This window comes from Nyctereutes procyonoides, unplaced genomic scaffold (assembly GCF_905146905.1).
Source record: "Nyctereutes procyonoides isolate TBG_1078 unplaced genomic scaffold, NYPRO_anot_genome, whole genome shotgun sequence".
NCBI classification, from domain to species: domain Eukaryota; kingdom Metazoa; phylum Chordata; class Mammalia; order Carnivora; family Canidae; genus Nyctereutes; species Nyctereutes procyonoides.
The window spans coordinates 7637910-7709229 of NW_026575139.1; the positions used below are offsets into that span (position 1 = coordinate 7637910).

The window sequence follows — 71320 nt, forward strand, 5'->3', positions numbered from 1 at the left end:
GGGCGCCTGTCAGTCACTGGTTAAGGGGCTGCCCTGGGGTCGGGCAGGGGGAAGCAGGCTCAGGCCTTTCCAGCAGCTTCCTCCAAGTGGGCCAAGCCCCTTAGCTGGAGGGCAGTTGTCTGGTGTTACAGGTGGGGGCAAAAGCATCCTGAAACGGGGACAAACCCAAGCATGCATGTGCTGGGAGGGATTCTGGGCAGAGCAGCACAAGGGCAAGACAAGTTCAGATTAGAAAATGTATGTCAGGGCGCCTGGGTGGCTTAGTCGGTTAGGGAGGGGCCTGCCTTTGGCTCGGGTCATGATCCCGGCCGGGGTCCTGGGATCGAGCCCTTCATCGGGCTCACTGCTTGGTGGGGAGTCTGCTTCTCCCTCTCCCTCTGTCCGCCTCTCCCCCATGTTTGTGCACCCTCTCTCTCTCTCTCTCTCTCTCTCTCTCTCTTTCTGCCAAATAAATAAATAAAATCTTAAGAAAAAAAGAAAAAAAATGTATGTCAAAGAACGTTGAAGCTCTAGAGGGCTGGGCACGTGTGGCGTTGTTAGGCTCCCCAGAGCAACAATAATGACCTGGGATTGTTTGGGGCTGCCCCTACCCTCCACAACATTCTACTGATGAGAAAAAAATAGGGAGTGCACTGTCTGATGGGTCTTCGGGGGCCTGATCCAAAGGGATGCGAGGCACATAGGCTGATCCCAGGGTCAGGTCCTGGGTCCTCGGGCTCATTGATGGAAAGTGTGTGCAGTGATCAGAGACCGAAGGGCAAGACCAAGGCCGGGGGTAAGGTATCAAGCCATAAAAGCTGAGCCTGCAGTCGTCTCAGAGTGCAAACCACTGGGGCCACGGGGAGGTGGGTGGAGCAGAGAGAGACTGAAGTTGCAGCCAGGCAAGGGAGCCCAGGATGGTTGATGTTGAATAGGAGGGGGTTGCTAGCGCTTGACCCCTAAAGGGTGGGCCAGCTATCCTGGGGGTTAAAGGGCAGAGTGCATCGAGAGAGTGTCAGTGAAGCCTATTACAAGGGGTAGAAACCCAACTCAAACTGGTTCAGACACACGGGGGATTTGTTAGCTCATGTAGCAGAGAATCCGACAGGTGGGCCTTCAGGTGTGGCTTGATCCAGGAGTGTAGTCAGACCCATCAGGAACCAACGTTTCTTTCCACCTCCGGGTTCTGTGTCCTCTGCAGCTCCGGGTTCTGTGTCCTCTGCAGCTTTCTTAGATGGTTCTTCTTGTGGGGGCAGGATGGCAGCTGGCCAATACAGTCACGTCCTCGTCCTCATGATTCTCCATGCAGCAGAGAATCTTCCTGGTGTTCCCTTACAAGCCAAGGGATCATTCAGCCCCCTGTGTGTGGCCACATGACCATCGCTGACCCGGTCACTGGAACCAGGCGGGTAAAATGTCACAGCGGGCTGGGCCAGAGCCACATGCCCACCTTGTGCAGATCACTGTGGTCGTGCACCCTGGGGTGAACCGAATACCTGGATGGAGAGGGCGGCTCCCCAAAAGAAGATGGGATATGCTATACTAAAAGGAGGGACGGTGGATGCTGGGTGGTCTATCAGCACACAGCAGTGGAGCCTGACGGCTGGAGGTGCTTGATCCCAGGGGCACCTGCCAGAGTCACGCGGGGCTGCCCCCTCCACATAGGAGCAAGGCCAAGAAGGTAAGAGGTACCACCGGGCACACACCAAAGACAGCACGCCCCCCTGCTGGTAACAAGGTGCTTTCAGAGGCTTGGTCTCGGGGGAGAGCTGGGGCACATCTCTGAGTGGGACTTTAAGACTGGATGGGGAGTGCCTTGGAGGGTGTGGGGGGGAAGCCAGGCGGTAGGTCCCTGTGTCTGGTTCCACCTGGAGGCTCAGCCAATGATTGTGAAGTGGATGGATGGATGGATGGATGGATGGATGGATGGATGGGTAGAGGGTGTTATTTCCCAATGCATTTCTGGGACAAGACCACACTTGACCACAAGAACTGCGTGTGGAACTCTCTTCTCCACCCAGCTCCTCAGGGTGGGGGCGGGGGGGGGTGCTGGGCACAACAGTCGGGTGGAGGGTTCGAACTGTCATCTTGGGCTGAGCCACCACCACACCCCTGGGAGCAGGAGTTCTGAGAACAGCAGCTCTCCTGGCATTTGATGACTCCTTCCGAACCCCCACCCGGAGAGACTTCGCATGGCAGGTGGCAGCCAAAGGCCTGTCCCCGGGGTTCCCCAGCCCGGCTGGAAAAGCTCAGGGCTGTCCAAAGAATTCACTGTCTTTCTAGCCAACACCTGACATAAGCCTCTGACCTTCTTTTCTTAAGAGCATTTACTAAAGAAAAAGGGTGTGTGTTTGGGGGGGGGCTGCTTACACAGTGAACCCTCTGTCTCTGGACCACCCACAACCCAGGAGGGCTTTTCTCAACCATCTCAGAGCCATTCCCCCCCCCCCCCCCGCTCAAAATGTCATTGTGGGGGGAAAATGGGGCCTGTCTCCTGGGCTTTGCGGGAGACAACGAGCTGCCAGCAAGTGGGCCCAGCTGGCCCCTCCTTCGTATTTGTTCACTCCTGACCCTGCCTGAGCCCCCCAGGCCCACGCCTGCCCCTTCTCGCTCCCTCTGTCACCTCTGCAGAAAGCTGGGTGTCCCTGCTGACAGTGGTCACCCAGGGCACCCTTGTCATACCTGAACTTCTCCTGCTGGGCCTTGGTCACAATTGCCAGGTTCCTGACAACCCTCCCCAATGGTGCGTCCCTTCCCTCCAGCCCGGCCTGCTTTATTTTTCTCCAAACATTTATCAATAACATTGAAGCATCCACTCGATGTTATTAAAGGAAAACTGTTCCTCTGTGAACGATTCTTCCGACACAGAACGTGTGGGGTGCTCTCCACACTGATGGTTTCTCCGACTCTCGGACACCCCTGGGGGAGCCTGTACTTTCCTTCCCTCCTGACACTACCTGGGGGCTTATGGGCTCAGACCCACCGGACTGCCCCCACATCAGATGGCCCCCAGGGTCCCCACACTTGTGTCCAACTGGAGGTCAGTTGGGGGCCTTCCCACACCACCTTCCTTGGGTTCCATGATTTGCTAGAACAGCTCACAGAACTCAGGGAAACACTGGACCATGTTTGCCAGTTTGTGATAAAGGATGTCGTGTCACACAGAACATGGCTGAGCAACCAGAGCAAGGCTGAGAGGGTCCTGGTGCAGGTGCATCCGACCCCGCGGAGTTTGGGGTGCACCACCCCCTGGCATGTGGCTGGGTTCCTCCACCTGGACATTCTCCCAAATCCCCGGTTTAGGGATTTTATGGGGGTTGCTTTGAGCAGGCAGGATGGATGACTTACCTCCAGCCCCTCACCTCCCCGCAGAGAGTGAGGGTGGGGCCAAAAGTTCCAAGCCTCAGCCATGGGGAGCCCACCCGGGGTCACCTGGTTAGGATTAAAGACGCTCCCGTTGCCCAGGAAATTGCAAGAGAGAGGGGCCTTCCCTGTTCCCCAGGCATCTCCGAGCCCCGCCCGGAGTGATAGAGGCAGGTTGCTGTGGGTTGGGAGGGGCCCACACAGGAGCACCCCCTCCCCTGCGGCTGGAGGATCAAAGCTGGGTTGGAAAGAGCTTGCAAGCCAGTGCGGTTGCCATGGTGGTTAATGTTATTTGTGTCCTCTGCAGGAAAGGCCCCCGCCGCCCAGCTTGCATAAATATTCATTGTCCAGCCATTTCTGCTGCCCTGGCCAGGCCAGCACCCTGCAGGGACCTAAACGAATGGAGGCCTGCCCGAGCCAAATGGAAAATCACCAGGGAGGGCAGGCTTCGGAGCTGTGGGAGCAGGGGCCCCAGAAAACCTGGGGGGCCCCCCCACCCTCCCTCCCCTCCTCCTCTTCTTCCTCCTCCAACATCAGCTCAGACAGCTTCAGGGGTGACACTGGGATGGCCATGCCGCTGGGTGTCCGAGGGCGGTGGCGTTTGTCATCCCACCTGCTCTGGTTTATTTATCCACCCACTCGTGGGGAGGCATGACACCGGGCCACGCCTGGGCTGGGCACTGTGCGGGGGGATACAAGGGTGAGCCAAAGGGGACAGGCAGGCTTGTTCAGGAGAAGGGAGCCCACCTGCCCCACCAACCCAGCAACCGGCTGGCTCCCCGGACTGGAGAGCTGTGGTTGTTCGAACGTTCACCTCTTTACGGGCCCAATATTGCGTGTTGACATCCTGAGCCAGCAAACCCATTTCAAACCGTTAAAATATCAAGACAATATATTCCTCCTCCAGACATTGTGTCCCCTCCTCCCCGAGGCCCAGCCCTGCTTGGGTGCAGCTGATGGCAGCGCACTGCCCACCATGACCCTCCCACTCTGACATCCGGGGCTCCTTCGAGCTGGCTTTATCTGCTAATCACCCATATCCCCAGGACTGCCTTGCCCTCCAGGCTCCAGCCTGACGTCCCAACCACCCGCGCAGCACCCCTGCACCCCTCTTCTGTGCACCTGTTTCTCCAGATTCCATGCAAGGTTGAGTCTTGCCTCCTCCAGGCAGCCCTCAGTGATCTGTTTGGCTTTACTTGCTGCCTAGGGAACCCTGTGCAGCATTTGATATTGTGGAACATCTTCTTTTCCTTGGATCTCTCCCCTCCATTGGACACCCCTGGGGGGGATGTCGGCTGGCACAGTGGCCCGGGCTCTCTAGCACGCCAGCCTTGGCTCCGTAGGATTCCAAAGTCATCAAGACAGGAAACTGAAAGTCGTCTTTTTTTCGTTTTTTATGTAGGCTCCATGCCCAACCCGCGTGGAGCCCAACGCGGGACCTGAACTCACGACCCTGGGATCAAGACCTGAGCTGACTGAGATCAAGAGTCGGACACGCACCCAGGGGCCCCAGCGAACTGCAAGGCTTCCTGAGGCTTAGGCCCAGGAATGGCTCAATGTGAGTCCTGCCAAAACCTCCTGGTCGACACAGGTCACAGGCCAGCCCAGAGACGGAGATGTCCGGAGACAGGCTCCAGCTCTGGATGGGGGAGCAGTAAAGTCACACGGCAGAAGGAGCCGGCATGCAGGAATGGGGAGAGCGTTTTCTGGTCCTTTCTGCCTCCTCCACAGCAGCCGACATTACTTCTAGGAGAAGCATCATCCTAGGAGAGAAGACGGTGTGGGGTGGCGCGTGTTAATCTGTTCCTTTCTTCCCCTGGCCGCGTAGCTCAGAGCAGAGGTGGCCAGGGCTGATTCATGGGCGTGTGACCTGTGCAGTCGCAGGGGTCCCTGCACTCAGAAGGGCCCTATGCTTGGTTTGTTGCCCTGGGGTCACTGTCTTGAAATTCTTCCGAACGATGAACAAGAGCTCCGCGTTTTCATTTGACACTGGGTCCCACGGATTAGGGAGCTGGACCTGACAGTGGCAGGCCCTCCCCTTCTCTGGGAACCCTGAAGGAGCAGCCTTCCTCCCTGACAGAAGGGACCAGAAGCACTGGAACTGGTCTGAGACTGTAATCAGGGTGGGAGGTGTATGTGTGTGTGTGTGTGTGTGTGTGTGTGTGTGTGTGTGTGTTGAGGGGGGTTTTCTGCAGCCCAAGACCTCTTGGTCATTAAAGCCTTTGACACCTGATCCATGGATTTTTTGACTGGCCTGCCCCATCCCACTCCCACTCCAGAGGTAGACCCCTCCTACCTTTAGGATGACCAGACTTCAAGTTGGGGCCCAGGGCTTTGGGTCTAAGCTCCCATTAGCTGTCAGCTGTTGCCTAAGCCACGAAGCCCATCAGTTTCTTGCACTGTTCCTGCCTCAGTGGGACCAGAGAGGACCGCCTTTGGGGCCTGATATGGACCCATTAGTAGGGACCCTGGTGCAGGACTCAACACCTGGTCCCTTTTCATTTGGGCATGTAACATTGACAGCGACATTCTCTGTGGCTCTCTCTACCTCCAGCATGTGCTCGGGGACAGGGGCCGCTCACCTGCCCCAGCATCCCTGCTGCAACACAGTTGGAGCTCAACAAATGTCAAGGAGGCATTTTACAGCCATTAGAATACGGAGTCTGAGCCCTGCCTGGATTCCAGTCCTGGTCCTGCCACTGAGAGACACCAGCTACATGGCCCTGGGCCAGGAAACGCGCCCTGCCTCAGTTTCCTCTTTCGTAAAAACAGAAACAGGGTAACAGTAGTGCCTACTTTATATAGTTGCTGTGGCAACAAAGTGAGCTAATATGTGGGAAGAGCTCAGAGCTGCACGGAACACCTAGTCAGTGCCATATGTTTGCTGCTATCAGTGAATGAATGAAACTATAAATTCAGGCTCACTGGGCCAGTCTTTCAGATATCATTCATTCATTCCCTGAATGTCTGTTGGGTGTTGACGGTGAGTCAGGCGCGGTGTTAGGTGCGGGGGATTAAAAGGTTGAGTAAGATGCACTTTGCTCTCAGAGGACTCACAGGGTGAGGGCTCCCGATGGGGAAGTGGATGCGGCTCCTGTGATCTGTTCCAGGTGTGAGGCCGGGGGGCCTGGGGAGGGCCCCGGGGAGGGGGGGTCGTCATCTTTCCTTGAGTGGGGCAGACGGGGCACCAGGACGGACGTACCTGGAGCTGAGCCTAGCCGCGACAAATAGATGGCTTCCTTAGCTAAAGCACACGTTGGATTCAGACACTTAGGAGGTAATGTTTTTGGCTTTTGTGTTTAATGATCATAATAGAAAAAGACAAAAGCAATAGTGCTGACAACGGACACGACTCCACAGCCACATTTTTACATCCATCAAGGTTAGATATTTTTCACCAAAGAGCGCCTTGAAGCCCTCCATTAAGAAATCGTCTTTTCACTGTAGTAAAAGTTAGTGATCTCATCGCAAAACTGGGGGTGGGGGGTGTTGAGTAGCAAAGGGTTACAAGAATAGTTAAAATACCTTTTTTTTTTTAATTAAGTAAACTACTTACAAGTTGATTATGAAAACATTAGTAAGACACAGAAACGTTTCTGATTCTCTCTGCGTGAAGAACTGGTGTCTGGAGAGCGGCTCGTTACAATACGGTTTCCGCAAAACTTTAAATAGTAGAAAGTGTGACTATGCCTTCAGTCAGGGGTGGGGGGGGCGTGGGATGGGGCACATGGAGAGTCAAAAACAAGGTTAAGATGCAGGTTTGCCCACAGGCTGTTAGGCAGCCCCTCCCATCCTCATCCCTTCCAAGCTCCCCGCTGCCCCCCACCCCAGCAGCGCTTCTCAGGTGCAGCAGAGGTCAGGTCCCTCCAGGTCCCAGGGACCACAGCTACTGGGACAAGTTCAGCCTCGCCTTCCCATCCACTTTGTAGGGCTTCCTCCATCCGGGCCGAGTCTCCCCTTGAGAGCCCAAGGTGGTGGGGATGGGGAGTCCAGGGATACCCAAGACTTGCTAGGTTGCAGGCCACTGCCCTCCGCTGGGATTATCTGACCTCAGGGCCGCAGCCAGGATCCCTGCTGTTGCCCAGAAGACCTCTGATGTATTCCGTGACTCACAAAAAGGGGAAAAGCGGAGCTTTGGAGCTAGCATTGCCCACCGTCGGCTTTCCCCATTTCACCACAATTGGTGTTTTAGGGCCAGATCATTCATTCTGTGTTGTTGGGGGTGCTCAGCAGCATCGCGGGCTCCTGTCCGCTAGATGCCAGTAGAAGGTCACCCCCCACCAGGTTGTGAAAACCAAAATTGTCTTCGGACATTGCCAAAGTTCCCCCGAAAGAACAGAATTTTCCAAGGTTGAGAACCACTGGCATAATGGTTGAGAAACGCTGCTACATGGATGCCCTGGGCTCCTGCCGACCAGCCCGAGCTCTCACAAACCTCTCAGAGACTCCGTCCCCCCGAAGTGTGAACGTTTGGAAGCTCCCTTCCTACCAGCATTGGTCAGAATCACCTGGATTGCTGGGACAATGCTTTGGACTGGACGTGCAGTGATTCTCTCGTTCCTTAAGACAGTAGTGGGACAGCCCCTGGGATCACTGGTGGCTCTTAGCCACATGGAGGGGCCACATGGTGAAGAATAAGGGCTCTGGATTTCCCCAACTGCCACAACACACAAGTTCCCTGCACATATGCCTTGGGGATGTGTCAGGATTTAACCCCAAGGCAGGACAGATCTCAGCCACCCTCCTGGGATGGCGGGAAGGACCCAGGGCCAGAGGATGGAGCCTCATGAAAGCAGCTGCCTCGAGTTCCAGCAGGTGCAAGTCCGTACCATGGCCGAAGGATGGGTGCGGGGTACGTCTGGGGTACCGTGCAGCCTGTCCTGCCTCTCCCAGGGCTCCCTCTGCTTTTATCAGCTCTCTTGATAAAACAATTTATGACCTTCCCAGTGACTCAAAACAAACAACACAGACTTACACTCCCAAATCTACGGAGCCAATTTTTCATACATTTCGACCATTCCATTTTGCTCCTGACAGCTGCCCTCTTCTCACTCTGGGGGAATCGTTCCTCTCTTCAGTCACTGTGGTTTGCACTATTTTGTCCTCTGTCACACACACCCCCCGCCCCCCAAAAAAAGAGAGGCAAGAAAATGCCCAAGGTCTAATCTCCCAGGAGTGACTTTCTGGGGACATCTGGCCGCCTACTTGATTCTGATGACCCGAGTATCTTGGAGAGGCTCCTTTTTTTTCCGCTTGGAGATTATGAACTCTGTCCCTCTGGGCTCTCAGCACTCAGCTCAGCTGGCCTGTCCCATGTCCCTGTCACGGAATGACTGAGGCCAGGGGCCCATGGGGCAGGCGGGGCAGGAGAGGTGGGGCAGGCCACTACAGGACAATGGGACTCTGACTGTTCCCGTGGGGTCCCTGAGCACAGCTGCTTGGTTGTCCCATCAGGGCACCCAGCCCAACTAGCACTCATTCTGGGGGCGGTCAAGGGCACGTGCCAGGACATGGCCCAGGGCGCCAGGCGACAGCTGGCAGAGAGCGCGATGCTGGTCCTGGGGCTGGTGCTGGCAACCCAGGGCCAGCCCTGCACTCCCCGGTGACTGCCCAGCAGGCTGGGAGATGGTGTCCTGGGCCAGGCAGCGGGGGACCTGCCAGTTCTCCACCCCTTTACCCGCCCCGACATTACAGGTCCTCACTGGGGGCTCTCTAATGCCTCTTTACTGCTGGGAGGTTCTCAGACTGCTCAACATGTGCACATGCTCCTGTCCCCCTTCCAGGACCTACACTTGAAATCCTCGATTCAGGACCCAAACAGCCCCAGCCTCGGAGTCCCCGTCCTGGGACGGTCCGTTCCAGAGGGTTCACGGTGGAGAGCGTGCACGTAGGGAGACACCGGGTAGCCACCCAGCCTGGGGAGCCAGCAGCGGCGGATCTGAATCACAGCTCTCTAGATGTGGGTTCGCAGACGCACTGGCCTGGCCTCAGTTTTCTCAGCAGAAAAAAAGGGGGGATGATAATTAACGTGCCCTTCTCTGCACCTCACTTCTGCCTCTCAGGGATGGGTTGAGAAGTCAATGGGATACAAACAGAGCACAGCACAAGGAAGATGCACGATAGATGACCACAGTAAGGATAATAATTATCAATAATATCACTGCTAATGATGAAAGAAGGTCATGCTCCTGAGGAAGGACAGGAGCATTTGTCTGGAAGGAGTCAGGCGCACAGCAGACGATGGCCGAGTTTCTCCAGTCTCCAGGGAGGGATTCCAACATACGCTAGTGGTCTGGCCGGCATCCAGGCCTTCCATTTGGAACAGGCTGGAAAATGGCTTATTGCCTCCCCAGCCAAGTGGTACTAGCCTGCCCTCCCTAACTTTTCCCCTCCGATCCCAGGGATCTCCTGAAAGAAGATACAATCGTCTCTCTCTGGAGGGCAGGGGAGGGCAGGGAACTCTCACCTGCCTCTTGACCTCGATCTCAGGGAAAAGGGAGGGACAGCAGAGCAATCACCCCGCCCAGGCCCAAGCAGGAGGTGGAATCTCCTCGGGACATACCTGGCTAACGTGTCCTCTGGCCTCTCCTCCAAAGCTCCCGTGACAGTGGCTCCAGCCCTCCTAAAGCAGGTGTTGCTTTGTTCAGTGAAGTGTCCCACATGCAAACAAACACAGGTACGGACACCTGTGGCTTGCAGAGGGAAGATGAGGAGGCATGTCAGAGGCCCAAGCACGGGGAACATTCCAGCAAACGCAGGGCCCCTTCTCTGAAGAGCAGCTCCTGAAGAGGCAAGCCCCTTCTTCCTCAGCATCGGCTCATTAAGTCAAGGTGGGCTCTGGGGCCAACCTTACCCAGGAGAAGCCAGGTGGGAGCCCCAGGCTGGGGCGTGAGACAGGAGCCTCCATCCTGCCTGCTCGGGAGAGGGTCTCAACAGAAGGCCTGAGCCTGGGCTGGAGCCTCACCCACAACACAGACCATCCTGACCCTCCTCAGCGGTTCTGGCTGCCCGAGCCTCCCTCCTTGCACGAGCCCCTTTGTTGGGCTCTAGGTCATGGTCAGGGTCCTTCTGCACGTCTCCCAAGAAAGCTGCTCTCTAGTAACTTCTCTGGCCACACAAAAACTCTTGTGCTCAACTTTAAAGAGAGGGGCAGGTGACAGGGCCCCATCCCTGAAGCTTAGACAAAGAGAGGGCAATGGGCAGGGGGATGAGGACGCCCCATTCGGAGGACGATCAGACTTCTACCTCTGGAGGAAGCCAGAGCTGGCCCGGGCCACACCATGACATGGGACCTTGGGGAATGACCTCTGTAGACCCAGAGCCTTGTTTAAATGTACCCTGGAGGTGCCACCCAGCCACTGACGGCAGCATGGTGCAGCAGCAGGAGGCTGGCTTTAGAGCTGGAGGGTCCACACTCAAATCTCAGCTTGCCACTTTCATGCTGTGTGGCCTCAGGCAAGTTACTCCGCCCCTCTGAGCTTCTGGTTCCATATCTACGTACTGGAGCAATGATGCTGTGAGGTAATCATCCAGATTAAACACATACATGTGGGTCTCTAGCCCGGTGCCTGCCTGTTACCTAACATCCAAGACAGAGCCGAGCTAAGTAAGGCAGGCGGGACAGCACAGCACCCTCTCTGGCTGGAAATCTGTCCTTTACCCTTAATTGGACATTCTCATGCGCATCTATCCTTGTTGTTATCTAACTGGTGGTGGGGAAAAAAAATGGATAAAAATACTGTAGGAGACTGGGACAATCGTAGAAGGCAGTTTGAATAAGATGGTCCCTCAAGCTCCAGGTCCTGTGTCTGTGGTCCTGACACTGAGGAGAGAGAAATATTTGGAAGTTGAATTTAACTGGCATTTATGCCAGGGGAAATGAAAGCCTTCACAGGGGAGACCCCTGTGCCCAGAATTACCCAGAGAACACCCGGCCCGCCAGGGCTGCCCTGGATACGCGGAGTCTTTCCTTAGAGCTAGGACCACACTCTCTGCTCCTCCTCTGTCACAGCACACAGAACCCTCTCTCCCACTGCCATCACCGCAGGCCATTTGGAGGACAGGGAGCTGTCACCTGCCTCTTCACGGGGCTCCTTTGAGGCTGTGGGGTCAGAAGGTAAGGAATCAGGATATCTGGGCCAGAGTAACCCCCACAAAGACACCAAGCATCACCTTGGTTCCCCATCCTGGCCCTGGACCTCGTCCTTGGGCTCTCCTGAAGACACCTGTATAAGAAAAGCCCTTGCTGATGGGGCACACGTGGGGGCTTGGGACAGAGAAGAGTTTGCTAGAGAAGTAGCCGGGGTGACGGCCACACCATGGCTAGCCACGCAGCCCAGCCCCCAGCCTGGTCCCACGGAGAGCACAGCCCTGTCAGTGATTCCAGAAGGAGCCCAGGCACAAGGTCCCTCTCTGCAAGGGTCACTCGTGACCTCCACTTGAGCCACAGCATTTGTGCACGCGTGCACAGCCACAGTGGCAGATGTGGCTAAACAGAACTGGCAGCCGTCTGCTAACGCTGTCTGGAGGTTGGGCTGGTAATCCTGTTATCACAGCAGCTCAGCGCCAACCTCACAGGCGAATGACTGCCTCTGGACAATTAAGATGTCCCTTTGCCTGTCATCAGGAACACTCATTTCTCCTGAGACCACAGGGACACACAATTAGCCTTTTTGCAATTGTCCCCAAACAGCACCACAGCTTCCCACCCAGGCTTTTAAGTCTCTCAACCACATAGGGGACGTTTAGAGGATTTATTTTCTTTTGCACGGCACGGGGGAGCAGGGGGGCGAGGAGAAAGCCACTCCTGGCCTGCAAGTGAGGGAGCCCGCGTGTGAGCCTCTCCCACTCTGCTGGGCACAGGGGAGCCATCTGGGGAAGGGAGGTACTGTGCAGGGGCCTTTCCTAAGGACAGAAGAGCGAGTCCTTTTCCGTGCTGCCCCTCTCTCCCAGTGCCTCCCATCCTGTTCTGGTCTTTGCAGGAGGCTCCCCTGCCTCCCAGACCCCCCAGCCACCGACTTGGAGGAATGCAAGGAGGCTGACCCGGACAGAGCTCGTCCCCGCCTGCAGGGGATCACGGTCCCCAAACCCAGGGTACAATGCAGGAGTCTGAGCACCCTGCCCACCTGGCACACAGCTTCCAGACCCCGTGGACATTCTCCCCGAGGGCAGCTGAGAAGTAGGAACTTGCTTAAGAGAGTGCTTCTTTGGGGCTGAGAGAGCCCGGTGAGTCAGGAAGCGTCCCTCCTGCCCCGGGGGCTCCAGCACCCTGCCCTGTGGTCACCGGCCAATCGCCCTCTCCCTCCCATCCGTCGGAAGATCAGGTGGGCATGAGCCCGCCATCCCTAAAGTCCCGTGATTGCTCAGAGGAGAAAGCGTCTTCAGGCAGGTGGTCTGAAGACTTGACTACTTGGCAGATCTGCAGTTTTAAAGGCGCTGCTTCTCCTTTTAAAAAGAAGAGCAAGTCCGTCCAGCAGAGAACCCCCCACCCCTGGAAATCCCACCACGTCACCAGTAATCCCCCCGGCCTTGGATTTCCCGATGCATCGGGGTCTCAAAAGGGGCCAAGTGTCTGGTGACAGAGGTGCCCTGTCCAAGTCACACGAGGAATGTTCTATGGCCCAGTAACCACCACCGGTATTCCAGAGGGCTGAGTGGGCGGGGAACACTCCAGTTCTGAGGGCTGCTCTTGCCCGGCACCCCACACACCAGGGGTGTAAGTTGGCATAAAAACAAGACACATATGTGATTATTTACTGCCAGCAAGCGATCGTCCAACCACGTCCATAGTTCACACCTAACTGGCTGTTTCCTCTGGTCTTACCTTCTTGGAATACAGTTTCAAAAATCTTCCAATTTGCTCCTCGAAGTCTTTGCCCCATCACGCCTCCAGGGGCTGGAAGCTCACGCTCCCGTGTTTTCTGGATCAGCTTGACCACAGCACGGAAAATTTGAAAATCAGGGCTGCTTGGGGGGAATTCCCGACCCTGCAGGGTCGCTGCCCCCGGAGAGGCTGTGTGCGTGGTCAGAGCTCCTGGTTCCAGACTGTGGGCACAGCCAAAGGCCAACAGTGCCGGTGCCCCGAGCAAAGCCTGGCCCTGCCGTGAGCCCAGCGCGGGGTGAGCCGGCCCGGAGCTCGTGGGCGCCCCGAACCTCAGAAGGTGAAGGCGTACACCACCCCAACCACCACAATGTTCCCCAGTGTCGCTATGATGGCAATCCAGAGCAAGACGGCGTCGTTGGAGGACCGCGGGGGCTCCTCCAGCTGGCCCTGGCCGTTGGAGGCCGCGTGGACGTTGGTGGAGGAGTTAAAGAGGGAGTACTCCGTGCTGAAGTCCTCGTTGGGCGAGTCCATGAAGGCGCCTCCCATCATGGGCAGCTGCGGAGAGGGAGACAGAGAATTAACTGGGGCTCATGGGGCTCGGGAGGCACCCCCCCAAGACACAGCTGCCTGTTCAGGCAGCCCCGTGTGCACACACAGCCTCTCCCGGGGCTCTCCTCGTGTTCGTTCTCACGGGCAGTGCCTGGTTGAAGCTAGCGAGGAGATAGCTTTTAAGCAACGCTTGGAGGCAGATACGCTCATGCCCATTTCACAGATGGAAGCACCAAGGCACACAGCAGTGGAGCAGCCCACCCACAGCCGCCGGCAGTCGCCGGGACTTACAGACCCCCTCTAGGCCAGGCCCTCCACGGCGGCACGGCTTGCAAAACGCCGTCCCTGCCTCTGCTCATCGTAAAGTTATCACGCTCAGAACATTAAAGAGATGTGAAAGATGATAAAGAAAAATTGAGGGCAGCCCGGGTGGCTCAGCGGTTTAACGCCACCCTTGGCCCAGGGCCTGATCCTGGAGACCTGGGATCGAGTCCCACGTCAGGCTCCCTGCATGGAGCCTGCTTCTCCCTCTGCCTGTGTCTCTGCCCCCCTCTCTCTGTATCTCATAAATAAATAAATAAAATCTTAAAAAAAAAAAAGAAAAATTGAGAATCTGCCTCACTGCTTTAGGTTAATCACTGTTAACATTGTGCCATTTTTCTTTGGCACCTTTTTCCTAGGTGAGTGAACGCGGGTGTAGGTGTGTGTGAGACAGAGAGAGAGAAAACACGTCTGAATATGTGGTTTTACATTCCTGTATGACAAGTCCATCACACACCATTTTACCCGTTGTACACTATTCCACCGCAAATACAAACCCCAATATATTTATTTAAAATATTTTATTTATTTATTCATGAGAGACACACAGAGAGAGAAAGGCAGAGACACAGGCAGAGGGAGAAGGAGGCTCCCTGCAGGGAGCCTGATGCGGGACTCGATCCCGGGTCTCCAGGATCACACCCTGAGCCAAAGGCAGAGGCTCAACCACTGAGCCACCAAAGCGTCCTTACACACCCTGATTTAACCCTCCCCCTAGAATTGGAGATTCAGGAATTTCGTTTTTTTTCCTTTTATAAATAATGCACTGATAAGCATCCCATATGTGCATTTGAGCGTACTTACATGCTTATACACGCATTTTTATTTATTGGGTCAGATGCCCAGGCACGGAACTTCGGAGTCGACAGGTATGAACGCTTCAGAGCGTCTGGCGTACAGAGACACACTCCTCAGAAGAGTGATTCTAATTCCCAAAGCCTCACACATAAGATGTCAGCACGTTTGCACTCCAGGGATGGGAGTAAAGGCTCCAGGCTGGGGATGGGGACGGTGGACCCCTCATACAGCCACAAAGAGACCGTCCCTGCTCCAGGCCATCTGGGTCACTCCAGGGGTGGATGTGCCTTAGGCTCAGGATTGGCTCTGGCATCTACTGGGCTCACAGTGTGTGTTTGCTGGGAACGGCCCCCGAGTGAGTGTGTCCTTCGGTACACATTTCCTGAGCACTTGCAGCTATCAGCACGGAGGCCCTGCCGTAGACTCAGGGAATGTGCAAGAGATTTTACAGTTAACTACTCAGCTGTCCTGTTGGAGGTGCCACTATATCCCCATTTCCCAGATGGGTCAGCAGAGGTCGAGGCTACGGCGCCAGTTGGTGGTGGAGTCAGGGTCGAGGGCCAGTCTGGCCGTGCGGCCGGCGTTTCCCACTCTGCTCACAGCCGCCCCGACTCCGGGGTCAGACTCCGGAGTAAAGATCACCGTCCCCAGGGAGACTCGGACGACAGGGGAGCAAATGGGGGGCCACTTCACTCAGCCACTCCGCTGACAAATACGTACGAGGGGTGTGTTCATCAGGGGCCACAGCGCCAGCCTCTGGATACAGGTGAGCGAGGCAGGTGGGGGCCCCGCTCTCACAGGGTCACACTCCAGTCCGGGGAGGAGAGCAAGGAGGAAGGAGAGGCCAGAGGGAGGCAGGCAGGGGCGGAGGAAGGGAGCACATCTGGTGGGAATACAACCAGCAGGATCGACACGGTGGGGGCGGTGGGGGGCTGCCTTCAGGCAGCTCTGCGCTTGGCCGGCCCGGATCGCCGCAGCCTCCGCGGAGCACCTGCTTGCCTTGACAGGAGCGGCCTCTCTGGGCTCGCTCACAGGAGCCTGGCACTTCATCACGTCACAGCTCTGTCCTTTATAGGTGGGGGCCTGCCAGCTGTCAACCTGGGGGATGTAGCGACAGCAGGGCCTCTGGGGACCTCGGACAGGCCAGGGCTGCTGCTTACGGGGACGGTTCACCGTGGGAGCACACAGCCAGCGCTGCGTTAATCTACGTGTCCCTTCTCCCCCGTCCGTTATGGTTTAGCCGTCTATTAAATTAATATGTTGACTTCAATTAACAACTCAGTGCCTATTAATAGCTACCACGACAAACCCAAATGAGAATAACAACTGATATGCACTCTATGAAGAATGCAATGAAGAGTTTAAGGAAGAGAGCTGCGAGCTCCTCTTGGCCCCAAGCTGGTGACACAGGAGCAGAGGGTCACAGCTGCTTCAGGCAGCCTAAGGGGGGGTGAGGGGCTGGTGGGGCGGCGGGGCCTCTGGGTCCAGCGCCTTCCCATTAAACCCATCCCTGTTTTAGGTGTCCTCTCCACTGGAGCCCTTCCGTCCTGTGTGACCTCAATACCGGGTCCTCGCCTCGTGGGCACCCATCCAAGACACAGCTCCTGTCTGCTTCCCCTGGAGGTGGGACCGGATCTTCTTCTTCTTCCTTTTTTTTTTTTTTAAGACTTTATTTATTTATTCATGACACAGAGAGAGAGGCAGAGACATAGGCAGAGGGAGATGCAGGCTCCCTGATGCAGGACTCGATCCCAGGACCCCGGGATCATGCCCTGAGCTGAGCTGAAGGCAGACGTTCAACCACTGAGCCACCTAGGCGTCCCCCTGTGTTAGTTCCTTATGGTGGCCTTAAGGAGTCACCATGAACTTAGTAGCCTAAAATGACACACATTTATTCCCTTCCAGGCCCAGGGGTCGGAAGTCTGACACAGGTCTCACCAGGCTACCAGCAAGGTGTTCACTGAGCTCCCACCTCTGACAGCTTCCAGAGCCACCCGCCTTGGCCCGTGATCCCCTTTCTCAGTCTTCTAAGCCTGCAGTGCAGCATCTTCCAACCTCTTTCTTCCCTCTTATAAGGACCCTGGTGATTATACTGGGTTCCCTTGAATAATCCAGGATGATCTCTAATCTCAAGATCTCTCTCTCTCTCTCTCTCTTCTCTCTTTTTTTTTTAAGACTTATTTATTTATTTTTGTTTGTTTGTTTGTTTGTTTGAGAGAGGGAAAGAGGAGAGCACATGGGGGGAGGAGCAGAGGGAGAGGTAGACAGAAACTCAAGAAGACTCCCCGCTGGACTTGGAGCCTGACTCGGGGCTCGATCCCATGACCTGAGCTGAAACCAAGAGCCAGATGCTTAACCCACTGCATCCCCCGGGTGCCCCCGACCTCAAGATCCTTACCCTTAATCATTCCTGCAAAGTCTCATTGCCCCGCAAGGTGACCTATCCAGAGGCTCACCTCACTGGAGGTCGATCTACCGCTACACAGGGAAGACTTTTGAAGGCAAGCACGTGGCCTCCTTGTCTAAAGCTCCCTCAGCTCCACTGTTAACAGAAAAAAGGTGACAAACAAGATCCTGTGGAATTAATGAACTGAAGTCAGCAGAAGGGCTCCCCACCGGCTGTCTCCCTAAACCCAGTCCAGAGACCCCTGTGGGGGGACAGTGCATTCTCCACAGGGTGAGCCCCTTCTCTGCCCTGCACCTGTCATGACAGCTCAGCGCTGCCAGAGACCACGGCTGGTAGCTGATGGATGCTCAGAGGGTGGAGACAAGGGTAGGTTCTGGTGCTAGAAAGACTCGGGGGTGAATCCTGCTTCATCCCATCTAGAAGAGCCAGAATGGGTTCTTTAACTCGCTTGAAAGTAATGAAGATAATTCATTATCTTCAGTGGAACCAGCAGGATTCTTGCAAGGAGGGAATAAAGTCATAGATGATAAAATATGGCCCAAGATAGTCACTCAGTAATTCCTCATATTCTTTCCTTTTATCAGTTTTGTAGAAATTCAAAACCAGGAGCACCGCATGTATCTCCTATCCAACTGCTTAAGCTGAAGGGAGGGATGGGGAACCTGGCGTTGCCAGTCATGAGCTTTTATGCAATCAGTTAATCAGACACTCTTTGCAGGTGCAACAGACAGCCCCCCCCCCGCCCCCAACTTATGCTTAGGCTGAGAGATGCTCCAAGTCTGGCCAGCAACTGTCACTCGATCCAGCTGTCTTAGGTGTTCGGTTCTTTTGATGTTTTTTCCTTTTGTAAAACAGATTCTACACTCAAAGGGCTGGAACAGATACAAAAACAAGTTTAAATGGCAAAATCCGTGAATAGAAAACAACAAACAAAACAGTCAGCCTCAATCGCATTATTGGGAAGCTGGAAAGAGCTGACCAGGAGGATTTATGGAGTGAGATATGGTGACTGGAGTCACCCCAGAAGCAGGTGGCGAGAAAAGCACCTGGAAGGTCCCTTGGAGATGCCTCTTGGATGACAACTGGGCTTTTCTCAGACCAGTGGGCAGGTGTGGTCACTGGCCCCCCGGGAGGGAATCCTTGGATGAGGGTTCAGCTCAGAGCAGATTTGGGGGTGAAGAAATCTAACTTCACACCCCGGAAGGACCATCCTGCAGAAGACAGAGGCCCAGGGAAGCAGAATTGGAACCCAAGCATCTCTCTGCGGAGTCACACTCGCCATCAGGGTGCCACAGGACAGGGCAGGGGTGGGAGGGGGGGGAGCTCATTTCCCCATCACAAGAGGCGGTCACATCCCAGTCAGAAAAAAACCCGTGGGCTTGTTGGAGAGGGGACACCAGGACAGGTCAACGTTCAAGGTCCCTGTTCTCAATGAAGGCTGTGTGCTTCCTGACAGTAACTTGCAGGGGGCCAGGAGCCTTCCCGGTTTCCCGCAGCATCTCCAGTGCCCAGAACACAGCAGGTGCTCAGAAAACATTGGATGAATGAACAAAATCCTGGACCATCGGCCAAGAATCCTGCGGGCACCTAGAGCCAGCACTTCCTGGCTGGGAGATCCGGGCCCATTTCTTAACCCAACCTGTCCAAACTCAGGTTTTGCACAGAAGCATAGTGGAAATGCCAAACACTGCTTCACAGATGGGGCCCGGCAGCAGGTGGAGAATGGTTTCTGCGGTGGTGGCATGGGGGCTGGGGGCACGTCACCGAATATACTCGGACAGCATCCCTGACATTAAAAGGGTCTGCAGGGATGCCCAGGTGGCTCAGTGGTTGAGCATCTGCCTTCGGCTCAGGGCGTGATCCTGGGGTCTTGGGATTGAGTCCTGCATCAGGCTCCCTGCATGGAGCCTGCTTCTCCTTCTGCCTGTGTCTCTGCCTCTCTCTGTGTGTCTCTCATGAATAAATAAAATCTTTTTTTAAAAAAAAGCATGCCTACAAAATACTGTACGTTAGACACGGATCCACACACATGAAGTCAAGGATCATAAATGTATGAGCCCCATTCACCATAGCGGCTGCCTCTGAGGAAAAGGCTTGGGGGCAAAGGAGACTAGTTTTGTCTATATAATATTTTATGCTAAGAAAAGATGAGCAAACAGGATAAAATATTACAAAGAGTCTCCTCTGCTCACTGGGCACATGGGTGTCTGTTACTTTTCGGTATTTTTCAACTTGTAACACGAAGAGCAATGCTTTGAGCGCTGGAGCAGGTCACAAACCGGATGGGTGACCATCACCACTGCGGGCCTGGCGGCTCTCAGGCCAGCACGGGGCCCTGCCCCTGGGTCCCTGTCCCTCTGGGCTGGAGTCCCTGTGTGGCTCGTGGTGGCCGGGCACGGTGTGGAGGGGCTCCAGGGAGTGCGGCTGTGTGGACCCCAGGGCACCATCCACTGTGGTTCCCAGAGTCCCCACCCCACCCCTGCCCTGCAGAGCTGCTCTAGTCCCCATCTGTTCCTGCCGAGGGAAGGGGGAGGTTAGATAAATCTCCCCTAAGCTGGGCCTCTCCAGAGGAAAGAACAGAAAATGCTTTCACAGGGAAATCTTCAAAGCTTGGTAACCAGAGGTGGCCCTGGAGGACTTTCCTGAATAATGCCCACACTTCAGAGGAGGGGACATGCGAGACAATGGGCATTTGTTGCTGGAGGCTCTGTGAAGTGGGCTTGCTGGCCACCAGACCCCCCTCCTGTAGAAGGCCATCCTCGGGGCCCCTGGGGCATCCCAGCCACGAGGAGAGGATCTGATGCTCCTGGGCTGTGGGTTTCAACACGAAACTCATAAGAGGGTAGAAACATCTATATTGTCCCCACCCCCAGTGGGTGGTGGCACTCTGGTGCCACTCAGGGCTGGGACCCCTGGCCCTGCTTCTCTCTCTGAGCCTCGCTTCCCCGGGGAGTGGCTCAGCTGAGTGATGGCTAAGGCCAAGCCCAGTGCTCAGAAGCCCTTGTCAAACGCTGAGAAAGCCGGAGTCAGGTCTAGATGGTTCTAAAGGGAGAGATGCGTGGCAAGGGCCGGGAGACAGGCCGTTAGATAAAATCCTCACCCAGTTCAGTCTGAATTTCAGGGAAACAACGGCAAGATCATTTTTTAGCGTAAGCATGTCCCAAATAGTTCATTGGACACACTTACAGCAAAAAAAAAATCATACTGAAAGATGATCTGACATTCAGATTTAATCTGGCCTCCTGTGTTTTTATTTGCTGCGTCTGGCAACTCTGTGTGCGGTCAGTCTGAGAAAGAGCTGCAACCTCGGAGTTTGTGCAAGGGGCCATGCCCTCAGTTTTGTCTCTCTGGGGCATGCCATCTGCAGGCTCCCTGGGTGACCTAGGTCACTGGAAAATTTCAGGATACCTCCAGCCAGCCTGCTATCATCATAAAGACAGTTTCGCCCCTTACTACTTCTCGCAGGGTCTCCGTGGTCCAAATATAAAGGCTGGATAGATTGGGAGCGCCATCCATCCATTTGTTAGTCATTCAACAAATGGTGAGAGCCCTCTTTGCACCTGGAGGAGCTGGACCGGCATCAGGGATGCCCAAGGGGAACCCTGGAGGGCCTGACATTTAAAAGGAATACAGACTAATACACAGTCGTAAAATGGTATTTCACGCGCTTTAACAGGGATAAGAACAAAGCAACAGATCTCCCAGGGTGACTCCGGGCAGGTTGCAGTTAATTCCTCAGAACTGAAGAATCAAGCATGAGCCTGAGCCCTGGCTCTGTGCCTTTCGGGCTGCGTGACATGAGCAAGTGTCTGACCCTCTCTGGGCCTCCGTTTCCTATCTGTTCTAGGAGGATAATAGTGGGAACCACCCTGTGGGGGTGCTGTGGGGGTGAGTACCATGTCCTGGCTCTAAGGACTCAACACCTGGGGTCCCTAATTTTAAGTATCATCCCCGCTGTCATGGCTGGGTGGGCACAGAGCCAGGCCTGCTCCCCTCTCACGGCCTCACTATAGCGGGGCTTTTTTGACTTTCTCTACTTTCCATCCTGAAGACAGGCACGGTGAGTTTACTGGGGTTCTCCCTCCTGTCTCCCAGGGTAGACAGCAAAAGCTCTAGAGAACCCCCTCTTTCTGGACAGAGGCAGGGAAGAGAGGCTCCCGGGAGCCAGAGAATTTGCGGGAGTCACCAATTTCTTTCTCTCTTCTCTCTCCAATGGTCCCAGTTGCTGCCTGTGCTTCTGTGGCCGTGGTGGCAGTGGCAGGGACAGGGAACCTAAAATGCAAGAGAAAACCTTTCTCTCTGGCCAGAAGAACTGAAGAAAGGGCCCCTGCAGTCTGAGGAGTTTGGGGGAGTGCCTTCGTCCTTTTCCTCTCTCTGTCTCCTGCTTTGCCCACTGGGCATCCTGGCAGTGCAGAGCTATGTGACACATAGGGCAATGAAAGACAGACTCTCAGTCGAAGGGTTAAGAAAGAAGGCCCCCGGGAGCCAAAGACTATCCCAGGGGGAGAGAGTAGACAAGGGATCCCATAATTCTCTGCAGGAACCTGCACACGTTCTGGGCTCCCTCTGAACTCTGCATGCATGCGAGTGACCCAAAGAAGCATAATGAAGCCTTTGAAAAGTCCAGGTGCAGCCCTGAGAGGTCTTGCCCCAGCGTTAAGGTCGGACAACCACTGGGACCACTGCTTGTAGAAGGCGAGGCAAAAATGTTCTGAGGAAAAAAAAGAACTTTTCAATGGTCTCACTGACTCATTCTACCAAACACAGAAGAAGGAAGGACACTTTTTAACTCTTTTTATGGAATGCTTCCCAAATCAGGTTAACAAAGCCAACCAACAGTATTCTACAAAAATCAAAGATATGACAAGAAAAGAATATGGAAGGTCAAGATCCTAATTGAATATAGACAACAAGTAGATGACAGATAATAGCGAACCGAATCCAGGGATACATAAAAAGGTAATCTATTTTTTGTTGTCAGGGTCAACCTTCAAAAATCAGTTAATGTAATTCGTTACACTAACAGAAATAAGAAGAAACAAAACATAATCATCCCCATAGATGCAGAAAAATCAGGGGATCCCTGGGTGGTTCAGCAGTTTAGTGCCTGCCTTTGGCCCAGGGCGTGATCCTGGAGTCCCGGGATCGAGTCCCGCATCAGGTTCCCTGAATGGAGCCTGCTTCTCCCTCTGCCTGTGTCTCGCCTCTCTCTCTCTCTCTCTCTCTCTCTGTCTGTCTCTCATGAATCAATAAATAAAAATCTTAAAAAAAAATCTTCAAAAAGGAAAAAAGAAAAATTACTTGACAAACATCCAATCCTGGTAAAAATTCTTAGCAAACTAGAACTAGAAGGGAATTCCTTAATCTAATAAAGACCATCTACGAAAAGAAAAAAACACTGCCATCAAAAAACCACTTAAAGCTAACATCATACTTAAAATATTGATCGATTGCGCGTCTATTGTCAAACAAGGAACAACTGGAATTTGTTTTAAAGTTCCATTTACAAGAGAACCAAAAAATGAAATCACTAAGTACAAATCCAACAGCACACGTACATGATCTGAATGCTGAAAACAGCAAAATACTGATGAAATTAATAAAAGGATAGCTAAATAGAGGGAACCACATGCTCATGAACTGGAAGATTCAACACTGTTAAGATGTGAATTCTCCCCCAGTTGATGTACAGATTGAATGCAATCCCAGTCAAAATTCTAGCAGGCATGTGTGCAGATAGTGGATTCCAACATATTTATGAAAGGCAAAGGACCAAGTATAGCCAAGAAAGAATAGAGTTGATGAACTCACAGTAGCGCTTCATTTCCAGACTTACTATAAAGCTCCAGTTCTTAAGACCGCGTAGTATTTGCAGAAGAAGAGATACGTAGATCAACGAAACAGAAACAAGGGGTCCAGAGGTAGATTCACATAAATACAGTTAGTCGTGTCTTTAAAAAATCGCAGAAGAAATTCAAAGAAGAAAAGGGTAGTCTTTTCAACAAATGATGCTAGAACATTTGGATGCCAATATGCAAAAAATAAAAATAAAAATGTCCCTGAAACCTGAGCTCTTATATAAAAGTTACCCCCCAACCCCCCACCCTCATGCCTTACACAAAAATTAACTCAAAGTAGTTCACAGACCCAAATGTAAACATCAAAGCATAATACTTTTAGAAAAATACAGAGGAGAAGAATGTCTGTGACCTTGAGTTAGGAAGGCAAAGGGTTCTCAGGTCCAACACCAAAAGTGCAATCCATACAAGAAAACATCAGTAACCCGGATTTCATCAAAATTAGAAACTTTTCCTCTGTGAAAGGCACCGGTAAGAGAATGAAAAGACAAGTCACAGACTGGAAGGAAATATTTACAAATCACGCTTCTGACAAAGGACTTGTAACTAGAATATATAAAGAGCTCTGAAAAATCAACAATAGGAAAACAAGTCACTTTAAGAAATGAGTAAATGCTCTGAACAGTCACTGAACAGAAGATATACAGAAGGCAGCACCGCCTGTGAAAAGATGTTCAACATTGTCAATCATTAGGGAAATGCAAAATAAAACCATCCTGAGATACCGCTGTACACCTAACCTACTAAAATGGTCATTTATTTTTATTTTTTTATTTTTTTTAATTTTTATTTATTTTATGATAGTCACACAGAGAGAGAGAGAGAGAAAGAGGCAGAGACATAGGCAGAGGGAGAAGCAGGCTCCATGCACCGGGAGCCCGACGTGGGATTCGATCTGGGTCTCCAGAATCGCGCCCTGGGCCAAAGGCAGGCGCCAAACCGCTGCGCCACCCAGAGATCCCTAATTTTTTTTTTTAAAGATCATTACTTAGTTCTGGTGAGATTGTGAGCAGCTGGAACTCACATACAATGCAAGTGGAAAAGTAAAATGGCAGAGACATTCTGGAAAACCTGGCAGTTTCTTATAAACGTACATGCAACAGATGACCTGGAAAGACTACTCCTATGTATTTGCCCAAAAGAAATGAAAACTCACATTCATAGAAAAATCCATGCAAAGGTTTATAACAGCTTTATTTGTAACTGCCCCAAACTGGAAGCAACGCAGATGTCTTTCAACAGCACAGAAAACAAAACAAAACAAAAAAAACAACAAAAAAAAAAGGAGTAGAATCATGTGATAAAATACTATCCGGCACTAAAAATAGATTTATTCTTGATGGACGCAAATGTGGGGGGATCTCAAATGCATGAAACTCCGGTGAGTGAAGCCAGACAGAAAGGGCTATGCCCCGTGTGATTCCATTCTCGGGATATTCCTGAGGAGGCACCACTCCAGGGCGGACGGTGGGAGCCGGCGTGGGTGTGGGGTGACCAGGAGGGCAGCTGGAGGGAGAGTCGGGGTGAGGGAGTGTTCCAAATCGTGACTGTGGGTGCGGTCACGGTCTCTACGCATTTGTGAGAACTTACAGAGCTGTATGAATGCCCAGGAGAGGGTACTTCCCAGGATGCACATTAGAAAGGAAATCACAGCACACCTCGGAAGGCCGCCGCTGCTCTGAGTCATGCTCTCCACCCCTGGGAGGGGTGGGGGTGAGGTGGGGAGACTCTGGCTTTTCCCCTGCACGGGACCCCACCTGCAGAGCCGGGCTAGTGAGGCTGGGCCCCAGCCCACATCGGGCCCTGAAGCCTGGGCTCTTTCCACAGCCCCCAGATTTTCCTGTATGGCCAAGACAGGTAGGGAAACTGAGGCACGAGGTCCACTGCAGAGTTCCCGTGACATTACCACAGGCTGGCTGACACTGACCTGAGGACATACTAAGCACCCTGCCCCTTCTGCCTCCTTGTGGCTGTTCACACCCTTCTCTGACCCAGAAGCCCGTCCTAGACCTGTACATACCAAAATCCTACTCAACTTTCCAGGCCAGGCTGCTATTTCTGGAACCCTCCCTCCAAGTTTCAACTTCCTTTGGTTCTCAAAGCTCTCCTGCCGCCTCCCTAATGCCAGAGCACTGCGTCCTGCATCCATAAGATACGGTGTGTGTTCACACGCACACACCCTTGCACGTGTGCACATTACATGCTGTCTTAGGTTCATAAATGCCTTGGAGAGTTTCTTACTCTCTCCGCAACCCCTGGATTGCCCAGGCTTTTCATGCAGAGTCACTTTAGCAGAGAAGGAGGGAAAGAGAGAGGGAGGGAGGGAAGAAATTTGAATCTAAGGGCTGGCATCTAACTCCTGCTGCCTTGGTTAGCACAGAACATGGATAAGAAAACATTTCTAATCAAGGGAAGTGATAGTCATATGAAAAGTCTTCAGAGCGGGAGCCACTGCCTGTCACCTGTCCTCTGGAGCTGGTCTCCCGATGGACATTTGGGGCTCTTATTTCCTTAGATTTGGAACACAGCTCCCCAAGGTTGAGTGGAGCCACCTCCCAGGGCTGGCTACAGGGCTGGGTCAACAGGCTCCCACCAGGCCCCACCGGAAGGCAGGGCTTGGGCTGCGGCCAGTTGCTCAGAGGCTGGAGATCCCCACTGGGCAGTGTGGGGAGGGCTTAAAAGGAGTGATTACAGTGGATGATGGTGATCAAGACACTGGAGGCTATACCGCCAGGGCCAGGAGAAGGCTGAAGGGGGGCAGGGGTTTGTTGGGGGCACCTCATAGTGTGAGGAAGTTCCTTTATGATGCAGGCATGGACGCCACATGGCCACTTCTTTTGCAAAGAAGCAAAAGACCTCACAAAACAGACTGCACACCCAACAGATATGCCAACACGTGTTCACCAAAACACTTGGACACACATGTCCATATAGCATTATTCAGGATAGCCCCAGACCGGAAACAAGCCAGTTGCCCACCAACAGTAGAATGGATATGTGACTGGGGCGTATTCACACAGTGGAATTCTACAGTGAGAATCATGAGCCACAAGCATGTACCATGGCATGGATACATCTCACAAACACAATGATGACCCAAAAACCCCAGAGGCAAATAAGAACATGCTACGAGATTCCATTTATTTCAGCGGTCCTCAACTGGGAGTAATTCTGCACCCCCAGGAGACATTTTGATTGTTACAGCTGAGGAGTAGGATGTGCTACTGGCTCGTCGTGGGTGGAGGCCAGGGATGCTGCTGAACATCCTATGATGCACAGGACAGCCCCTGACAACACAGAATGATCCAGTCCCAACATCAATAGCGTGTAGATTGCAAAATTCCGATTTTTATAAAGGTCAAAACCGGGCAAAATTAATATCTGGCATCAGATTCAGCCTATAGTTGCTGCTGGGAAGAGGGACAGGGGGGTTTCAGGGTAGAAGGCCGGCTGTATTCTCATCCGAGCGCTGGTTACAGGCGCTCACTTGGAAAACACACATCAAGCTCTCTGCTGTCCCGTGTGTCTGTCCTACTTCAAAAATTGTCCTTTAAGAAGATGGAGGGAAGAGTCAGGCCTGCACAGGAATCTTGAATTTGATTTCTTTTTTTTTTTTGAGATTTTATTTTTTATTTTATTTTTTTTTAAGATTTTATTTTAATTATTTATTCATGAGGGACACACAGAGAGAGGCTGGGCCCCAACCCGAGGGGAGCTCGATGCGGGACGCGATCCCAGGACCCTGGGATCACGACCTGAGCCAAAGGCAGACACCGAGCCACCCAGTGCCTCTTGAATTTGATTTCAATGACTTTTGAGATGGAACCTCTATTCAGACCATCCACACCTTATGGGGTGTTGCTCCCTGTTCCCGGCACATCAGGCAATGCTCAGAATGAGCTCCCGGTTTGCAAACTGCAGACAAAGAGTATCCCCCTGTGGCCATCATTCACCCACACGTGTTGAGCCACCCACAGAGACCCTGCAGGCCCCAAGAATGGAGAGATTAAGGTGACCCAGGGGCATCCTGAGGGCAGAAGTCACAGTAGGAAGTGGGGCGGGCAGCTTTGTCCCCAGTGCACCTTTGATTTGGATCTCCAGAATGGCACCCCTGGGGCGCTTTCATTCATGCCTTCAGCGAAATGGATGCAGAATCTGCCTCCAGGAAGAGGTAAGCCCTCAGCTGGCAAAAAGAAGGAACTGGAAGGTGTGTGTGAACATGTGAGCCTCATGGGCTCCTGGCCAAGCTGGGGCTTACAGGTGGCATTTAGGCCAATCCTCCTGTCTCAGCACAGAAGTCAACTCCCATCCCAAGAGCCAAGCTGTTGGGCTTGCAGTCTTAAGTGGAAGCAGGACTCCCATCTCCCTCTCCAGTGAGTTTTCTCCCTGGGACCTGGGAAGGTGCTGGAAGATATGCTAACGAGCGCAGGTTTGATGACATCTCCTTGATGAGGAGTTTGTGCCAAGGGCACCCTATCAACTTCCAGGTTGTAAAAACAAAGGTCCGCGTGGCACGTGCTGGAAAGAAGGACCCCCCCAAATAAAGGGAGCGTTTCCCTGTAAAATGGTAACATTTACACCCTCTACGACGTAAGGGAGGCAGCGTTTCACGGAGGCCAGCTCAACATTCCTAGTGAAGGATGAAGCCTTCATGGCAGTCATCAGCCTCTGAGCCCCAGGCCTTCGAGGACAGTGGAGGAGGCTGAAACCTTCAAAAGCCACCCCACCTGCCCAGGCCCGTTGCCCCAGGACACCACGTTGTCTCTCTCATGTCACCTTGTCACCTTGCTTCTTGCTCACCCCATACCCACCCTGGTTAGAGAAAGTGCCTCTCAGGGAGGTAGTATTTCCCCATCTTACAGATGGTAAAACCACGGCTTCGATAGATTCGACTGCCCCGAAGTTCCAGAGCCTGACTTCCAAGTGCCTGACCACTACAGGGTTCCAGACAACACTCCAGGATGATTATTCTGGAAATGAATAGTCTGAGCATTAGGGGGTTCATAGCAATGTTACAGGATGATTCTTACGGAAACGAAGAGTCTCTCCTATATCCCCGCGCTCAGCGGCTGGAACATAGAAGGTGTAAAGGTGGCAAGGGGCCGCGGACGGAAGCCTCCTACAGAGGCCCGCTGTGCAGGCTTTGCTGAGGAACGTGCCTGTGTCCTGCCCTCCCTCTCCCCGAGCCGTGCTGGCCAGCTGGGGCTCCCCACACCATCCACGCACCACGAACAAACAGACCCTGCTTTGGTCTCACTCACAAGTGGGAAATCCTTTTCTCTTTCCCACGAGGGTATCAGCAAAGGGCTCGGCCTCCTTCTGCAGATGTTGAAGCTGCAGACCTGAGTCCACGCTGGCCCCAACCCCCGGGCATCCTGCTTATGATCACTCCAACGGGCATCTCGCCCAAACCCCAAGCCCCGAGAGCCTTCTTATGAAGCCACCGGCCCCAAGCTACTCTGGGACGCTGTCCTGCAGAGAACTGGCCTCCCACTTGGCTATGTTGTTGAAAGAGCACAAGGCAAAAGTCACTTCTGCCCTTACATCAGATTCACCACACACAGCCAGCCGCCCACCTGGCGGTGTCTTTCTCCCCGTGGGCAGGAGGTCACGGCAATACTGCGGGGACTTGCCACTCGTGTTGGCTGCTGCTAATGCGCTGAGTTCTTACTGAAAAACAGCATATGGAATAAAAATAAAAGCTAATATTTATGGAGAGCCTGCTCTACACAGGGTGCGTGGTGGGCCCTTGAAGGACCCGGTGGCATTTTATCAGGAGCATCATGAGGTGGGTACCACTCCCATGCCTGTTGACAGGTGACGAAATGAAGGCTCACGTGAAGGGTGATGCTGAGGCATCACCCCACGACCCTCTCTGTGGCCACAATGAGTGGACTGGGCACCGTGCCGGACAAGGAGAGGCACTTCCTTCTCTTGTTGGGCCTCTAAAATGGCCAGGAAGGCCAGAGTCACACCCGTGACACTCACAAATGTGACAGGGCACAGTGACATCAGGACCAGTGCTGAGTGAATACACACACAGCTTCTGGAGCCATGCCTGTGTTTAGGTGGAGCACCAAGCCACTGTGACATCAGTCTCCGTCAGCACCCAGGGGTCAGATCCCATGCCCTTGTGGACCACACGGCCCAACACCCCACCTCCTCCTGTACCAGATGTGCCGGTGTTTCCACGCGGCCACCTCGCTGCTGTCCCCCAGTGGACTGTCCCTCTACTGCCTGCAGGTCCTCCCTCTGTGCCCGTGTCCTCCCCTATTGAGCCAGCCGGAGGCAATAAGCAGGACTCTCAAAGAAGGGCTGCTCTGGGTGCTCTGTTACTTCATGGGGTCACCTCACTCTCACACCAACCCAGCAGGAGGTGGGTGGCTAGGTGCTCAGAGGGGTGCAGTCATTTCCCCGAGCTTGCACAGTTACAAGTAACTGACCAGGAACCTAAACCCAGGGGCACCTGGTGGCTCAGTGGTTGAGCGTCTGCCTTTGGCCCAGGGCGTGATCCTGGAGACCCAGGATCGAGTCCCCTGCAGGGAGCTTGCTTCTCCCTCTGCCTGTGTCTCTGCCGCTCTCTCTGTGTCTCTCATGGATTAATAAATAAAATCTTTACAAAGAAAAAAGGAATCAAAATCCACCTCTGCCAACTGCTTACCCTTATTGTCCACTCTAGGCTGAATTAAGCCTTTCTCCACCAGGGTCCCGGGCTAATTTGTTCCCACAACTGATGAAACATGTATTACACTGCCTTATATCTATTACAGTACATCGTATTTATTACATTATTGGATTAGATTATATTACATTAGGTGATGTTCTGTTTTATTATGTTATAGTTAGCGGGGTGCCAGCACATTATGTCCTGCTACATTACAGTATATCATGCTTCGCTGTGCACTTTATTACGTGACATCATGTTATGTTACGTCATGTTACAGTTAGCTGTGGACTAATATTAAGTTATTTTGTTGCAGTGGGTAATATTACATTAGATTACACTATATTACAGCTAGCTATATACTAAGATTACATTATAGTACATTTGCTAAATTCCATTATATTCCATTGTGTTACAATTAGCTGAGTACTTTACTATCTTTCTTAGGGACTGTGAGCTTCTTTTTTTTTGTATGAATTTATTTTTTATTGGTGTTCAACTTGCCAACATATAAAATAACACCCAGTGCTCATCCCATCAAGTGCCCCCCTCAGTGCCCATCACCCAGTCACCCCCACCCCCCGCCCACCTCCCCTTCCACCACCCCTAGTTCGTTTCCCAGAGTTAGGAGTCTCATGTTCTGTCTCCCTTTCTGATATTTCCCACTCATTTTTTCTCCTTTCCCCTTTATCCCCTTTCACTATTTTTTATATTCCCCAAATGAATGAGACCATGTAATGTTTGTCCTTCTCCGATTGACTTACTTCACTCAGCATCATACCCTCCAGTTCCATCCACATTGAAGCAAATGGTGGGTATTTGTCGTTTCTCATGGCTGAGGAATATTCCATTGAATATCTAGACCACAGCTGCTTTATCCATTCATCTTTCGATGGACACCGAAGCTCCTTCCACAGTTTGGCTATTGTGGACCTTGCTGCTATCAACATCGGGGTGCAGGTGGGGACTGTGAGCTTTTTAAGAACAAGAATGGAAGTCTGGTTTCCCCTTGAATTCCCAGTACCTAGGAGTCTGGTTTCCCCTTGAATTCCCAGTACCTAGGAGTCTGGTTTCCTCTTGAATTCCCAGTATCTAGGAGTCTGGTTTCCCCTTGAATTCCCAGTGCCTAGCATGTTAACTCGCACAGAGCATTTTATTAAAAACTATTTGCTCAATTAGTTGCTGTGCACTGTGCCACCCGATACCATGTCTGCGTGGTGGACAAGGTGGTTCTACTCGCAACTGAACATGTCTACACCCACGAAAAGCCCAGGGGCCCAGGAAAATAAGGGTATTTCTGGAAAGCCTCAGAGCACTACAGAATTAAGAGGAAAAAGCAAATTCACCACTTTTGAAACCGTTGCCATAGAAACTGAGCACAACGCAGCAGGGAAAAAAAAAAAAACGCTGGCTTGTCAGAACACACATCATCTTTGATTACCGGTAATGGAAGCAGCACTTGCCTTGAGGGACTGAAAGGCCAGCCCGTGGTGGTCCGGGACTCCCAGGACCGTGTCCTCCGCCGAGTGTCCGTGGTCCTCAGTGAGAATCAGGGGCCCCTGCTGGGGTTTATGACACTGGCTGAGAACCTCGAGGAGAACCGGCCGCCCTGCCTGCTGCACCTGCTGGCCTCTCGACAGGGCCTGGTTGGTTCAGCCATGAGAAATTCCTGTCACCATCACTGGGTATAAACAGTAGAGCAAACACAGAACACTGGGGATTTCTAGAGTTTTCCCTTAGGGAAGAGCTGGCAATGGCTGTCATCAACTAGTACCTGTCCTGCCCCCAGTGAATTCACTAACATCTCAGGAATGATTCAACAGAATCCGAGAGACCAGTCCCCTGTGTGGGCCCACACCCCCTGATCATACCAAATTCCCTTTCACCAAGTGGAGTTTCAAGGCCTTGGGGTGAAGGCTGGGAAATCTGTTTGTTCAACTGTTCCTTCATTCATTGGCTGGACAAGCATCTACCGCATGCCAGGGAGACTGGCCGGAAGCCAGAGGTACAAGGAGAAAAACCACGTGCTGCTTACTTTGGAGGAAGAGAGAGAAAGAAAGGGAAAGAGAGAAGTAGGAGAGGGAGAGTGGGAGGAAGAGAGGGCAGAGAACAGAACTGACAAATGAAATTAATTCAGACACAGCATCGCTCCGTGGCCGCGAGCGTGTACACCGTGGAGTGAAGGGCGGCTGGGGCCACAGCATCCCCAGCGTGCTTACTTCCCTACGTGGACCCTTTGGGATCTTTTTTCTTTTCCTTTTTTTTTTTTAATTTTTTTTAAATTTTTTTTAAATTTTTATTTATTTATGATAGTCACACACACACAGAGAGAGAGGCAGAGACACAGGCAGAGGGAGAAGCAGGCTCCATGCACCAGGAGCCCGATGTGGGATTCGATCCCGGGTCTCCAGGATCGGGCCCTGGGCCAAAGGCAGGCACCAAACCACTGCGCCACCCAGGGATCCCCTCCTTTTTTTTTTTTTTTTAAAGTAAGGAAAGTCTTCATTTGAAAGTATTCTTGCCTTAAGTGGAGGGTGACTATAGCAATAAGGAAAATGTGTGGATCATTTTTTTAAAAAGGTTTTATTTATTTATTCATGAGAGACACACAGAGAGAGGCAGAGACACAGGCAGAGGGAGAAGCAGGATCCATGCAGGGATCCCGACGTGGGACTTGATCCTGGGACCCCGGGGTCACAACCTGAGCCAAAGGCAGACGCTCAACCACTGAGCCACCCAGGTGCCCCTGGATCATTTTTTAATCTCCCTTCCTCTATACCACGAAATCATTTTCAGTAGTCACTGTGGCATGAGACAAATAGCAGCAACAAAAGGCCGGACACTCTCTACTGGGGGTGACCATCGGGACCTCCAGGGGAACGTTTTGAAAACACCAGCCTCCTCCCACCGACGGTGTTCCTGACGAATCTGCTGTGCCCCTCCTCCACAACAGGAGGAAGAGAGAGATCTGACACAAGGGAGGGGATGACTCATGTCCTAGGAAGTTTCCAGAACAGTTCCCTGAAAGGGTGCCCCTTCAGATAGGTCCTTACAGATGGACAGAAAGCCTGTCAGGCAGAGAAAGGGGGTCGTTTGTCTACACTTGCTGATATTGTGAGTTAAGAGCTGGTGAGTAGCACTCTCTCCCCATCTTTTGTTGGGCTGCACTGGTTGCTGGCTCAGAAAGCTGGCCACTGTTGATACCAGGCCGCTCAGAGCATGAGTACTATAACGGGTGTTTCTTTTGTTTTTTTTAAGATTTATCTATTTGAGAGAGAGAGAGAGAGAGAGAGAGAGAGAGAGAGAGAGAGAGAAAGCATGTTAGTGAGCAAGCAGGGGGAAGGGGAGAGAGAATCCCAAGCAGACTCCCTGTTGAGCTCAGAGCCCGGCATGGGGCTCGATTCCAGGACCCTGAGATCATGACCTGAGCCAAAATCAAGAGTCAGATGTTTAATCAACTGCGTCCCCGGGCACCGCTGCACTCACAGGTGTCTCTGCAAACCCAGCCAGGTCAGAAGCCAGAGGAAGACTCTCCTCCCCCATCTGTGTTTGGGAAGCCACATCACAGCCCCTTGCCTCTCCATGGGAAGGAAATCCAGCCCAGTGTGCTGTCAAGAAAACAGGGCCAGAGAAGTAAAGGAGGCTCGCACCGTGGGCAGTGCCTGCCACAGAGAAAGGCTGGTCCACAGAGCTGGTTTGAAACACAGAAAAAGCCAAGTGCCAGGAAAGCAAATAAAGACTGGATCATAACACTCATGATTCCCCAAGAGGACCTCACGGTTCTGTTCCTCAGGCCAAGAGGGCTTTTAAAGAAGAGCATGACTCCTCTGCAGCTGGCATTCCGCTTCTTAACCTGCTCCTGAGGGCAGCCATCCACCATCGGGGGGCTCGGCCAGGGGCAAGGAGAGCGGAAAGCTTGCTCACAGCTTCAGATGAGCAGCTGCTGAGAAACCTCTCTGGCCTCAGCTTCCAAACCTCAAATAGTCATGACATGATGATCCCTACCTCCTCTACCTCCCGGAGATTTTGCAAGGGTCAGAAGAAAAGATGTTTCTATGCAATAAAAGTCACAGTTTTACCATATACTGATACTCATTTCATGATCCAGGAACAGGGAGACCAGAGCTGTCACCTTTGATCCTGAGTGTCCATAGCAGGTACTCAACATAGGCTCCCAGGCTCGTCTGGACTAATTCAAGTCTGTATTATGCTCCACAGGATGCCTGCCTGTTGGAAATAAATTATCTCAGAAACAAGGCCATATTCTTCCCGAGAGGATTCAGAGCTAACGAGGCTCAGGATGCCCCAGAAAGGTTGTACTTGACAGCCGAGGAGCAAAGAAAGTACTTCAGTCCTCTGTCGAAATCCCATGGTCCGGTTTCAGCTGAGAAGTTTGGAAAAGGGATGTGGGCCTGTCCCCTGGATGGTGTGGCAAGGATGCCACTCAGAGGTGGAAAATGCCTCCTTTCCAAGTGATAATGACAGTTTCAGATGATTCATGTAAAGATGCCCATGGGGGGGCTGTAGGGGGGCTGTAATCCCAATGTCGGCTTTTGCAAGAGGCAGGCAAGAAAGAAGAGGCGATAAGCGAGAGGGTAATAGAAAGATCCCCTGGTCCTTGGGCTTGCCTGCCTTCCGTCTTTCCTTCCTTCCTCCTCTCCTTCCCTCCCACCCTCTCTCTCTCCCACCCTCCTTCCTTCCTGACTGACTGGGAGCAATCAGAGGCTGTGATGCTCATCACATGGTTGAAGTACGCAGAGGGCTGGGGGCTCAGGCCACTGTCTCTGTGGCCATGGACACACTTCTTCACCCCAAGCCCACCTTCTTTATCTGACCCATGGGACAACAGCCCAGCTGCCAGATGGTAGGGCGGGGGGGGGGGGGCAGGTTCAGAGACCTACAGCAGATGCTTGATAAGCGCAGTGACTTTCTGAGAAAAGCTGTGAGCAGATAAGAAAGTTGCCTGCAGGGGCTTCTAACCTCAAAACATACTGCAGGCTCAGGGCAGATGGATAGACGGTTTCTCTTCGGGAAGTCCGATGAACTCCTTATTAGGGAGGGATACAGTTACCAGATAGAAAACTGAGCATTAGAACAATCATCCCGTTGAGGAAGGCGGTTGCTCAGCCAGGGGCACGTAGGTGGCTCCGTCGGTCAGGCACCTGCCTTCAGCTGGGGTCATGATCTCAGAGACTATAACACGGGGTGACAAGTGTCGCCCAAGTTAGAACACTTGTCGTCAAGTGTTGCCCAGTGGCAACAAGTCATACCAAACCCCGACTACTCCAACGGGGAGCAATGCAGGGAAAGGGAGCAGGGCCATCCATCTGACGCGGTTACCAGGGAGCTGTGTGACCGTGGACCAATCCCTCACCCTCTCTGAGCCTTACCCTTCTCATCTGTATGGAGGCTAATGAGAACACCCTCACTGGGGAGCCGGGAGGGCTTCATGGGCCGATGGATGTAAAGCCCTGCAGCTCAATGCCTGGTGCATGGTGTTAAGTGCAGGGCCTGGCACCAGGTGGACAATAATTTAATAAGCTACCATATTTCTTAGTGTTACTAGTAGTAGCAGTAGCAGTAGGTGGTGGTGGTCGTGGCGGCTATGCCTTTATTTTTACTACTTTACGATGGTGCGTGCTCTGCCAAGAACATTTACAAACTCTGCAGTTAGGAGCTCAGTGTGTTCCTTGCAACTCAACGGTCTGTAGCAGGTAAGCCATGGTGGGAAGGGTCAGGAGGGGACTCACCGCACCCACCATGTCAGAGGTGCCTGCAATGGTCCAGGAGAGGAGGGCTGGCCAGGCCACAGCAGTGCCACGGGAATGTGTGGACACATGCTTCTGTGTTAAGAAACACCTGCCACCCCCTCCCCGCCCCGGGACGCCTGGGTGGCTCAGCAGTTAGGCATCTGCCTTTGGCTCAGACCGTGATTCCGGGGTCCTGGGATCGAGTCCCGCATCAGGCTCCTGTGAGGAGCCTGCTTCTCCCTCTGCCTGGGTCTCTGCCTCTCTCTGTGTGTCTCTCATGAATTAAAAAAATAAAAATCTTAAAAAAAAAAAAAAAGACAAGAAACACCTTGGCCTGCTAGGGGCCCCCAGATTAAAGAATAGCCCACACTTTACACTGCACCTGACAGGTGAGTCTGGCACGGAGGTGGATAGCAAGGATGCCCAACTGCAGACCTCCAAGTCCCCCTCTGCTACTCGCTTGTTTTACGACTTGGGCAAGTAACACAGCCTTTGAGCCTCAGTTTCCTAATCTGTAGAATGGGAAGGACGCTAAGAGCACTTCCTGCACCACGCTGCTGTGCAGATTCGCACATATACAGTGCCCACGGTGTGCACTGAGCTAGTGTCCAACAAATGTCGGGTTGCACCGCTATCACTACTGTTACATGTGTGCAGCCGTTTGCACACATTAGCACATCCAGTGTTCAAAATGAACCAGCCCAGCAGGTACTGGGCCTGTTTTCAGACATGCGGAGGGACTCAGAGAGTTATGATTTGCTCAGGTACCTAGCGGGGCATAGCAGAACGGAGGTAGTGGAGTCAGAGGCTCTTGGGTAAGCTGTGGGCCCCTTGCATGGAAGATAAATCACCTGCCAGCTGCCCTAGGCCTGGCCACCAGCAGCCTGTCGGCTGTATCCTAGAGGCGCCAGGGAGTGGGGGTGGGAGGTGAGCTGGGCCACAGCACAGAACTCTGTGAAGGCCAGTCTTCCTGGCCCCCCGTTAACATCCATCTTGTTGATAGAAAGTGTGTCCGGTTTGCTCTCTTGCTTTCAAATGTCCTTTATAACTAAACGATTTATATAGATATAGCTTAACCCACTGTGATGAACAGGCTCCATCCTGTGCCTAATACTTACCTAACGCCTCTCTGTGCAGAGAGAGGAGGCCAAGGGCAAAACGGTTTGGAGTGAACCCCTATCTGGCTTTCAGGAGGGAAATTCTATAGAGTGACCTCAACTTTGGCACCGGAAATACCTGATAAGAAAGATGGATCCTATTTATCCACGAAACAAAATGTAAACACGAATTAATCAGGTTACTTCAGTCCATTAAGGCCACTAAAGCGGCTGGGCTCTGCGCGGCTCTGCGTTTATTTTAGGAGCCTCATTCACACGTCATCGGAAACACACTGGTCTCTTGAGAGTTTGCATGAAAATGAATTGCACAGAAGGAAAGAGTTAAAAGTACTTAATTGCATCGGTACGAGATCCAAAGGGATTTCAGAATCCTGTTGTTTCAAGGGGTTGAATTGTTTTAACCCTATTTGCCTCTATTTGCGGATTTGGACTTTTTGCTATTGTCCCTGGTCAACAAGGGAGGCAAACCACGGAGGCCTTTCTGTGTCTCCTTCAGCTAAAACTATGGAAAGCCTGTCACTCCCTGAGAGGATTCTGATTCCCCCACCCCCACCCCCCGGGGAAGACAGCAGCCTGGTGGTTGCTGAACCCCATCCCCCAAAGCTCCCTGCTTGAGAGAACAGACTTTGTCCAGCATTTCCTGGAGTCACTTGTAGAAAACCCACCTCGATAGCTCCCAATCAAAACTATTCTGATGAATCCCGCTCTGCTTTAAAATGTTCTCAGACCCAGTGAGAGATTAGAGCTCCTTAAGAAGTCTCCAGCAAGAAAGTTGACTATGAACCGCCCCCCCCCCCAACCCGGAGCATTTTAATAATGTCCATAATAATAAAAATCAGCCAATATCCACAAGGTTTTTTAAAAGCAAGAATAGGGAGTTAAGTGCCGGGGGTCAGGGAACAGGGTCAGAAGAAACGATGTCATTAAGGAACGTTCTGTAGATAAAACATGGCTGGGTCAGAGGCAGCTATTTTCAGGCGACAAAAGATGCATTTGTGAGTAAGCTGTGTGCAAAAAAAAAGAAAGCCATTCTGTGTGCAAACAGAGCTGCAGAGGAGTGACCGGTGGAAGATGTTCCCTAAGGCCTGGCAGGAAGTGTGAGAGGGATGAACAAGTCCTTGGGAGGCACTGGCTACAGGAGGGCATCTAGGGAGCCCTGGAAATGATCTACTTCTTGACCTGGATGGCAGTCGTGGGGGCGGGTACCTGTGTATGTCAGGCCCCTAAGCCTACCCCAGGTTTGATGATGCTCTGGGAAGACTCATGGCTCCCCCGTATGAGAGCACAGGACACAGAGCAACAAATCAGCAAAGGGAAAAGGTGCAAGGGGTGTGAAGCCCGCAGGACACCAGGCACCAGCTTCCAAGGGTCTCCTCCCAGTACGGTCACACAGGATGCCCCTAATTCCCCAACAACAGGTTGTGACAAAATGTCCCAGATGTAGCCAACTAAGGATACTCAGCACCAGGGTTTTTACTGGGGGCTGGTCACACAGGCACCCCCTGCGCAGCGCCAACCCAAATTCCAGACTCCGGGAAGGAGAGCGGGAGTTCTGCATGAACCGTACTGTTGGCACCAACAGGGCCAGCATGGTGAGCCACCCTTCGCAGTTAGGGTGAGAGGGAGCCTCCAGCCAAGCACCAACTGTGCAAGCAGAGCTTTCACGCGATGGCAGCCGGGCCTGATGTGTCAACAATTTTCTGCACACCCTGGAGCTTCATCAGGCTGCGCGCCTCAACCTGTGCTCGTTATTGTCAATAAGTTACACGTCGCCAGAAACAGAATAAACCAGAATCCACAGATAAGTATGCTTGAAATTGGAGACACCAGGAAGCTATTGATACAGGGCCTTTTGTCTAGCTTCGCTTAGATAAGAGGAGAGATTATGAAATATTTACATCACAGTTGCCGTAACATTGAACTTAAAGCCCCATCGAGTCTGCCTCTTGTCCTCCAAAGGTCAAGCTTCATTTCGTTTACCCAGAAGAGCCACCAGCTTTGATGCTATAATAAATGCTCTGTTTCAACAGCTCTAAAGGCTGTTGACTTAACCACTTTGAGTCTGTGAATATTGTTATCATTTGTTAGAATATTTGCTGTAGAAAACTACCTGGTCAGCCAAGGTCACGATCAGGAGGTTTTCTCTCCATCAGCCTGCCTGTAAGTGGCCCTTGGACTGCTGATCCCCTGTACTGGCCCCAATCAATAATCAATTCAACCTGCTGATTGCCTTAAAATGAGGAATTTTAAGCTAAGGTCTTTTGCATCCTTGCACACAACTATTTTGCAAGGAAACACTGTGACTGCAAGGTGAGCCTTCAAATGCAACACCCTGAAGCTCACCCTGCCACCTAGTACCAACCTTGACTCACAGCGGAGCTAAAAAAAAAAAAAAAAAAAAAAGGGACGAGAACCATGAGATTGGAGACAAGGTTCAGTGAGAAGGGACTGGTCTGAGCCAGGAGCTCTTGCCAGCTCGAGCCAGGCTGGTCAGAGGAAGCAGAGGGCAGTCCCCAGACCCGAGCTGGGGGGACAAGAGACCTCAATGTCATGAGTTGATGTCTCTGGCCCTGAGTCGGCACATAGGGCCATCCCCCTTCCTGGGCCTCCCTTCCTTACATCTAGACAATGCTCAGTGCCAGGCCTGTCTCCTGGCTCTTCAAAGACCCCATGCAACCCTTCCAGACAAATGTCACTTGCTCAATCTCACAGGCAAAGAAACAAGTCTAAAGCTGCTATGTGACTGGCTCAAGTCACAGGAGCCTGGACGGCAGAGAATTTGAAGGCAGCTGTGTCTTCCTCCAAAGGCAGAAGCACAGCTGGGGTAGGGGACACAGGAGAACAGCACGTGTCCCCAAAATGGAGGCATTTTAGGGTATTCTAAGGACAGATCAGTTATTAAGACTGATGAGAAGGTAGAGGAGGATCAGGTGGTCTAAAAGGACATCTTTTCTAGAGGCCAGCTCCAACCACGGATGCAGGGCCTGTCTCAGGGTGTCCCCACACCCCCTACACTGTCCCACACGGGACAGACACCAGCTCTGTGTGAAGGGAGCTTTGATGACAAGCCTCTTCCTGCTACAGCAGGATGCAAGTCTGTGATTGACGATCCGAGCCCCATGCGCTCTCCCTGCCCAAATGGGGAGCCACTGCTCCCAGGTGGGCAAATGTCCCCGGGCCGACACCCAGAGACCTAAACACCCACACAGAAGGGGTCTCAGGGAGGAGCCTGGCCTCATCCAGAGTGAGCTTGGCAGGCATGTGGCGCCTGGGCTCAGAGCAGCAGTTGACAGCGGGCCTTGTGCATTACAGGTGTGACGAGGAGAGGGGACATGATGGGGTTCTGGGAGGAGAAGGTGGGAGGGACACCTGGACTTCACCCCTGCCCTGGCCAGCCTTACTTCCTGAGGGGTCTCACTGCCCCAATGTCAAACTTCGCAGGCCCCCAAACAGACAAAACCTGGCACTGGCTGGAGCGCAGAATTACAGGAGTCAAGGACCTGCCAGCCTGTTCCTTCCAGAAACTATGGCCACCCTAGAGCTGCTGCTGCCTTCAAGAAAGCCTCAAGCATGCAGAAGCAGAGCAGCAGGACAGGAAGCCCTTAAAGGGCTTCAAGCAGGGCTTGAGACACCACTTCCTCCAGGAAGCCGTCCCAGACAGCCCCTGCAGGCTGCTTGAGACGCCCTCCTCTGAGGCCAACCCCACCCTTCTCTCGGTATCATCAGTTCTCATGGCTCCCCTGCTCTCCCACCAGATGGCTGGCCCCTTGGTAGCAGGGACTGTCCCAGCCACCTCTTCTCCTGGTACCCAGTGCAGAGCCAGACCCAGGCCCAGAGGATGGCTGTTGAATGAATGAAGTGGATTAAGGAAGGGAGACCGGCCTTGGCCCAAGGGCCCGAGAAGTAGCATCAGTTGGCTCATGCTGTGGTCTGAGCACCTCTGCTTTGCAGGCCCAAGGGGTTCATCCCCGGTGGGCACCGAATGGGCACCAGCAGACCTGGCATCTGTCCACCATTCTGTCTGACGGTGCAGTTCCCTTCCACCAGCCCCCCGCAGGCCCCTCCTGCCTGCAGAGAACCTTTCGGATGTGCACCTGCTCCTCTGCCCAGGGACCTTCCCAGGTCACTCACCAGCTGCTTCCTGAGCCTTGCGCAGGGCTGCCCCTTCTGCGGGAGCTTCTTCCGGGACCCCTGGCTACTACCAGGATGGACCCCAGCCCTGGGGATATCCACTCCTCCTCCCTGCACCTGGGTTTCCACTTTTGAAACCAAAGCTGCTGCAGGCTCCCGTATGAGCCTGCTCTGACACCTGCTTTGCGTGGGGAACCAAAAAGCACCGTGGAAATGTGAGGGGCTCCAGGCACTGCCGTTCTTCCGATTCCCTGCTCGGGCTCAGCTCTGATCTAGTAACACATGAGCCTCATGGCAGAGCCACTGAGCCCAGGGAGTGAGGAGAGGAATAGCATGTGGGCACCTGGCAGCCGCTGAAATCCCAGCTCTGCTTACTTACCCAGCTCTCCCAGCCTCGGCTGCTTTATCTGAAAACTGAGCAGAACTGTCATTTCTGCTTCAGAACATAGTGGTGAGGCTTAGCTGTGCTGCTCCATGGAAAGCACTCAGCAGAGAGCCTGGCACCCAGCAAGCGGCAGGTGTCACCGTGGCTGGCACTGGTTAGTGACCTCAGGGGCCAATGGCAGCTGGGGTTCAACTCCTCCACCACCGTGACATGAACCCAGCCAGAGGAGCCCTGGCGTCTTCACATTCCTCTCCAGGATCGATCCAGGGAATGGCCGCCTGCAGGTTCCTCCCCCCAGAATATCCCTCAGCACCACTGAATTTTCCTGACTAAAAAGATAGGAAATGGGCTCCACCTCTGAGGGCTCAGGAGATGTCATTTGCCAGGAGAAGGCTGAGCAGATTTTCCTTTTGCAGAAGGCATTGTTCCTTCCTGTCCACCTCGCTTGCCACTGGGGTGCACTGAGCTGGGGGGGTGTCCATCAGCCCAAGCTGCTCCAGCGGATGTCCTGAGGACTCATCCTTGCTTTGGGACAGAGGGATGGGCAGCTCCAGCCAGTGGGACCTGTGTGCGGCCCACATTGAGAATCCGACCAGTTCTGGCCCATCCAAGACTCCATGTCTGGTACCCTCCAGCTGGCTATGGCCCCAAATAGAGGCACACTCTCTGGAGCCAGCAGCCCTACTGATTGACAAGCTCAGAGCTGAGAGGCACCTTGAACACCGACCCACCTCCTGGGCCAGGCGTGGTGACCAGTGCTTTTGTCACACGCGATGGAAGGAGGTGTGATTAGCTGCTGCACTGACGGCGGGCGCAGAGAAGGTCACACATAACCAGGGGGAGGCTAAGGAGAATTTGGATCAGGGTCTGCCCACCCTGACTCTGGGAGTCTTTCCATGTCCCCTTGCAGTAAGAGATCCCGTGGTCCACTCCCACCCACCCTGTTTTGCAGACACAGAAAATGGGACATCACAGCAGGCACCATTCAGTGGCCAGGCTCTGCACGCATCTGGCCGTGTCTGATCCTCACAACAGCTCCACGAGGCAGGAAAGGTCGTCATCCCCACTTCACAGATAAGGGAACCGAGGCCTACGAGGATGCACAGCATGTTCGAGTCTCCCAGCCAGTGTCAAATTCAGGATTCAAACCCAGTGTGTCTGCCTTCGTCTCCAACCCTAAACCACCTCACTACACTGAGTCCCTAAATGGAGCCTAGGAGGGAGCATTCATCTCCCTGCCCCAAGGTCACACAGTGTGTGAGCAGCATTGCTGAGACCAGACAGCAGGTCTCTGGGGGCCGAGCAACCGCCACGTCTCGAGCCCCTGGGAGGATGGCCTGGGCAGTTCTGTGTTCCCTTCGCAGGAGGCCACAGGGGCCCTGCCACGAGGATGCCCAGCATGCGGAGCAGTCTGCAAGTTTGCAAAACCAGCTCATGCCCCGCAGCCCCCTTCGCAGCCCCCTTCATTGTGCTGTTTGTTCCTAATCAGTTCTCTCCAGGGAGCGGCTAGAGTGGTCGCCTTTCCCAGCAGGTAGGAAACACATGTCTCTGGCCCCACACTGAGTTTGGGAAGTTCAGACTCCCAGAATAGCACCATAATGGTCCTGCTGAGCACTTGTCTCTTGTAGGAATGCTCCAAACAGGGCCCTGTTTATCACCTCCTCTCATTTGTCTCTAAATCCCAGGGGGCAGGTTCTCGGGTCCGGATGAGGAGGCTGAGACTCAGAAAGTAACTCACCCACGTCCCCTAAGCCTCGGCACCAGTCAGGCTCTGTGCTTTCTGTTCCACGCCTCCCAACCCCAGCTTCCTGGCACTCACCACCAGCTGATGGGCTCTGGGCCAGGGATCCTGCCCATTTGACAGGAGAGAAGAGGCAGGAGCATGAGGACCAGGTCAGGGAGGGATGGTGGAGACACAGGGCCGAGAATCAGGGGCTGGAAGGATGAGCTCCAAGTCACGGTGACCGCAGCTTGCTGCCTTCTCTCCACGGCCTACTCTGCACCAGCACAGCAAACACACTTCCAGAAAGCTATTGCAAAGAATCCCTCACAGCACTTCTACTTCAGGCTGTACAAACGGAGGCGCAGAGAGGCTAGTACTCTGCCCCAGGTGACACAGCTCAGGAGTAGCCAAGGGAGCCGCAAGCCCAGATCTGTGCACTGGGGGTAGAGGGTGAAGTATAAATAGATCATCGGGAGAATACTCTCCATCCACCTCTCAAGTGCCCTCTGGACAAAGGAATCAACAGCTTTTGTTTCATACTATATTTTATTTTATTTTATTTTATTTTATTTTATCTTATTTTATTTTTTTAGGATTTATTGATTGATTTTAGAGAGAGAGAAAGAACAGGGGAGGGGCAAGAGAAAACCTCAAGCAGACCCCTCACTAAGCGCAGAGCCTGACGCGGGGCTGGATCCCTGGACCCTGAGATCATGAGAGGAGCCGAAATCAAGAGTCAAATGCCAAACCGACTGTGCCCCCCAGGGACCCCGTTTCAGACTATTTTTTAAGGATGTTTGCAGAACAAACCACCCTGAAGAAAAAGCACGTCCCCTCGGTGCCAGAGGACACATTTGTTTCCTGACCAGGGTGACATCTCTCTCAAAGACAAAGGTTGAGCGGGTTTGCCAGCAGCTCCCTTTAAAAGTGTGGGGTTTCCGAAGCATGGGGTTTCCCGGCCGTTCCACAAACCCAGTGTGTGCCTGGCGTCCCCCGGGCTGCTCGGCATCATCCTTCCGGGCTCGTGGTAAGGTGCCCTGGTGAGAACATGAAACTCATGCCACTGGCTGCACTATGAGTCATAAAGTCCTTTATCCAGGAGCCTCATGGCTTCTGTCAGCGTCTTTTAAATTATAGCAGGCACACTTGCAAACAGGATGGAATTTCAGACGCTTCACAGCTCTTGACATATCTGTGCTAAGGTTCAAAAAGATCAGTCGTACACATTCTGGAAGGTAGAAATGGCTAAGTAGCGCTCAGAAAAGAGAGGTCTCTCATCAGCATGAGTCAAAGGTATAGTATTACGGAAAGCAAGATTTGACTCTCCATGGCCATATTCATGGGTGTATCAGGGCTAGATCCAAGGAGGTGATGGATTCTTCTGGAGCATCACATCTTATTTTAAGAAAATGGATTTATGAGAACACTGCCTGACCTAGTGAAGATTCCAGAGGGAATATTCATTTGGGAAACCAGTGGAGAGAAATAGTTAACATTTAGTCCCAAACCAAGAATGATACCAAGGGAGGATACGGGAAGGTGGTTCAGAGTAACAGGTAATGCAGTCTTGTACAAAGTGTACTCTGTGTACAACCATCATCTCATTTCATTCTCCTGTCCGTGCCGCGAGCTAGGCTAGGTGTTACTGTACCCATTTAACAGACAGAGACACTGAGGCTCCAAGAAGTTACAGTTCTCACTCCCCCTCCAGGTTTCACATGGCAGAGCCAGTCCTGGGACTCGGGCCTCCTGCTCCCCTACCTCATGTGCTCTCCGGGGCCCCGTGCAATCATAGAGGAGGCCACTGTGCAAGCAGGATTAGACTCACTGCCTGGGACCAAGGGGCAGAATTAAAGGGAAGAGGATTTTTGACTCAAGAGAGAACGTTTGCTGTGAGTAATTCCTTTTACTGACACTTAGTAGGAGCGACATGACCAGTGTTAAGCCTCAAAGTCTTGAGGTTTATCATAACTTATCGCAACTACCCCTATCTCTCTGCACAGTGGAGCATGCCGGGACTTGGAGAGAGGAAGTGATTTTCCTGGCTGCACAGGGGCATGGCTTGATTCCAGCAGAAGTCACAGTCTTGCAAGGTGGTGAGTTCCCCGTGGCTGAAGATACCCAGAGGGCCACTTTACAAGGCATGCTGTGGCGGGGGGAGGCGGTTCTGGGATTACAGTGGATCTGCCTGGTGATCTGGCCAGGGTCCTACTGCAATGCAAACACGGAAGTCAGAACTCACTTTGGGGTTCCCAGACTTGGGGGCTCACTGTGTCCATCCCATGGGCTTTTCTTACGCACCTACTATGGGCCTGGCCCTGAGGCTCCAAAGAGGAATAAGGCCCAGCTTGTCCCATTAGCCTCTGAGGGTCTCCTGGACAGAGAGGGGAGGCAGATATATGTGTAAAGGGTCATGAGCTGTAAGGTTTTGGCATATGGGAGGGTTCAGCTTCAGCCTGCCTGGAGTAAGTGCTCCCCGCCAATGCTTCATGACTCTAGCAGCGCTGTCTTTTTTTGGGAGGGGTACTTCATCCCCAGATGGGCTACGGAGGATGCTGAGGCCCAGGAGTTAAGAGGGACCAGTCCTCTACTCAAACCCAAGTCCCTCCCAACAGATATGGGCTGTGGGGGTCTTCACCTCTCTGGGCATGAGGACCACCTCATCAGTTCCCACCGTGGGACCGTTCAGAGGTTGGAACAAAAGGATGCTTGGAAAACAGGAGTCCAGGCCTGCCCCCCCATGGCAGGCACTCGGGGGGGGGGGAGAGGAGGGAGCTGGGGAGATCACAGACAGATCGTGGGGTGCAGTGACAGCAGGACCAGGTATTGTCAGTAACTGGGGGCCTTGGGGAAAGAAAACTGTGATCCAGAACCTGGAAGTGCCCGGCAAAGTGATGCAAGATAGGGTTTTCTTTTTTTTTTTTTTTCCTTTTCTTAAAGGTTTTATTTATTTATTTATTTATTTATTTATTTGAGAGAGAGAGAGAGAGAGAGAGTTAGAGAGAAAGAGAGAGAGAAAGAGAACCAGCAGGAAGAGAGGGAGAGGGAGGAGACTGCTCACAGAGCAGGGAGCAAGACATGGGGCTCAATCCCAAGACCCCAGGATCGTGATCTGAGCCCAAGGCAGATGCTTAAGCCACTGAGCCACCCAGGCGCCCCAAGACAGTTTTCTAGCCAGTTTTTCTTGCACTTCTATTGATTCCTAGCTCTCTGGATTCATTGATTAAATATTTACCAGGTCTGGCCCTGGGCTGGAGAGTCATGATCCCAGCATAAAGGAGACAGGAACCCTTGTCCTCGGGGAATGCCAGGATTCTGTGATGCTCTGATGGAGGCAGAGGGGCTGCGGGGTGCGGAGGCGGAGGAGGGGGGGAGGACCACTTCCAGAGCCCCAACCCCAGCTCCTTCAGCCTCCTGCCCACCCCCCTCAGGCCAGCCTCTGGCACCAGCCTGTCTGGGCTCTGTAACAACTCCCTGCAGCCACAGTCCCCTCTGTGCCCATGGGCTCTAGAGAGGGAGGGCGGCTAACAGGGGTGCTGGGCTGTGGGGGGCTGCCACATGGAACCACACCTGTCCAGGGCGCCCCCGGACACCTGTGTCAGGGCTGCAATCCATCAGCTGTCCCCCAGCTAGTCCCTGGGCCCTGGCTCAGACCCAACCTGGTCTCACCCCTTCCAGCCTGGGTGACTTTGGGCCAGATTCACAGACTCTCTGAGTCTCAGGAACCCCTGTCTGAAATGGGTGTGTGGCAGTGCTGTCCAGGCACAGAGCCTGGTCCCCCACATGTCCAAGACACAGCCGCACCATCTGCCCCTCTTCCCTCACCCTGCCTCACCCAGCTGCCCGCCTGAGGGTGACGTTCTCTGTGTGATGTGCGCTCACACGATGATGATCAGGGTGACAAAGATGATAGCCCCTTTCTGGCTCCTAGACACCGCCCGACACAACTTGGGCGGGGGGCCTCTCTGTGGCATGCTGCCTGCAAGCCCACCCTGCCTAATAGATCTGGTTACTGGGACGCACAGTGGGGCCCCAGGAGAACCTCCGCAGAGAGGAAGGGGACTGGCAGGACATCAGAGAGGAGGCAGGAGGTGCAGGCAGAAGGAACACTGCTAGGCCCCGTGGAGAGGTGGGGGCACAGGGCCCAAGGTCCCCTCCACCAAAGCTACTGGAAGCCAAGTGTCACTGCATTTCTAATCAGCTCCCCCAGCTCTGTGCTGCGGGGATGGATGAGGGGCCATCGCAGGGCCTGGGGAAGACACGCAGGGTCGTAGCCTGGGTGGGCCTGAGGCTACAGCGGCCTGCTGCCCACCCCTGACTCTCATCCTTCTGGGGACTGAGCCTCCCTGTAGAGCAGGTGCCTGCCGGGATGCATCAGGGAACCGACCCCGGCTCACTAAGCCACCTAACCTCCGGCTGCTGGCACACAGGCCTGACACCTGCATCACAACACTGGCCCTTTCGGTATCTCAGACGTCGTGGAAGAAATTCGAGGGACAATAGTAGAATGGAAAGGAATTTGTTCGGCCCATGCAGTTTGGCTTTCCACAGTGCAGGAAAGGAAGAGGTGGGGACATGGTTGTTAAAAACACAGGCTTAAGAAAATTCTGCTTCCAGCCAAGATGGAGTAACAGGGACTTGATCTACCCTTCCAAATGAAAGAACAACAAAAATGTACAAAATACATAAAAATGGTTCTCAAGATACTGGACATCCTGCAGTGAAGAACAGTGACCTGTGAGAGACAGGAAACAAGCCAGGTAATCTCTACAAGTGACTCAGTTGCCTGCCTGGGGAGAATTTCCAGGCTGTGGAGCAGGAAAGGGTAACCCAGACAGAGACCAGTGGGTTCCCGATTGAAAAGATGGGACTGAGAGTCCGGGGAGACCAATGCAGCTGGAGACAATGGAGGGGACAGAGTTTACGGAGGGTCCTAGGGGTCTCTGGAAGGACCCTTCAGATAATTAGGAGAGGACCGATGAGTGCATGTGGGTCAGGGAAGCACTGGAGGTGGGAAGTACCCAAAAGGATGGCAGGGAATAGCGCCTGGCATCCACACAGGCCTGAAAGAGTCCCTACGTCTACCAGCCACTTGGAAAATCTTGTAATTCACAGAGCCCTGGGTGGAATACCCAGAGCCACCTGCCTCACCAGTGGGTGAGGATGGCTCTTCTGCTAAAGATGGCTCCAATCCAACCTAACAAACCTTAAAAGCAAGCCCCCAAAGGGTCAAACTGTTTCCAAGTAACATAACTATATCCCAGAATAGAGCTCAAGAATATTTATAGGAATACAAGACTATCTAGCATCCCAGAAGGTAAAATTCATGTTTGGGATCTAATCAAAAATTACCAGGCATGCAAAAAGCAGCAGGCAAATATGACCCTTAGTGAGGAGAAAGTAGTCAATCAAACTTAAGCAGAACTGAGGCAGATTTAGAACCAGCAGAGGAGGGTGGAGGAGCAGTTGTTGAAACTATTCCACATGCTCAAAAAGCTAAAGGAAACACTGAACATGTAAAGAGAATTGAAGATATTAAAAAAAGACATAAATTAAGATTCATGGGATTCTTAGAGATTAGATGTTCAAGAAAAATACTGGTGAACTTGAAGACATGTCAATAATAATTACCCCAAATGAAACACAAACAAAAAAAAATAAACACCAGGGAGCTGGCATACACATGTAGGTGGCTGGATATATGTGTAAATGGAGTCTCCAAAAAAAGGAGAGGAGGGAACAGAAAAGATACGTAAAGAAATAACAAGGGGCACCTGGGTGGCTCAGTGGTTGAGCATCTGCCTTCGGCTCTGGTCATGATCCCGGGGTCTTGGGATCGAGTCCCACATCAGGCTCCCTGCAGGAGCCTGTGTCTCTGCCTCTCTCTCTGGGCCTCTCATGAATTAATAAGTAAAATCTATTAATTTTTTTAAAATACTGTACATTTGAAAGTTGCTAAGAGAATGGATCTTAAAAATTCTCACCGTAAGAAAAAAAGAATTGTAACCATGTGAGCTAAGGAGACAGTGATCATTTTTGCATAGACACACATATCAAATCACTGTATTATATACCTTAAATTTACACAATGTTATATGTCAACTCAATAAAACTGTGGGGAAAAAAAGGAAGAACAGCAGAAGTCTTTCCAAAGGTGATAAAAAGTATAAACCCACAGATGTGAAAGCTCCCAAATCCTAAGCACAAGAAACATGAAAAAAAAAAAAAAACAAAAACAAAAACTACACTAAACCACATTACAAGCAAAATGCCCAAAATCAATAAAGAGAAAACTGTCAAAGCAGCCAAAGGAAAAAAGACATATTATGTTAAGAAGAACAAAATCCGACGGTAGCAGATTTCTCAGTGGAAACATTGCAAGCACGAAGATGGTGGAATAGTATCTTCACTGAAAAACAAACCATCAACCTAGAATTCTACGCCCAGTAAAAATTAACTTTCAAAAATGACAGCCCTTCCCCCCCAAAAAAGAAGGCTTTCCCCCTAGACATATAAAAGTTGGAAGAATTCATTGCCAGCATTTCTGCACTAAAAATGTGAAAATCCTTTAGGCAGAATGAAAATAATACATTTGTGATCTACACAGGAGAATAAAGAACACTGGAGATAATAACCCTATGGGAAAATACATATGACTTTATCCTTAGTACTTAAATTGCTTTAAAAGATGATTGACTTTTATCAAAAATAATAATGTAGTGTGAGGTTATAACATGCAGAAGTGAAACGTGTAACAGCATTAGGACAACAGCTGAGAGAGGGGAGAAGAGAAGGATATTGTTGTAAGGTTCTTACACTATATGTGAAGTGCCATAAAATCGCTTTGTAGACAGGCTGTGATAACTTAATGACATATACCACAAATCCTCAACCACTAATACAGCAGAACAGAGCTAGTAAACCAACAAAGGAGATCATATGGAACACTAAAAAATCTCTTAATCTGAAGTAAGGCAGAAAAAGAGGGAAAAGGGAACAAAGAACAGATGGGACCAATAGGCAATTGTGAGATAGTAAATTTAAGCCCAACCACATTAAAAAAAAAAAAAAAACATGAACGGCTTAAAGACTAATCAGAAGGCAGAGACTGTGGTATTGCATTTAAGAAAACAAGCGGACATGGCACAAAGATCTGGGTTTGAATCCCAGCTGCGTGTGCCCTAAGCCTCAGTTTCCTCATCTGTAAAAATAGATCCTAAAATTGCCTATTCTATGGAGCTGCCAAAAAGGATTTAGCGAGACTCTGCACGCTACACAACACAGGGCCTGCCTGGCACCCCCCTAAGCAGTTGATAAGTGGCAGTTCTGATGGGAAGGCACAAGGGACATCTTGAGGGGACAGAATGAGGAGGGAGTGAAGAGAGGTAGGTCTCCATCACCTTAGAGTAGAAGGAACTAGGGTTCAGATCCTAAGAGCAGGGCTGAGTACACAGCAGCTGCACCATAAACACTTGTGTATTTAATTGGAGACTCGCAATCCACCTCCAGATGCCCCGGTTCTCTTAGCTCTGTGACACAGAATTATTGCCAGTCAGATGGAATGTCTTGACTCTTAAAATGCTGTCTAGAAACCCAGTCTACAAAAGGTACCATGGATTTTTATTACCCTTGACTGCTCATTACACCTCCGCAAAAATGTAGCGTTATATTCTCTCCCCAAGCAGGTCTAATTAGAATGATAAAATATTTAAATCTTTTAAATGAGAATTTGAAGCACAACAAGACAGGCCCTCTGGTTAAAAACATCTGAGATAATAGACAATTTGTATTTTAATGATAATTCTGGCTTTAAGAAAAAGGAGCAGCCGCTGGCTGGGGAAAAACGTTCTCTAAGTAGCAGATTGCCAGGCTCTCTAGAATTCTGTTTTTCTGGGCGGTGCTGTGTTCCTCTGGGGAGAGAAAATTTCTGCTGGTGTCTTGCAGATCTTTCGGAATAATCCCACAAGCCCATGAATGTAGCTATGTCCATTTTAAGAGAGAACAGAATTGCCTCTCCAACACTACCAGATTCTTTTGTGATTTTTTTCTTCCTCCATGAAAAATGATTATAATGCAAATTAACTGTGAGCCCTGCAAGGTCCAGGGAGAGGGAGGGACAGAAGGAGGGTGGCGTGGCAGCAGAAGTAACTCAGCTATGATTAGACCACGCATGCTGTCTTCCAGAAAGACGCACCCACCATCAACACAACGTTCCAGATGTGACTGTGTCCTCCCACCAAGGAGGCCAAGGTTCTAAAATCCTAGCTAAGGGGAGAAGTGTGTGTGTGTGTGTGTGTGTGTGTGTGTGTGTGTGTCTTGGGAGAGGGAGGCCTCCACTCCTCAAAAGCAGGAAGCCCTTCAGATGTCCCCAGCAGGCACTGATCCCCCACCCCATGTCTCCGCACTCCACCCCTCCATAACTCAAGAACTTACTGTCTCACCAGGTTGTAGTCATTAGGCTGAACTATATGAAATTGCCAGGTCGAAGTGACCTAATATCAGCAACTTTTTTTTGGTTTCTTTTAGATTTTATTTATTTATTCATGAGAGACAGAGAGAGAGAGGCAGAGACACAGGCAGAGGGAGAAGCAGGCTCCATGCAGGGACCCCAATGCGGGACTCAATCTCGGGTCTCCAGGGTCATGCCTTGGGCATGAAGGCAGATGCTCAACCACTGAGCCACCCAGGCGCCCCCAATATCAGCAACTTGATACAGTTCAGCCTAATAAAGTCATGGCCTACCTCCTTAGTAGTAATTTGCTTCTCTCTTGAGCGTGCTAGTTCCCAAGGTTTTGTCCAGCTCTACACACATCCCATCGATCTAGAGTGACTGCACGGGCAGCCCCAGGATGACCCCCACCCACACACCTGCCTGCCCAGTTTGGCCCCATGCAACGGCCAGGCCCCAAAGATATCCACTCCTTCCATTCCTCCTGGACGTGCACGCTGCTCCCCACATTGAGAGATGGAATTGGATCCCTTCCACTGAAATTTGAGCTGGCCTTAGGACTTCCTTGAGCAAATGACCACAGAGTTACTGATATTCTGGGACTTCAAGGCTTCACAGCTTCTACCTGGGAATGCCCATCCAGGGGGGAGGCAGTGCCACGCAAGAAGACCACCATACTGGCAGGAAACCCCAGCTGCCTGAAGAAACATTTGCAAGACAAAATGCCAAGTGGAGAGAATGGTCAAGTTGAATAGAGCCGCCAGACGTGTGCGCCATGCTGGGACTCTCAACTCCAGGCCCAGCTGCCACTGAGCAGAAAAAAACTGCCCTGCTGAGTCCTTCCCAGATCTGGTGCCACAAAATAGCGAGCAAAATAAATGACTGCTTTAAGCCACTAAGTAACTGAAATAATGAGCAATCAGTAACTGAAACAGCTCACATTGTGGTCGGTTGGCTTACTAAAAATCTTTAATTAGTGGCCCGCATTTTAAAAAATCCAGCCTGTGTGTAAAAATCCAAATTTTCAGTTTTCTTGGAAACCCAGAAAACCTCACAGACCTGGGCCTGTGTGTCTGCATGGCACCACAAAGAGCTAGAGCTCAGGGCCGCTGCCCTTTCCAGGCCAGCCCTCTGCTCTCTGGGCCTACATAATGGCGAGGCATCCTTCGCACAGCTCCATTCAAACTTCCAGAAGCCTTCCCTGACCTCTGCGTTAGGTGCCTCCTCTGGGCTCTGCGTTTACATACACCATGTCACATATCACACGGCAGGCCCGTGGCCCTCTCCTCCCCAGAGCTCTGGGCCTGGCCCGCAGGAAACATCTGCTGAGGGACTAGATGGATAGTTCCAAGGGGAAAGTTATTTTGTGCCCATTTCACGGAATGATGAAACTAAGGTGTAGAGAAGTGATCCGTCCGCTGCCTCTCTAAGACCAGGGGTCACTAATATAAGAATCAAGATCCTGATTAGGTCTTTGGATGCTATTGTGGGTTGAGTTGTGTCTCCTCCAAAAACATGCTTTTGAAGCCCTAACTCCCGATACTTGTGAGCATGACATCCTTTCAAACTGGTTTCTCTGCAAGTATAATCTAGTTAAAATGAGGTCATTAAAGAGTGGGTCCTAATCCAATATACCAGTGTCTTTATAAATGAACATAAACATGGGGTGCCTGGGTGGCTCGGTCAGTTGAGCATCTGGCTTCTGCTTAGGTCATGATCTCAGGTCCTGGGATGGAGCCCCACGTTGGGCCCCCTTCTTAGGGGAGAGTCTGCTTCTCCCTCTCCCTCTGCCCCTCCTCCTGCTCCTGCTCTTTCTCTCAAATAAATAAACAAGCAAAATATTTTTTTTAATGGACATAAACACAACACTCTGCATCCAGGGATTGATGATTTCCTAAAGCTGATTCACGGTGGGTCCCCAAGTTCCCCACCCCAATCCCACACTGGGTCTGCTCTGCAAGGTGGTGCGCTCACATGCAGGATGGCCCTGTGGTCGGTGCTCTACTCCTGGCTCCTCTGCTTGTTGGTGGAGCCTCCCTGGCTCTCCATTGCTTCCCCGTCTGCATGATGGGACTAATAAAGCCACCTGCCTGACTACAGGTCTCCCACCTGTGGCAGGTACGGTCAGGAGGAAGAGAGACCCTCAATCCTGGAGCAGGTCCCCGGGTTATATTATTCTGGGTCTCACTCTTATAAGTTGCTGAACCCATACTCGGGTGACTTCCAGTGACCACATGACTCTTTGTGACCTGACAGGGACCAGAGAGCCAAGTACCTGTTCCATCCCGAGGAGGGGGAAGGAGATAGCCCCTAAGTGTGGTTTCAGCTTCAAGCCTCTACCCTGACCACACACACTGGGAAATGATAGAAAATACCGATGTGTGCTTCCAGCTGAGACTCTGATGGGGGCACTTGGGGGCAGGACAGAGGCAGCAGGTCTTAAAAGCTCCCAGGGGATCCTAATGGCACCAACATCGGGAGCTCCTGGGGTTAGACTAGTCACTGTTCCCTACAGCATGAGACAAACACAAGACCGAGGTCTTGAGCCATACATGTGCTTGTTCATCATGGCCTTACAGCCTCCGACTTGAGAGGAGCACTCCTGGGCCCTCCTCCTGCCCACACAGTACATTCCTTAAATGTTCACTCTCTTGTCTCCTCATGGAGGTCTCAGGGTCTCTGCACATCTCTTATTAACTGTTCAACTCTACGGGGTGTCTGGGGATCCAGGAGCTGTTGCAGAGCGGGGCAGGGGTGTGTCCAGGGTGGAGGAATGGGCGGCTGGGTGCCTCCAGGGCTCAAGGGTGATGTGGGGTCTGTGAGCTGAGTGTTCACATCATCAGTGTCCACAGCCTCTTCCAAACCCCCAACATATAACCTCACGAGCCCACAACAGTGAGGGTGTATCTGCATCAGAGCAATGGCCTGATCCCAGGTGTCCACCCTCTCCTTCCATAAAGGGTGTCCTTGTAATGCTTAGCCTTTGAGAGGCAAACCTTTCTGAAAGGCTTATGTTCTCTGAGTCTTTGAAAACTGGAAGCAGGAATCACAGTTCATGAGACTAAAGAGGGAGAGAAGCTTTTGGAGTCACAGAGAGCTGGTTTCATTCAATTAATCAAGCTAATTGATCAAGCAGGTGTGCACTTCCAGCTCCACTCCTGCCTCCTCATGCTTCTGGGCTCCGCTGGGGCTGGGATCTTCCCAAAGCACTACTTCAGTTATGAACCACTCCCTGCTCCAGAACCTGCAATGGCTCCCACTGCCCACTGATTAATGTAGACTTCCCACTCAACAGTCAGCACCTCTGTGACCTGGCGCTGGCCCCCGGTCCCAGCTGTCCCATGCCCCTACCTTCCCTCTTCCTGGCAGAGTCTGTGACTATATTCCGGGCCTCCCTCCCTCCTCCTTCTCTGCCTAGACTCCACCAGGGAAGATCTGTCTGTAGTTCTACTCCATCAGACTGACGTCCTCAAAGTCCTGAGGATGACAGGTATTCGGGGGGTGGGTGGGGGGTGTGACTCCTTGAACGCACTGTTTCCCTGTTCTTGTCTTTTCACCATACACATCCATCTTGTCTCACCCCCATCCAATCATCTAACAGAAACTTGCTGAAAGCCTACTATGTGCCAAGCGTCTTGGTCCACCCAACCCTGATAGATTCCCTTTACTGGGCATAGCCTGGCCCATCCCATCCTAGTCCTCTGGAAGCACCCAGAAAGAAAACCTACACCCTATTCCACTTGGTCACCAGCACCCCAGGCCTGGGGCCTGGCACAGAGCTTGGCACAAGGCAGGTACCCAACTTTTGCCGAACAAATAGATGGAGGCATTAACATTTCCCCATTAAAACTGTCCGCTGCTGATGTGCGGGGACAGCAGCTGGGTGACCTGCACCTGGTGGTCACTCCACTCTCATACCACATGGTGAGCACTCCCCACGGCCAAGCACTCAGTGCTGCAGATAAAGAGCAAAAGTTCCCACTCTCGTGGTTGATGAGGAGGACAGAGCAACATCAGAAAGCAATGCACCCTGGTGAGACCATTTCCTGGAAGAAGCAGAAGAGATGACTCATCTTTAGATATGTCCCCCGTCCCTTAAAGCATGTCCTTCTCAGGGTGGAGCAGTAAAGGAGGAAACCCCAGCAGCTGTGAAAAACTACCCAGCCCCAGATTTGAAACTCCGTGCTCCTCCTCCTAATAATGGTGTATCCTGGGCAAATTATTTAATCTTTCTGAAGTTTGATTTCCTGATCTGTAAAAAGAGGAATAACAAACGGGGCCCACATCCTGGACTAGTAAGGATTCACTCTAATAAAGTGTGCAAGTGGCTGGCACACAGCAGGTGCTCAACAGACCTCTGCGTCTCTCCCCCTGTGATGGCAATCGTGTTTCTGTTCCTTGCAACTCGCTCGGAACTGGGCATGTAATCAATGCCCAGATATCTGTTGGCAGGAATACAATCACCACACAAAACTTGAGAGTAAACAAAAAAGAGACAGGAAAAAATAAAAATAAAAAAGAACCCAAGCTCTGTGCAAGCTCTGACTATATAGATGGTGCAAAGCCCTGTTTATTTTGTCAGGTTACCATAGCAACTGCAGAGGCTCCAGCCAGCCCGGGGGTTAGCAGTGATCAATTTATCTCGTAACCATGGACACAAGCTGTTCAGTGGGATCCAGAGGGGGCAGGCAGAGACAGACGTGTGTGAGCTCCTCTGTGCCCTCCAAATAAATCTGGTGAAGCTGCTCCACTTATCCTGTAGCTAAAGTCACCACGGTCTAAAATGATGCCCGCATGACAGTTTTTTATAAACATGGGCTTGGGAACAGGCGACAGAAAATTAGGCAAAAAAAGACCAGTGTAGCTGACAGAAGCAGAGAACATTTTGGAAAATTAAACAAGCGGCTGCAGAGAGCTGGGATCTGGAGCCGCCCGGGGGATCCGGCATCCGTCCATGACTGTTCGGGGACTCGCTGTCCATACAGCCTGGGTTTGGCTACTACTTTTTCAACAGGCTTCCATCGGGGTGAAATTTGGGGGAGGGAAAGGGAAGCGTTGTCTTAAAATCCACTCCCTGGAAAATTAAACAGCAGCAAGTGGGGCTTCTGGCCCACATGCAGGGGATGGAGGGGAACTCCGGTGGCCTTCCTACCTCTGGGCTCCCAACATAATCGACTCAGAAGGTGCAAGATCTGAGTTGATTATGGGGCTCAGACTGGGGCTTTCTTCTCCTAGAGGAAACGTGGCCTTCCCTGGAGCCAGACTGTCCCCGGCGCTGGGCCCCCGGAGAGGCCACAGGCAGCCCCGCAAAGCGCAGAGCCAGCGGGTGTCTGTCTGCCTTTGTTCTAGCTCAAGAGCTGAGCCAAGAAACGTAAGGACCACCCAACGCTCGTAACTCCAGGGGGTCCTCCCTCAGCGAGGGCCCAGTGAAGAGAGGTCATCTGTGTTTTCCTGCCATCGGCAACCTGTTCTGTGCGAAGGGAAGACTTAGGGTCGCGTTGGGCACTGGTGGCTACAGGCTCGGCACAAAGCAAAAAAAAAAAAAGGATAAAAGCATCGCTGCGCTCTGGCGCGCGGCTGGTCACAGAGGGGGTCTCACCTCCTTCCTCAGGCTGCAGGGGCTGCGGTCTAGGGGACAGTGGGGGGGGCGAGGTCTCCCGCGCCTCGGGAAGATGGGGAGTGGACAGCCAGGCAGCCCGCCCAGCCGGGTTTGCACGGATCTGGGCTGCACGGCCTTGGGGGCGTCCTGGGTCCTGCAGGGGGACGGCAGGGAGGGGCCGACCCGCACCCCTAGGCCCCTCGCGCTCTGGGAACCGGTGCACCCGGGGCGCTCCCGGCGCACGGCCCGCCCCACCCCCGGGCGCCGCGCTCGTCCGCCTCCGGGTCGGGGATGCCCGGCTCCGGACAAAGGACAGGGGACGTGGAAGCCCCGCGGCGCCACCGCCCGGCTGGAAACCTCCGGCGAGCCCGTGGCCCCGAACCTCCCCAAACTTCGCAGCCCAGGGCGCGCGGGGAGGGCGCCCCGTTACCTGCGCGGCCATAAAGGACAGATCCATGGTGTCGCCGCTGCCGCCCGCGCGCGGGTCCTCGCTGCTGCACCTGCTACACCTGCTGCACCTGCCGCACCTGCTCTTGCTCCTGCGGGTGCAGCCGCCGGCACAGCTGGCCCCGGACTCCCCGCGCCGCCGACCTCAGCTCAGCAGCCCCGGGTGGCGGCTTCACCGGCTCGGCGCGCTCGGCTCCAGACCCGGACCCCGCAGAGGCGGGGGGCGGGGCGGGGCGGGGCTCGGGGGCCCCCACGTGACCACCCAGCCCCACCCCGAGGGCGGGGCCCGCCGGAACCCCTGCGCGCCCCGGCTCCCCTCCAGCACCGGGGGCCCGGAGTGGGGAAATTGAGGCCGGGGGTCACCCGGCCGGGGTGGGGGGAGCGGGAGCCCGCCTGGACCTCCAGCACAAGGCGATGGCGCCGCGTGGGGCTGGCCTGCCTTGCTCCCAGGCTTGGGGATCAGGGTCAGGGACCAGCCTCTTGGTGTCCTTCCGGCCCTGGAATGGGGCAAAAAGGAGGTTTAAAGGCGAGCTCGGCTTGTTCTGCATTGCCTTGCCTTGCCTCACTTTCCGGAGCAGAGCTTCTAGGTTCCCTAAGAGTAGTGAGAGCAGACAGCTGCTAGCATTGCTCCTCACCAAACCCGGGGGAGGAAGGGGGGGCGAGACCTGCACCGGCTGGACCTCGCACCCCTGCACCCTCGCGGCTGGGTGAAGACTGTGCTCCTGGGGGTGGGGGGCGGGGAGGCATCCCTGGGCATCTCACCTGGACATCTCACCTGGCAGTTGCTCCGCAGACCTGAGGTTTGTGCACTTACCCGCATGGCAGGCCTGGACTTGCTTGGGGGTTGCACCCTGACCTCTCCAGTACTCAGCTCTGAAAACAGGACAGGAGGTGGGAGGGTGACAGACAAACGTCTGCCTCTTTGCTTGTTTTGGTTTTATTTTTTGAAACCCAAACTTCCCCCTCCCCTCCTGCAACACCTTGTAGTCAATACCTATATCAGACTCTATGTCCTTAAACAGGTATCCTCTCTGAGTCCCAGTTCCCTCATGCACCCCAATTCCTGAGGGCATTCTTCTTTAAAAATATTTCATTTATTTGAGAGAGATTGAGAGCAAGAGAGATCACAAAGGCAGAGGGAGAAGCAGACTCCCTGCTGAGCAGGAAGCCTGAGGCTGGGCTCGATCCCAGAACCCTGAGACCATGATCTGAGCCTAAGGCAGCAGCTTAACCCACTGAGCCACCCAGGTGCCCCCTGAGTCCATTTTTAATGCCTATTATGTCCTGACCCAGAACCAAACTATTTAACCACAATGCCCTTGAGGAAAGGAAACATTCTCAGGTTGCCACACTCAGAGTAACAAGAAGGAACAGAAGATTTAAAAGGTTGCCAACAACAGCTTGAATGGAGGTATTCAAATCATCCATTGATGCATGATTTACGTAAATGTACCTATTGTGCAGATCCAGGTGGATGGGTCCTGGTACATATATACACCCTTGTAACCAGAACTATAATCAAGATGTAGAACATTCCACTCACCCCCAAAAATTCCCTCTTGTTTTCCTTGTAGTCGACCTCTATCACCCACCTCCAACCTCAGATAAGATAGGCCATTCTTATCTATCACTAGAGATAAGATTTGTCTTTTCTAGATTTCTATATAGATGGACTCCTACAGATTGCATTTTTTCCTTGTCTGACTTCCTTCTTTCAGTGTGAGGTTTTCAAGAGTCATCCGTGGGGTGGCACATATAGGTAGTTACATTTTGATTGCTGAGTAAGTTTGCTGTGTGGGGATGGACCACTCTTGTTTGTAGCTTTTCTTCTGCTGATGGACCCTTGAGTTGTTTCCAAGCTTTTGGCCATCAAGACAGAAGTGTTGAACATTCGAGATGCCGAGGTGGCTCGGCGGTTGAGCGTCTGCCTTTGGCTCAGAGAGTAATCCCGGAGTCCTGAGATCAAATCCCACATCAGGCTTCCAGAATGGAGCCTGCTTCTCTCTCTGCCTATGTCTCTGCCTCTCGTTCTCTCTGTGTCTCTCATGAATAAATAAAATCTTTAAAACAAATGTTGTTGGACACTGGGGTACAGGTCTTGGTGTAGACATCTTGTTTCCATTTTCAGATTGGAAAGGCTTCCTTGTGTGTTTGTAATGAACTGCCAAATTGTCTTACAAATTGCTCATACATTTCGCATTCCCACCAACAGTGTGTGAGAATTCAGTTGCTTCACGTTCTTACCAACACTTGGCATTGTTGTTAACGGAAGCCGTTCCAGTGGGTGTAGAGTAGTGCTTCATTATGGTTTAAATTTGCATTTTCCTGATTGATGATCTCAAACATCATTTTCACTTGCTCACTCTTGGATATTTATCCCTTTTCTTTTGCAAAGGGTCTGTTCTACTCTTTTATAAACTGAAAAAAAAATTAGATCAATTGTCCTTTTTTACTATGGAGTTGTAGGAGCTCCTTACGTGTTTTGGAAACAAGTTCTGGGTCAGATATATATACTGCACACAGTCTCTCTGGGCCTCTGGCATTTTTCATTTTCTTAATGGAATTTTGTCAAAGAAAAGTTCTTAGTTTTGATCAAATCCAGTTGGTTTTTTTTTTTCTCTTTTATGGTCCATGCGTTTTGTGGCCTAAGCAATCTTTGCCTACCCCAAGGTCATGAAGATTTTCTTTGTGTTTTCCCCCTAAAGTCTCAAAGTTCCTGCTTTTATGTTCAGGTCTCTGATCTATTTTTGCTTTTATATGTGGTATGAAGGAAAGCATAAAGCTCTTTTTCTTTTTTCCTTTCCCAAATGAGTGTCTGATTGTGCCAGCACTGTTACCTGTTATGACTACTTTTTCTCCATTGAGTTACAGGGGGTGAACCAGGACTAGATTTAAGACACAGACTTTAAGGTGGCACTCACTCTCAGGTGCCAATTCTGCACTTTCGTGACCCTGGGAGTGAGTATCTCCTTAAATTTTGATTTCCAAGCACTTTGTTCACCTCCTCCCATGGACTAGTAAGTACCTCACAAGCAGATGTGCATGTTGGAAATACCACTCTGTGGCTTTTCCTTGGCCACTTCATCCAAGCGTGTGATGATCCAGGGAGGACACCAGACCTCTGCCCTGAGCTCCAGATGGGCACATCCATCTGTCTCCTCAGCAACTTCTGCTGGATGGCTAATGGCATCTCAAATTTAACCTGGCCAGCACTGGGCTCTGATTTCCCCCTTCTGTCTGGTTCTATCACAGGCAGATAATGACACTTCCCAAGTCCTCCAAGAATAATTCAGCATATTGTACACTGCACAAGGGTGCCTGGCAGACAGGCAAGTGGGGGGTTAAAATTCAGCCATGCTCCTCTTGCAGAATTTTGTGTGTGTGGACAAGGGGCTATGTCTACCCAGAAAGCTGAGTATCTTTGCTCTTTTCCCCAGAGCCCTCATCAGGGCCAGTAGATCCAATCTTCTTCTTCTTCTTCTCCTCCTCCTCCTCCTTCTTCTTCTTCTAGATTTTATTTATTCAGAGAAAGAGAGAGAGAGAGAGAGAGAGAGGCAGAGACACAGGCAGAGGGAGAAGCAGACTTCATGCAGGGAGCCCGACGTGGGACTCAATCCCAGGTCTCTAGGATCACACCCCAAGCTGCAGCTAAACTGCTGCGCCACCGGGGCTGCCCAGATCCAGTGTTCTGACTCCTTTATACCCCACTAACCTTCTCATTCACTGTGATTCCCTACAGGGACACAGTCATTGCTCTTCGTTCTGCTTTCGGCTGGCTGTCTTTCTCCAGATATTCCTTTGATGGTTCAGGTTTCTTTCTTTCTTTCTTTCTTTCTTTCTTTCTTTCTTTCTTTCTTTCTTTCTTTCTTTCTTTCTTCCTTTTTCTTTCTTTCAAGATTTTATTCATTTATTCATGAGAGACACACAGAGAGAGAAGCAGAGACATAGGCAGAGGGAGAAGCAGCTTCCCCTCAAGGAGCCCCATGCGGGACTCCATTCCGGACCCCAGGATCAGGACCGGAGCCAAAGGCAGACACTCAACCCCTAAGCCATCCAGGCGTCCCTGATGGTTCAGGTTTCAATTCAAAAGCTACTTCCTCCAGGCCTTCCCTTACCTTAAGTAATCTATCCTAAAAAAAAACAAAAAACAAAACAAAAAAAACCCCAAAAAACCAGAAAAACCTTATTTTTTTTCATAGCATTTTTCCATTTTTTAAATTTATGTACTTGTTGGAGGAGCAATTTGCCAGGGCCCTGAGCATCCCAAGTTTTAAGTCGCCTGCATACTCTGGGTCCTGGCAGTTTGGAATGGGGATAGAGGAAGTAGATGTATCTATGCATGGTCTACTTAGAGGATTTGGGTCCTGGGAACAGTCTCCAGACTGCCCTTCTGCCGAGTACTGGTGTAGAATCCATGTTTGCAGAGAATTGGGGATCCTGTGAGGGGAAACATTCCATTCCTGGAATGGCTTTTGGCCTGAAGGCCACAGCAGGGGAGCCCAACCCCAACATTTCGCCTCATCTGAGACCTAGATAGAGAGGGCACAGGGCCACAGTGACCCTTGAGGGCATGCCCTCCTTTCCTGGGAGGCCCTTAAAAGGGTTTAAGAATTCATGAGCTTCTCACTGAGTGACTTGATCAATTATTCAAGGCACATCACAGGGGCAGAGATGGCCTAGGACCCACCCTTCCTGTAGCGGACAGAGAAAATCCAGCAGTGGTGGAGGCAGCAAAGTGCACAGGAAATCCTGCTGTCCTTTGAGGCCTGTCTCTACTCTCCCTCCTCTGTCGACCTTTGCTGCAAGACACATTTTTTTTTCTGACCATTTGAATGCCGCAGGATGATCATTTCAAAAAGTGATCCCACCAGTGTCTGGATTATCAGGCAAGTGCCCCCTGAATCTCATTCTCTGGAAGGGGGCATGCATTTGAGATTATACATGCTTCCTGAATGACTCTGATGCCGGCTCATCTTCCTCTAACCAAAATTAAGCCTTCTCTTCCCCAGCCCTCCCCAAGACTCTGTAATCAATTGCAATTCAGTGCTGTTCCATTTACCAGGTGTTTTCTGAGTACTGACACTACACTAGGCATAGAATCTCACATACATTGCTTCCAAAGCTTAGAAAACGCAGCCTCAGAGATGTTAAGAAACTCACTCAGGTGGCTCAGCAAATATGGGCCAAGCCAGGATTTGAACCCAGATCTAGCTGATTGCAGAGTCCACATGCGTTCTGTGCTATGGTTCTTGCCTATCAAGGACCTATATTTTTAGTTAGACCAGTGAGAAAACAAATTATCACAAAGTGTTGAAGAATTCATTCATTCATTTCTTTACTAAATATCTCATTTATCCATTCAGTATGCATTCCCGGAGCACCTGCTGTGTGCCAGGCACTGTGTGCCTCAAAGACATGAAGACGGTGGAGCAGAGCTTCCGCAGCAATGACAGGGAGCTGCAGTAGGGTCCAAAGCCCCTGTTTAGGGAGGCTGGAGAGTCAGGTTTACATCTTGGCTCTGCCACCTGCGAGCTGGAAGCCATCGGGCAAGCTACCTAACCATTCCTGATCCAGAGCTTATTCATCCCTAAAAATGGAAGATTGAATGAGATGGTGGGAAGAGGGCCTAGCACTGCACCTGGCACATAGTAGGTGTACTGTCAACGGAAGGAGAGATGGAAGCTTAGTTTAAAGTTCACATGCGGTACCTGGCTGGCTCAGTCCAAGGAACACGTAACTTTGATCTCGGAGTTGTGACTTCCAGTCCCACATTGGGTGTACAGATCACTTAAATAATAAAACTTAAAAAAAATGTTCATGGGGGGGATAGGAAAGGTGTTAGTTTTATATGGAGGTTGCTCATTTGCTTGTTTATTCTAGTTTAAACATTGGTTCTGCTAGAACAAGTCCACTGAGGATTACAGAACAAGAGATAGGATGATTTCTTATTTATTCAAGAAACTCACCAGCACCTGGCAAATACCTGGCTTAAATGAAGTGCCCTGGGAACATTTCCTAAATGAACAAACTAATGAGCTAATAAGCATTTATGGTTGACTGAACAAATGGATGAAATTAAGTAGGGCAATATAGGAAATGGAAGGTCTCCCTCCAGCCCCCAACTCTTCCCCACCCCTACGCCATGACTTACCTGCTTTCCTTTGCTGGTGCACACACATCAGGGCTGATATTTAAAATAAGTGAATGCCAGATGCTAGAAGCTCACCTGTTGGAGGCATTGTTTCTTCTTTGGTGCAGGGCTTCCACAAGATGGGAACAGGACTCCTGGGCCATTGCCATGCCCACATCTCCTAGCACTGTTTCATATTATGAGGGCAGAGAGACCCTCATGATGAATCATTTATTCACTCCAAAACAATGATGAAGCTCCTACCAAGAGCCAGGCACTGTGCCAGGCATTCTGGCAGGTGAATACATCCTCACTACATTCTAGTTCCACAGGAGGGAGATGTACCCGGTTGATAAATGAGGATGACTGTCACCCAGCATTAACACAGTACAGACCTGCACTGTCCAGTACAGTAGCCACTGGCCACATGTGGCTACTGATCCCTTGAAATATGGGCAGTAAGCACAGCAATCAGACAAGAAAAGTAAGATAAAGAAAAAGTTAAATTGGCCTTCTTTGCAGATGACCTAATGCTGTACATCAAAAACCCTAAAGACTCCCCCAAAAAACTATTAGAAGTAATAAATGAGTTCAGTGGAGTTTCAGGATGCAGAATTAATACCCAGAGATAGTTATGTTTCTACACACTAATAACGAAATAGTGGAAAGAGAAATTTAAAAGGCGATCTCGTTTCCAATTGCACCAAAAAGAATCACATACCTAGGAATTAACTTCACTAAGGAGGTGAAACACTTGTACTCTGAGAACTATAAAGCACTGATGAAAGAAATTGAAGAGGACATAAACCAGTGGTCATGGATTGGAAGAATGAGTATTGTTAAAATGTCCATACCAACCAAGGCAATCTACAGGTTTAATGTAATCCCTATCAAAATACCAATAGTATTTTTCACAGAACTAGAACAAATAATATTAAAATTTGTACAGAACTACAAAAGACCTCAAATAGCCAAAGCAATCTTGAGAAAGAAGAACAAAGCTTGAGGTATCACAATTCCAGTTATCATAATCAAAACAGTATGGTTCTGACACAGAAATAGACACATAGATTAGAGGAATAGAAAGCAGAGCTGAGAAAGAAACTGGAAATTATATGGCCAATTAATCTTCAACAAAAGAGGCAAGAACATGCAATGGGGGAAAACACAGTCTCTTCAATAAATGACATTGGGGAAAGATGGACAGCTACGTGCTAAAGAATGGAACTGGGCTACTTTCTTATATCATATACAAAATTAGTTCAAAAAAGATTAAAGACCTAAATGTGAGACCTGAAACCCCAAACTCCTAGAAGAAAACATAATAATTTCTCTGCCATCAACTATAGCAACATTTTTCTAAATACGTCTCCTAGGGCCAGGGAGACAAAAGCAAAAATAAACTCTTAGGACTACTTCAAAATAAAATGCTTCTGCACAGTGAAGGGAACCATCTGCAAAATGAAAAGGCAGCCTACTGAATGGGAAAAGATATTTGCAAATGATATAAATGATAAGAGGATAATATCCAAAATACATAAAGAACTTACACAACTCAATGCTAATAAATCAATCTGATTAAAAATGGGCGGAAGACCTGAAGAACATCTTTCCAAAGGAGACATACAGATGGCCAACAGACACATGAAAACATGCTCAATACCACTAATCATCAGGGAAATACAAATCAAACCTACAGTGAAATATCACTTTGCACCTGTCAGAATGACAAGAAATAACAAGCTTTGGCAAGGATGTGGGGAAAAAAGAACCCTTGTGCACTGTTGGTGGGAATGCAAATGATGCAACCACTGTGAAAAACAGTGTGGAGGTTCCTAAAAAATTAAAAATAGAAATACCATACAATCCAGTAATTCGACTACTGGGATTTACCCAAAGAAAATGAGAATACTGAGTTGAAAAGATATATGCCCCCTTGTGTTTATTGCAGCACTATTTACAAATGCCAAGATATGGAACCAACCCAAGTATCCGTTGATAGATGAATGGATAAAGAAGATGTGATGTATATACACCACGGGAGATTACTCAGCCATTAAAAAGAATGAGATCTTGCCATTTGTGACAACATGAATGGACTTTTTTTTTAAGATTTTATTTATTTATTCATAAGAGGCACAGATTGAGAGAGAGAGAGAGAGGCAGGGACACAGGCAGAGGGAGAAGCAGGCTACACGCAGGGAGGCCGATGTGGGACTCCATCCTGGGCCAAAGACTCCACACCCTGGGCCAAAGACAGCTCTAAACCGCTGAGCCACCTGGGCTGCCCAACATGAATGGACTTAAAGAGCATTCTGCTAATGAAATAAGTCAGACTGAGAAAGACAAAGACCATACGATTTCACGTATATGTGGGATCTAAAAATCAAATCCGGTGAATAAACAAAGAGCAGAATCAGATGTATAAAATATAGAGAACAAATCGATGGTTGCCAGAGACAATGGGCAAAATGGGTGAAGTGGGGGTGGGAGATGCAGGCTTCCAGTTAGGGAATCAGTAAGTCATGGAGTGAAAGGCACAGCACAGGGAACATAGTCAGGGATATTGTCATTGGTGTTGTGCGGTGACAGATGGCAGCTACAGCTGTTTACAGATGTTTATAGCATCACATATAGAGATGTTGAGTCACCATGTTGCATACCTGAAACGAATGTAACATTGTGTGTCAAGCATACTCGAAAGAAAAAGAAATGCAGCAAGTCTGATTTGAGATATGAGTGCAAAATACACACAGGATTTTGGAGACTTCATATAAAAAAAGTAATGATTTTCAATATTGATTGCATGTTGAAATGACAATACTTTGGATACCCTGGGCCAAATAAAATGTATGATTAAAATCGATCCCACCTGTTTTCTTTTTGCCTGTTTAAAACATGGCTGCTAAAAAAAATAAAAATAAAAAAAATAAAACATGGCTGCTAGAAAAATTCAAGTTGTGTATGTGCCTTGCATTCTATTTCTTTTTTTTTATATAAATTTATTTTTATTGGAGTTTAATTTGCCAACATATAGCATATGACCCAGTGCTCATCCCATCAAGTGCCCCTCACCCCAGTGCCCATCACCCAGTACCCCCACCCCCCACCCACCTCCCCTTCCACCACCCCTAGTTCGTTTCCCAGAGTTAGGAGTCTTCATGTTCTGTCTCCCTTTCTGATATTTCCCACTTATTTCTTCTCCTTTCCCCTTTATTCCCTTTCACTATTTTTTATATTCCCCAAATGAACTTGCATTCTATTTCTGTTGAGGAGTCCTGGCCAGAGCTCCTGTGGCACTGGGGTGGGGTGCAGGAGGGTGGAGGGGTCTGGGCCAGCTCTGTGGCCTTCGGGGATGGGCTGGATGAGCAAACAGAAGAACAGACAAGGGGGGTCCAACCCCGGGGGCAATTTTAACCATAATAAGTCCCCAGCTTCCCAAGTAAACCAAACAGAGAGGCATTTCAAGTTCAGCCTTGCTTCTTGCGCTGTCTGGGGAAGGCAGCCACCTGCCCCACCCTGACTTCTCAGGCGGGGACGGGGTCCTCCCCGGGGAGCTGGGACGGAATGCTTACTCAGAAATCCTAGCACCCTGCCTGGGTCTCTCACGCACACAGAGAGGGAAGGGTCTCCCTCTCCCCCATCTTGCCAGGCCACCGCCACTTGCTTCTCTCCGTAGGAAACTTCCACAGCACCAGGCACCGCCTCCAGAAGGTAATTGCTGTTTCTGCTTCCTTTGTTGGCTGTGCCTCTAGAGTCTGATGAACTGATTTTAATTAAAGCGCTGATTGCATCGGGAGGAAATGGTGGGGGACGCGCGGGTCTGCTGGGGAGGGTGGCAGGCCTGTGACGCCACCCGCCACCCGAGGACGCTTCTTCCTCCAGCTCGGCCTGCCCGGGCAGCTGCTTCCCATCCTCTCCCATTAAGTCACAAGGACGATGATGATAGTAATCATGCTGTCACGAGGCTGCTCCCATTTTTCCGCACATGTCTTTCCCAAGCTCCTTTGTGTCCACTTCTTGGCCACTCCAGGCAGCAGCCCTGCCAGGGCGAGGTGTCTGAGTGTGGGAGGCACCGTTCAGGGAGCGGAAGCAACTTCCCCCAAAGTCTTGAGCTGATGAGCAGAGGGGCAGGACTTGAACTCAGCATCTGGCTTGCTGATTTGTTCACTGCCCCCCCATTCATATCCCTACACCCCGGGGAATAAGAGGGGTCCCCAGGGGACTTCCAGGCTCAGAGCCCAGCCACATTTGGCCTCTACCTCTATCTAGACAGCTGTGATCTCTGGGAGCCTCGATTCCTCCATTGTGTCAAATTGAGCTAATATCACCGACCCCACAGGACAACGGGAACTTCATAGAAATCAGCACCTCTATGGGACAGAGCCTGGCATATGCTCTCGCGTGGCTCCTTGTGACACCCTGGGTCTGCCCCTGCAGTCCTCAGATTCCTCTTTCGAATTTCCCTCTGACTTCTCTGCTCTGGTCCTGCTGAACTGTTATGAGAAATCCAGACAAGACCTGTTCCCTCTCTCTCCAAACCTTTGTCCTGCTCCCTTCTGCCTGGAACCTGTTCCTCCCTCCCATCCCTACCCTTCCTGCCTACATGCTGCTCATCCCTCATGGCTCCATGCAAACACCCTCTCCTCCAGGAATCATCTGGGGAACAGGTGCTGCCTGGTTTCTGTGCCCACGTTCATCAGAGCGCTCGCTGCCCACCCCATGGCCTCCCACTCCGTGAAAGTTCCTGGAAGGTACACACCTGGCATCCTCACTTCTGGGTCCCCTGGAGCTGTCTCCCAGACCTGAGCCCAGAGATAACAAGAGGACTCTGGGACCAGGCCTGGCTTGGATGTTATGGATTAAATTGTGTCCCCCTCCCCCACACACCCCCAAATATGTTGAAGTCCTAATTTCCAGGACCTGTGAAAGTGCCCTTACTTAAAAGAAGGGTCTTGCAAGATGTCATTAAGCTAAAATATGGTCATTAAGGTGGGTCTTAATCCAATGTGACTGTGTCCTTATAAGAAGAGAAGAGACCAGGGTCATGTGACGATGGGGCAGAGGAAGCCACACAGCTGCAAGCAAAGGAAGCCCAAGGACCGCCGGCCGCCACCAGCAGCTGGGAAGAGAAGGAAGGAGGCCCGCCCAGACTCACAGAAGGAGTACAATTCTGCTGACACCTTGATTTCAGGCTTCTAGACCCCAGGGCTGTCAGAGAATATATTTCCCAGCGGTGCTGGGAAACTAACACAGATGCCCAGCCCTCCAACCAACTGAACTACGGGAATTGTGCTCCAGTTTCTTGGACGATGGGGATGGTAATTATGGGACTGACCTTGGAGACTTGTGGGCTGTATAAATGAGTTAACAGCAAGAAGTCTAGGACGCAATAGGTGCTGTACAAGAGTCAGCTGCTCTTATTCTTTGAAATAACAGGTGCTCAAAATCTTATGTTGAAAAAATAAGCAGATGAAAGCCACACAATGGGTGGTGCAGGACTGCTCACTCCTTTTTCCTTGCTGCCTTCCAGGTACAGCTGCAATTGAAGTTTAGAAACTGAGAGTGGAAGAGTATCATTTGTGTCTGTTCAGCCACCATTCTCTCTCTTCTGATGACAACATCCCCATTTTCCTTGGGTCATTCCTGTCCTCACCTCCCTGTCCATGTGGCTCAGCCAGGACTGATGCTGCCCTCAGCTACCTCAGGAATTTGATTCAGGGACGAACATGCAATCCCAGGTTGGTCCGATGAGAGTTACCCCTGGCATTTTACCTGGAAAGGGAAGCTGTCTCTCTGTGAGGTTGCTAAGCTGGTAGGCTGCAGGTCTGGAGGGGCCAGCAGTCTTCTTCCCACCCAAGCGGACCCACAGGGAAGCAGAGCTGAGAGATGAAGAGAGAAAGTTCCCAGTGCCATCATTCAAGCACCCGGATCCTGCAGTCCTTGAAGGTGCATCGACTTCTGGACTTTCCAGCTACTGGAGAAATTAAATAAGAATGTTGTGTCCTGAAACCAAAAGATCAGGCTCAGGATTGAAACTGGTAGCAGACGTGGGGGTGTTGCAAGTAATGGAACCTAAAATGAGGAATCAGCTGAATGGCAACTGGTGTGGAGCAATGAGAATTTGTAAATCTACAGTGGGGAAGTTATTTGGAGCAAACCAGCTGATTGAGAGTAGCTTGCTTCTCCTGGGACAGGGGCCACGTGCCTACTGGTACTCACTTTAAGAGACATGGAGGAAAAAGGATATTGGAGCAGGACTTCAGTACTTCGAAGACAGAGATGAGCTTTGCTAGAGGCTGGCCCACCCCAGACATGCTGGAGAATAAAAGCTGGCTTTCTGAGAGTTTTTCTGCCCATGGCTAGTGATACAATTTGATGAGAGTCAGATAAGAGAACCGGGAAGCCTGTTTGTCATCTGTAGAAATTCCCAAGCCGTGGTCTGGATGCCAGGACCACCCCACCCCACCCCCAAGCAGAATTCTAATTTTGGACACTAGTCCGAGGACTTGCCCTGAAATGAGCAGACCAGAATCTTAACAAACTTGTCAGATCATTGGGCTTCTAGAGAAGTCCCTGTACTGGAAAACTGAAAGCCTGAACTATTCATCCCTGGAGGCGATCCCAGGGCCTTGAACCTACTCGATCAGAAATTGGATTGCCAAAGACATGCAGCTTTCAAAGAATCGTCCTTCTTGACCCGGCAAAGAGGGTCAGCAGATGAGGAGGATCTCCTCAGAGAGCAGACGTGGGGCAGCCCAAAGGGACCAACCAAGGACTTGTTCACTGCCAGGAGGGAGCCCTTGTATTGTATTCCTAGGGTAAACGATATGAACAAGTGGTAGTCTTATATGGTTTCTCCTTGTCTTCTTTTCTCAACGGGAGTTTTGTTGCAATTTTTCTTTTCTTGTCTCCACTGCCATACAAGAGAGATGTTGAGAGGGAGAGAGTTAATTTATCATTCAGCCGTGCATTAGCTGGACATCTGGAAATCATACTCACATCTAATCAAGATTAATGAAATTCACCCATGGGTCATGGACTTGGATCTGGATCTGGACATGCCTTTAGGTTGTCTCTGGGGCAGGGGGAGAGGGCAGTGTTTGGTCATACATGATTTCGTTGCATCCTGGTAGGTGGAGACATTTTTTTAAAAATATTTATTTATTTATTTATTCATGAGAGACAGAGACAGAGAGAGGCAGGCAGAGACACAGGCAGAGGGAGAAGCAGGCTTCATGCAGGGAGCCTGATGTGGGACTCAATCCCGGGACCCCAGGATCATGCCCTGAGCCAAAGGCAGGTGCTAAACTGCTGAGCCACCCAGGGATCCCCAGGTGGAGACATTTTGAAGATACAGGAGGCTGTGGTATGTGCAGGTTGGAGAGTCGAAGTGTAGGGTGGAGTTGACATGTTGCTTTTACCCCCACCGCCATCAACCCATCCTTGCCTTTTCTCCTCTTGGCCCCCTGTTTTTTCCTGTGGGGGAGAAGCCCTTCCCGGCTCTTACATAGAGTACTTGATCAGATTGACAGCTTCTCCACCACTCACCTTCTCAGCCTTACGGGTTGCTCCATGATCTAAAACCTAGACAATCAGTGATTACAACCCAGAGTCCATCAGGGATAGACAAATTATTCTAATAAAAGTCAAGCAAGTACTTCCTCTGAAACCACTAGGGAAAAAGAGGTTCCCTTTCCCCTGAGGCCACGAAGGAGGCGGAAGGCGAGTCTAGAGCTGCTGGTAGCATCTTGCTCCTGTGAAGGGAGAGCCTGCCTGAAGGCAGATGTAACCAGAATGGGAAGACACAGTGAGACAGACTTTGA

General features: G+C 51.4%; 1 protein-coding gene across 1 annotated transcript; it reads right to left on the reverse strand.

Annotated features, from left to right (window-relative positions):
• Positions 1-6620: 6620 nt before the first annotated feature.
• CUNH14orf132 (chromosome unknown C14orf132 homolog) lies at positions 6621-57552 on the reverse strand. Its single transcript, XM_055304552.1, has 2 exons — positions 57348-57552; positions 6621-13720 (listed from the first exon to the last, which is right to left on the reverse strand). The coding sequence occupies exons 1-2, from the start codon at positions 57372-57374 to the stop codon at positions 13496-13498; spliced, it is 252 nt and encodes an 83-aa protein (XP_055160527.1). The 5' UTR covers positions 57375-57552; the 3' UTR covers positions 6621-13495.
• Between the last annotated feature and the right edge of the window lie 13768 nt (positions 57553-71320).

Coding starts and splice junctions, on each gene's coding strand:
- CUNH14orf132 (XM_055304552.1), bottom strand. CDS start 57,374: ATGGATCTGTCCTTTATGGCCGCGCAG. Junction 13,721..57,347: donor TGTCCTTTATGGCCGCGCAG/GTAACGGGGCGC, acceptor CCCTCTCCGCAG/CTGCCCATGATGGGAGGCGC.